Source organism: Columba livia, chromosome 2 (assembly GCF_036013475.1).
Source record: "Columba livia isolate bColLiv1 breed racing homer chromosome 2, bColLiv1.pat.W.v2, whole genome shotgun sequence".
Taxonomy (NCBI): domain Eukaryota; kingdom Metazoa; phylum Chordata; class Aves; order Columbiformes; family Columbidae; genus Columba; species Columba livia.
In genome coordinates, this window is record NC_088603.1 from 78088118 (window position 1) to 78158320 (window position 70203).

Below are 70203 nucleotides of genomic sequence, written 5' to 3' on the forward strand. Positions count from 1 at the left end.
CTCAGCACCGTAGTACACAGCATATGTCTGGAAAGCTGTTAGTTTTTGTATGACATGCAGTAAACCTAATCATCACTCTTGTTTGACTTGAGGTCAGGTGCAGCTTAAAATTCACTCATGCTGACCTCACTTGAAGTCATCTTATGCTACGGTTTCTAGGATTGCTGTTGCCAATTGGATTGCATTGGTTATTCCATTTTGTACTGGTACAAGTACGATTTATATGCTGATAATGTATGGAGAAGACAGGATTGTACATAAAAATCTCATCACAAGTCCCTATGAAATATAACTTTTCTTCAAATTGCAAGCCAGAAATCTGACCTAGAAGCTGAGTTAAAATATTCAAAGGCATAGGAACAGAAAAATGTCTGTGTTTTTCTTCAGGTTCTGCTTCAGTACTTGCAGCTCAGTACTGCTAACTACTCAGTCACAAGACATTGATAAAAACCCTGTACAAAGGTAGCATTATGTGTTCCTTAGTATGGCTCATAGGGGTTAAGTTTTATATTGCTGCATATTTTGAGAAACTTGTATGCTCAGTGTCATACAAAATTTTTCAGGGCTACAAGGGAGTTTTCTTTGTCAGTGACCTAAATATATGACATTGTGTAAGACTTTGGCAAGCTAATTGCTTATTACGGAGGAATTTAAAATGAGTGTTTAATAAATGAACACTGCCTGCTTAAATATCAGCTTATGGCATTGTAAATCAAGGTTACTGTGCTCAGGTTGTACAAGATTAGGAACCATAAAAGCAACCCTCTATCGCAGTGAAATAATAATTTTAACTTTAAATGGTTTTAATTGAATTGTGGGTTATGGACTGAAAGAATTAAGGGCTTTTCTTTCAAACCTGCATTTTTGACTGCTTGCCTTCAGGACTCGTCATTGTGGAGGAAGGGGGAAGTTATGAGTACATGAACACATGCTTTAAAGTTCTGAGCAACCTGATGACCCCACAGCTAACCTTGCTTTGAGCTGGGGGTTGGGCAAGAGACCTCCTAAGGTCCCTTTCAGACTCAATTACTCAGTCCTTCTGTAATTATATCATAAAAAATGAAACTCAGAAACAATGCTCAAATGAAAGCTGAAATATTTCAGTGATATTCTTTCAACATATACTTTTAATTTAACTGAAAATGTAAGTTTTATCTGTAACATTTTTTCTCAATCCTGATAGTAGACATACACATACATATATTATTTACATATTTAGACTTGATGATAAAGCATCTAGAGATAGGAAAACCTGCAACCATTCCCAAAAAAAAGATGTTTCCCAGGAAACCATTATATCACTAAGCTCATGTCTAATCCTCCAAATCCATCTTTAAAAGCTCAATTTAATTATCTAAGCTGCACAGAAACTTGTATCTTCTGCAAGGTTGCTTTCCCAAATGAAGTTAATTTATTTTTTTCTCATTGATATTGCACTAACATTAAAAATAAATAAACAAGCAAATAAAAAAAAAAGAGAATGTTTGGGGAACTAAAATGGCTTTGCTATTTCTTGCCATGCTGTTCTGATGATGACAAAGGAAAATAAGTAGATTCTATGCTGCTCACATCTAGGATTACTATACACTTTACAAAGGCCCAAAATTAATCCTGGAACTGAGTAAACATAGCAAGTAAAAGAAATAACAAATGAGAAATCCTATGCTGCAGTATTTCTTCCAGTTCTTAATCTTCACAAATAAACAGATTCTGCTTCTAATTTGTTTCGAGTGTTGCACCCATTTAGAAAAATAATAGTTAGCTTAAGCAGCAGACACAGAAAGATGCTCACCAGTATGTGTATATGGATGGGAGAGGGGATGTCCAGCTCTTCCTGCAAATTTTAGAAAAAGCAAATAATTCTGTTTATGCTTTTATAGATATATCCCTAGGTAGAAATTCCACAGTAGTAGCCTGCCAGATGGACAAGGTTCATCAATTATTAGAAATTACAATCAAAATACAGGTAGACAAACCTGAGCTAATATTGACCTAGATAAAAATACCAGCAGAGTGACTAGTTGTCAGTAATCCCATGCCTGGATAAAGATAGTCTGGTTTCCGTGTGAGGGTCTAGTCCTGCATCCCCAGTGCTGTTACCATGCAGTTATAGCACCTCCTACCAGCAGTTAGCTTGCTTCAGAGATTTCATTGTGGTGGCCAGAGTAGAAAGAAAAATGTAGTGGTTTATAGGCAAAATGAGGTTTTGCATCACTTGTTTCTTTGTATGACATAACTTTATGACAATAGCTAGCATATCAGTATCATCATATTACTGATCTTAATGTTTTTTAAAACTCTTCAATGAAATCAGGAAGAGTTTCAAAGCTATAGTTGCATCTTGCAACTATAAAAGTTTTCTGAGATATAAGGTATAATAATAAAATTCAGTTTAAATGTGTAAAAGGAAAAAAAGTCTGTGAATACTTTTTTCCTCTTCGACTTCTAATTTGAATGATATTTCAAACATGGGGAGAACTCTTTGGATAGCAATTTAATTTATATTATTTTAAAGATTTATCTGGTTCGTATGCTGTGATATATTTTAAATACCCTGCAGCTGACCTCTGCTAAATTTTCTTTTTCAAGGATGACTTATCAAAAATAAAGATTTAAAACAAAACAAAACAAAACAAACAAACCAACCCTAAAATATCCTCCTTCCACTCCAAAGTCAAGTAAAGTAAATTGATCTTGCAGAGCTGACTAAATTCTATCTAGACCTGAATTTCAAAGCACACCTCTGTTGCTATAATATACAAAACAGGTATCCCTAAGGGAAAGAGGAGTTTTGAAATTAATGTAACAGTGGATTTTTATTTCATTCACTATGTCTGTCTAGATTGTAAACCTGTGTGAAGATACAGGCATTAAAAATAATCTCCAGAATCTTGAACTAAAAGGAAAAGAGAACAAGCACAAAATGTAGACAGCATACAGATAAATAATATACATGAGGATTGTCTCTGCTGTACCATTTTTGCCACTCCTTGCACCCCTATTTCCCCAAAAATAAACTCAAGTATGATTTTTCAGGATTTTTAGGATACTTGAAATATAATCCCTATTCCAAAAATAAGCCCTAGTTACAGTTCACAAAAAAAAAAAGAAAAAAAAAAAAAAAAGGCCAATTTAAATAGCGTCCAGGCAGTTGTACATATAGAAAAGTAATAAGTTTTGGAGCAAAAATTAATATAAGAACCTGTCTTGTTTTGGGGGAAACAGGGTACCTCCTCATCCCAATGAATCAAAAAAGCATGTATGAAGTATTTTTGAGACTGCAAGCTGTTGTCAGTCATACAGTAAAGAAGGAAAATAGCAGGCAACACGAGAGAGCAGGATGATGTGACTCAAAAAAACACTGTTTATTAGACCATTTACCTTGACTTTAAATTGAAGAAAGTGAGAACTACATAATTTTCTGAGCTGAATGGAAAACATGTCACAGAGTTCAGAAGTAGCATAGAAGAACGGGCTTCTGGAAAAAAATCTGTGAGTAACGTGAATCTGAGAGAAAACACAACCAAGAGAAAATTAGACTTTACAGTGAAAGAAGTAACTGAAATTTAAAAGCATCAACCATATAGCACCCTAGCTAAATAACCATTACGTCCTCAGTAGGCAAAGACAGACCATGGTAAAATGAGGGAACATACTTTTTTCTGCTTTTCAAGCAAAGACTAGTCAGTGTTCCTGACAACATCTTACTTTCTATCTGCTTTTACTTGACTTTACATAAAAAGGCTTATTTCAGGCAGTGGCTTGTTACACGTCTCCCAAGTAACAGAGTTACTGATCAGTGTATCTGAACATTCAAAATCTAAAATCTAGTATTTGCATTTATTTGAGAGAGAGAGAGAGAGAGAAGGCAGAGGGCAGAGTGTTTCTTTTAATGGTGGGGGAGAAGAGAAACTTCTGTAGAACTTAAACAGAATTCTGTGCTACTCTAAAGCGTGACAGTATAAAGGATAATGAAAAATTGATATATTGACATAAGATGTAGGTTAAATACACCACCTTCTAACAGCTGATTTAAAAACACAGTGAACGTTGTTAAAGTTTACATTATGGCAACATTAGCAGCAATGAAATTCCTTTCTTAGACAGAATTTAATTGCTCTGAGCTACATTTTTTGTAATTCTGTCCCTTCCATTATTATTAATTGGTGTACCTTCCAGAGGGTGAAAAAGTATTGTTAGTTTTGCAAGCAATTTTTCATTAAGTTTTCACCTTCACTTCAGCTGCACAGCAGTCCTTTGCAATTTGTTTGTGCAGGCTTCTATAGAAGCTGTAAAGCCTGTGACGTATTTTTCCAACCATCTTTCAAGTGTTTCCTTGAGACAGAAGGAAGAAAATGAAGGTGGAAATCTTCTGCAACCTAGCATAGTAAATGAAGATTGGCATAAAAACATTAGAGAAATAGCAATTAACGATTGGTCTAGGGAATGGTAAAAAATATTTTTAAATGACAGGACACTGACTAGCTCTTATCTGAAGGGAAGTAGAATATGGGAAAATGATTCAGCAGTCTTTTGTTGCGTTCATAACTGTACTGCCAACTGGACAAGCCAATTTGAGAAAGTCATGCTGTCTCTGAGCTTTCTTCAAATGTGAGGAGTGAGTCACTCAGGTGCCTCAATTGTAGCACAAGCACAAAATTGGTACGCACTGCAGGCCAAATCTGTTTTTTTTTTTTTATGTAGTCTGGCTATGTTAGACCTTGTAAGCTATTTAAACAAAATATTTTGTGTCTGTGTCTTTCAGATTTTTCATTAGTTGTATACTGAGCAAGAAAATAAGTTATTTTTTCTCCCAGGGAGGGACAATGATTGTTAGTACCAGGAAATTTGAGATCTCGATCCTGTAACTGGTTTTGGTATGTTACAATGTGTACTTTTATTCTTCAAAATTTCTAATGAGGGGCTTGAAATGTTTATTACTGTTGAAAAAAGAGAGTGTTGTGGCAGAATGCAAACCCCCCTCTCTCCCTCTCCCTTCCTTCAATATTGAAACCATAGACACATCTCCCTCTCTCTCTGCTGCTTGAGGCTAACAGCTTCTTTTGTTTGACCCCAAAGCCCGCTGGCCAGAGACTGGAAGGGAACGCAGAGGCACCAGAGAGCCTCTGGGTGCCCACAGCCAGTGTGGGGGATGTTTGGAAGCTCCAGGGGCACCCCGCAATCAGTGTAGGGGTGCAGAGAAGCTTCCGGAATGCCTACAGTCAGATCTGATCAGGCTATAAAAACGGGATTCTCATCGAGGCCCGCCCCTTGCGTGATCCTCTTGGAGTTACGAGCTGAGCTGCTGCCACCAGGAGACGCTTGCCCCCGACCCGGGATAGAGACTTGGCTTGCCTTGCCGCCATGTGTGTGAGTAAAATTAACCCTCGCAGGATTGTGAATGTATCTACTTTCCGTGCACATTTGCACGTGTATTTATACTTTCCATGCACATTTGCAAATGTGCTTTCTGTGCTCAATATGAGCACGTGTATAAATTATTTCCTCACATAATCACGAGTGTATTTTCCTCCTGTGCTTCCACATAAGCACGTGTAATATTCCTTGCATATTTGCACGTGTATTTCTCCTCACAGGGTTGCGAGTGTATTATAAATTAATCCTTTCAGAATCGCGAGTGTACACTTTCCGTACTCAATACGAGTACATGTATCCCTTTAAAACAATCCCACACCATGTTCAGGCAAGTGTGTACTCTTCCTGGACTCAGGGACAGCTCTGGCATTGTTTTTGGTGAAGCCATGTGCATGCACACTGTGGACCTCCTGTTGTATTAGTTGCTACCCTTTAATAATTACCTCAACTGATATCTGAACTGATATCTGATATATTCAAGTCACTTTGGAGTGCTAAAACCCCATCTTCCACAGGTCAATCAATCTGCTGAACTTTTTTATACCGAAAAAAGGTTGTTTCGGACCCTGTTGTCCCTTAAACTAACCCCGGGGTGCCTCCGTGACAATTGTGAAAAGCAGGAGTTCACATATCCATCTTGCCCAAATGTCTGTAGGTCTTTTGATGATCCAATGCTCAATTCTAATCCTGTTTTCTTGTGTTCCTTTATTCAGTTAAGCAAGTTATTTTGACTGAAGTCTTCAGAAATACTCAGGTCGTCAGCTCAACTGTCCTCAGCTGTTGAGGATTCAGCTCCAATTTAACTTTTAAAATTAGCATGGAGGTGACAATTGCTTAACTTAATGTCTAAAACTCTAGTATAGTCATTGGAGATCTAGTCAATATAGTTAGTAGGCTATAGAAAGTTCTTCAGGTGAATCAGTGTGTGGCTACTTGAAGATTAATGAATACCTCAGGGCACTCTTGCCTGTATTGACTAAACTGAATACAGACAATGGCAATCATCTGTCTGAATACGGAGCTAATTTAGCTACTTATAAGGGTGGCTGACACTTTACTGCTTCTTTCTTTTTACTACATACCGACCATTAAAGAATCATGTGCTTGGATAAGGTGTCTATGTATTCTGGGTACCAATGGATAATTTTACTTAAGTATCTAGTGTTTTCTCATTAAAAAAAAGCACTCCCAGAGAGCACTGCCCCAAGCTGGACAACCAGATTCCTTTACAATGAGTTTACTAAACTGGTTTTGCACCACATTTACGTATGTAAAATGAAAATAGTAGCACAGCCTTTTTTCAACAGTTTGAATTATCAGTTTATATAATACAATATTTGTCCTAAAATTGACTTTTGAAGTGTGCAAATAAAGTATCCATCACCTGAGGTCTCTAATTCTTGATAGAGCATTGCAAATTTTATAAAATACGAAGAATAACTAACGGGAATTTACATATTATATACAAGGAAATCGTTCGGGCAAGGAAAAATTGACTATAGTCTGCAGCAGCTTCCAAATGTCAATTAAATGTAATCATGCATAGGAATTCCCAGAGAGACCTGAATATTCAGAATACAGAAAGTTCTAGAATCTTGATCACTTAGAGATTATGAGGGGTGATCATACAGGTATGAGATATTTTTGAGAGATTAATTTATTTTTTTGCTTTGCCACAAGGATTCCTGTGTGAACTAAGGAGGTCTGCTAATGCGAGGTCTATACAAAGGGTTCTGCCAGCAGCTGGATATCGAAGTGACCCTTTTTGTACTTATGTTCTTCAGATCCAGTATCAGCTGCTGCTTAGCCTCGGAGGAACAGAGCCACCCAACATGCTGAGCTTTTCTCAGTGACCTCTGCAGACAGAGGTCAATTTCCAGGATTTGGAGACATCTGGGCATTCAGATCAAGCAGTAATAAAAACATTGATTTACATTAGAGAACAAAAATTATCTGATAGTTCCAGTAAACTAAAGAAATTAAATGTCAATAGAGGCCAAGGGAAAAAAAAATAAAAAAAAAATTATAGAGGTGATATAAACTTGAAAGGGGAAACTTGATATATAACATGAAAGATGAAAGAAAATTACTAGAAAGGGAAGGAAATATCATAGGAGAAAATTTTCTATCACAACATGCAAATCTTCTCTGGCAAAATGTGAAGTGGAAGAGACATGTCAATAAAATCGCCTTGCAAGATATATAAATAGCAAATTGCATACAGGAACAATAGATATGTAATATCGGTTATTTAAACATGCTGCCAACAAACAACTCTTCCCTTGTCCACCTTTAACTTAGCATATATTTATGTGTAGTTTTTTTTTTTTTTAATTATTATTTTGTCTTCCTCATACAGTTCTACTGTACATTATTGAAAATGCATAGAATATATAAATAATAAAGCTAAATTTTACAGTACTAAAATATTTGACTTGAAGTCTAAAAAGTTTTAGTTGGAGAAAGAACAATCAAAGTTTTATTTTAGCAGAGTCCAGAGTATGATGCTTAGATAGTTATTCATTGCCATTGTGAAACTTCTGCTCATAAAGGAAATTATATTTTCCCTATGTGCTTCTGTTATCTGTCTAGGTAGTGAATTTCAGACAGGATGAGATGTTGGTTCTGATTTTCTTTGTAGCTTGGAAAAGAAATTCTAACAGTAAATGCTTACAAAAATTTTCATCAAAACTTTTTACAAAGGAGATCCAAGTTGTTTGTTTCTTTCTCTTTCAGTAAAAAATGAAACATGGAGTGCTGAAGAGACTTACTTTTCACAAACTCTTTGAAGCCTAGTGTTAGAGTTGAGAGCCAAGTTGCATATTCTTGTCAGCTGGCCAACATTGCCTCCCTGACGTGTTGAGTACCGAAGACATACTAGTGGTCTTCACCTTAATTACATGAGAGGCACTGAACTGAAGGCAGTGTATTTGAAAAGTCAGATGTTTATAGAAAATTTCTGCTAATTGAAGTATCGATGCAAAGTCTTCCTTTTCCACTTTCTACTGAACTGTGTTTTTGCTGCAAATACTCTAAATAAATGTCTTCTTTGTATTTGTATTTGGACCATTATAAATTGTTTTTTCTCTAATGGAGGATTGAGTCAGGGGGAGAAACAAATCACAACCTCTGAAGCCTTTCTATTATTTATTAAATTGTTACTATTAACGCAATCAAGCTGTTATTTTGAATAAAAGGGAAGTATTCACACAGTACACTCACTTATTCACTCTCACCTCCCCTTGTAATTATCCAGTTGTAACCACAGTTGGGGACCAAAGCCAGCTGTTTCCTCTGGAGCAGAGCGGCTTACTAGTGTCACTTGGCTTTTAGGCAGGAGTTTGGGTAGTCCTTCGGAGACATGTATGCTTCATCAGGTGTTTATGTAACACCATAGTATTCCTCCACACAAAGCAGCTGTCGCACACTTGGGTGTGGCCCATATTACACAGCCTCTTGTTGATGCTGAGTGTGTTCTAGTGGCATTGTACAGATTCAGAAAACTCATGCTATCCTGACTTTATCAATTCTTGCAGGTCCAACAGGAGTCCTGGTTTCTAGATCTCATTCATGAGCTTGTACATACTCCCTACTTGGCATGTACTTTTCCTCCTTTCAGTCTGTTATTTTCTGGTAACTTTCTCCATCCAAACCTGTTGAAACTTACTGAAGTTATTAATACAAACTGACATAAAGGAGGCCTTTCTGACAGGATCAATTCTAGATCGTGATGGTGGTTTTGCCTTTTTTTTTTTTTTTTTTTGTCTAAACTTCAAAAATAATTGACTTTTATTGAATTTCATAAGACTATTCTTCAGTTCAGAGTAATAACATTGGAGTACTTACTGGTAGGTTCTCTAAGTTCTCTTCTAAATCAGTTGCCTAGATTTCTTTGCTGCTTATCACTCCTGTATAGGACTCTAAATAATTCTTCCAAGATTTAGATGTAAATATCCTTCAAATATTATTCACTTGCCTCCTAGATGTCTGTTACCCTTAACAGAACCAATGAACACATACTCCATTCTTTCAGATTTCATAACATTTCCCATAATCTCACTTTTTAAATATATTTCTTTATGTTGTAAGTAACTGTAAAGCCATGAATTATCAGCAGTGAACAGGAAATGATAGGTGGCACCCCAAAAATCATTCAGTCACTGTCTCATACCTTTCTGTCTCTTGACATTACTTATCTGCCTCTGTCTATTCCCCTTTAGCACTCAGACTTGTAACTCTGTCTCCTGTTTTGATACTATGTATTTTTTTTCCTAGGTTTTCATAATTTCTCTCAACACATATTGTTTCAGTCCTTCATATATTCCTGTTAAGTTACTGTGGGATGTAGGTAGAAGCATGTTGGTCACTGCACGAGGCGATCCTGCATAATAAAACTGCAGCCAACGGTCATAACATGAAAATCTAGTGTGTTATTAAACCTGTGGTAGAACAATTAAAAGATCAAGATTCTCTATATCCTAAAAACACATCAAGTAAAACTTTTTATCTCTGGATTTCCCAGTAAGTAATTAGATTGATTTATATAAACTGATTGCAGTTTATCTTTAGTTTGTAGTGCACAGAGTGTCACTAATATTAGCATTTGTTAGAATCCAGGACATTCGAACAACTTTATGATAGTTAAAACAGAATCATTGTTGCTAAAGAGAAGTAAACTGAAATGCAGTAAAATGTATTCACTGCTCAAAAAATACCTATTCAAGAAAATTTGGAATAATGTTTTAATGTCTTTCGGATATGTCTGTCATCAAGGCTCTAGCAGTAATCATTGCAAAAATATGACACATATAAAATGTATTTATTGTTCTTACCCTTTAGATAATTAGAATATGTATTTTTCAGAAAAGAGCTCAATGTGAGGACAGTCATTGCAAGCTCTTAGGATATGTATCAAACAATATCGTACTCAAGCACCCCAATAGCTCTTGCTATTAGGAAGCTTTTAAAATAATGAGATGTTGCAGCGTTGCAGGCACTAGAACTTGGAAATCTATTATGGGAGAAAGCTGCAGAGTGGGAAGAGTGGAGGCATGACAAATGTAATAGCTTCGAAGCAGTAATAGATTTTTATTTCCTTAGTTATATTGACAGAAGAAGTCAATATAAAACTGTTCGAGTCCATATTTTTAGGAAACTTTTAATTTAGATTTTTTTTTTTTTTTCAAATTGCTTCATGAAAACTGAACACTCCTCTAAGTGGCAAAACCTTTAACCTTGGAAAGATGAAGTCTATTCACATAGAGAAATAGTTCAGACAGTAGCATTTGACATTTTAATTGACAAATAGTAGTGACCTTACAGATTCATCTTTAATGTCACTCTCTGCTCTTGTAAATTGTCTTTGTTCCCTTGAAATCAGTGTCAACTGAGTTTTAATATTCCTTCAGCCCTTGACAACTTTGTGAAAAGTGCAAATTTGGTATTTTAACTTGAAAAAAACTCCACAGACAAGATGCCTAAGTCAGAAACCCTCTAAAAAGCATGGTAACTTAGGAGATCTAACACTTATTACAAAATCAATCCATGGTAATGACTATGAGGGAGTTTTTCTCATTTTAAAAGTTGAAACAGAACCATTAAATAATTCTCTGTGGTAATTAAAAATTCAAATAAACAAAATTTCCCACAGAGTTTCTCTAGTAAGGAACATTTGAAAGTGTCTACTCATGTTGTAGTGGAAAAAGAAATTATTAGCAATTTACATTGGGCTTTTAAGATGGTTTAATTGCTAGCACAGAATTCAGAATATGTACATCATATAGTCTGGACTTCATTTTACAATGTGATCAGAAAAAATAACTTTTAGACTGATACCGTCATCTGACATCTTCTGTTTTGTTGTTTGTTTGTTTATTTTTTCCATACATAATACCTATGAATTTTTCAGTTTTGATAGATTGTCCTGTCCCTGGTGAATTCAGTAGTAGTCATTAAAAGCCAGCTTTCCACCTCCTTTATTCATCTGTTCCTAAAAATAATTTTGTGATAAAATTAAATTAGCTTCCCACAGTTAGAGCAAATATCTCTTATTGCATCTACACATTCCTCCACATTCAGCGTTGTGCCAGATAGGATCTCATTGTGTGTAATTTGATTTTAACAGGTCCAGATTAGCCCTGACAATTGGTATTCCACATTCAGGCATCCTGTAGATAGAATACAGGTTTGTGCTCAGGTTACAGACCATTAGCAAAGCAATTTTGCCTTAAAATTTTCCTGGGCAGTAGGTGGCCCAGTTTTGGATTCCTTTACTATTGATTTATGGAGACAAAATTTGTTACAAATAATTTCTTGTTTGGCAAAAAATTCCATCTAATCAGTTATTATATTGTCCTATTCAATCCTTGTACAAAATATAGCTATTTTGCATGATCCTTGAGTTTACCAGAGAGTTCTCTTTTGCTTAAAGCATTGAATACTTAATCGTGTGCATTAGAATAATCTAGAAAAAAAAAAAAAAAAAAAAGAAAGTAGTTTCAAAGCTTTCAAAAAATATACTACAAAACCATTTGATTGTCTGACAGCTCTGAACATTATATTTGTAAAGTTAACATTTTGTTCAATACCCTGAATATGTATAGGGTTTGCTTGTCATCTAAACCAGTAGTTTATAAACTACTCCTACATTTATACAGTCCTAAAATTATATTTGGACTTCTGAAAGCAACCGTAAGGCTGATGTGGCACCTGATTAAAATGAGTTTGACACCCCTGGTCTAAAATCTGTACATGCCTAAAACATATACATACCTAAACTCTACACAGAGACTGAACATAAAGCCTGCTCTGGCAAACTGTATACTTAAAAATAGCCTGATCAAAATAATAAGTTTGCTAAAATAGTGCTAGCAACATGGCTCTCTATTTTAGGATCAACCTTATTACATTTTTCTGAAGTGAAAATAAATATTATAAAATTTCTCTCTAGATGGTTACATGTTTTGAAAAATCTCTATTTAGAAATTTAAAGTAGTACTTTAAGTGAATTATATTACTTACAACTTTATGTGAAATCACACCAAGCCAGCTCATGCACACCTCTTCACTTTTATAGCAAAAAAGTTCAAGAATTAATATTTTATTTTTAGTGTATGCACTGGACTGGTTAGGACTGACTTCATTTTCTTCATAGTAGCTCATATGGTGCTGTGTTTTAGATTTTTGACCAAGCCAGTACTGATAACACACTAACGTTCTAGATTTTGCAGAACAGTCATTGCATAGCACCAAGTCCTCTTTTGTTTTTCTCTCTGGCCCTGGGGGTGCACAATAGGTTGGGAGAGGACACAATCAGGAAGATGACCCGAACTAACCAGAGAGATATCCCATACCATTATAATGTCATGCTCAGCGATTAAAGAGAAAAGAGGGGGGATTAGTAGAGAGATCAATGTCCAACTAGTTCAGATGTGAAGTCAACTGTGTATCTCACAGTGGATGTAAGTTATCATGTTCTTCTTCCTTTCATTCTTGAATTACAGTGATTTATCTTGTCCTTATAGTTGGGTAACAATAAACAGGCTTCATAAGTGCTTCACAGCAAGTTCATTAAGTCCTTGTATGATATTATCATACCTGAATTGTATAACGATTTCGCTCTTCAGTAACATATTTGGATTTTTTTTTTAAATCAGACTAAATAACGTATACTCTTTATGCAGGATCTTTGATACACATATATATTTATAAAGAAGAAAAAATACAGTAAAAATAATATCTTATTTTTCTTCCTGTTTAATATGTGTTTTCAAAGCTATTTTTGGCTAATAAAACTCTTTAATTTCAATTTTTTTATTTGCCCTCTTATTTATCATAAAAAAGCAACTGATCTAAGAAACAGAAATTTCATAACCAAATAGTTGTATATTGTGTAATTTTTCTCATAGACACCTCTCTTCCCAGCACAAATAATTAATGTTTCCAAATCTAATGCAAGGAAGTGGGGCTTGAAAAATGCTTATCTGTCTCTCTTCCTCTTCTTCTCGCCTTCCCCCTCGCCTCCTTAATTGTGATGTCAGTTCCTACTTAACACCCATACGCAGTGCACTTTCCATGAGTTTATCAAATTACAAATAAGAATCTTCCCATATTTTTCCTGTCATTTCTGTCCAGTTTGGTATACTTTTGTTCCTTCAGAGAAAAAGATTTTTCCACTCTCATCCCTAAGCAACAGAATGCCCAGAATACTTTTGTTCTTTTTTAATAGAAACAGTAGTATTAATATTTTTTTTGGAGGCTAGAAGTCTACTCTATTGATAATTATAGTCTCATCCTCTTTCAGTTACCAAATCTTGTTCTCTTGTATTATGGGACAGAAGAAGTACCAGAAGACATGCTTGAAATTTTAACTTCAAGAGTATTGCCAAAACTTTCAGACAAAATATGTACACATGGATTATCTTGTTACATTAAAAAAAACCAAAATCCTGATTTTTTAAGCTAAAAAGACACCTAAATTCTTTAAGCCTACTTTGATTTTAAGAATTTTTTTTTTTGTCCCACTTAACATGATAGATACAGAAATACATATGTATACATAGATAAATATAGAATTATATGCTAAACATTTTCAGGTATACATAGAGTTGGAACCACGATAAAAAGTACCTCAATTTAATGCATATAATTGCATCAAAATTGGGAGAACATTCTAAAAGTTGGAGGACAGTAACCACAAACTTCAACAATAACTGTAAAACACGAAGGATAGCATAAAAGTATAAAATTAAAACAAAATCAATGACTTTCAATTCCAAAAACAGATACAAGAAGTGAATCAAAATGTCCATATTGAATTACTCCTTTAGCAATTTTCAGTGTTTTAACCGCAAAATCTAAATAGAATCTTTTAAACAATTAATTTGGTTTTATTTGCTTTACATTAAATGGAAGACCTGAGATTTGGGAGTAGGCCAAAACTACTGAGAAGACAAGAGTCATGGGAAAAGTTAATGAAAGAGGTTAGTGATATTGTCAGAAAGAGGGATATATAACAAAATACATGTAGTAAATTTATATAATAGAAAATAATATGGTGGCCCTGGGGATGAGGAATCAATAAGGCAGATAAATAACAGAGACAAGAAGATTTAAAATACAAAAATATGGGAGAAAAGAGTACAGGAGTTCCGTTGGAGGGGCAGTAGGTAGCTCAGCTTTGCCTTTGGGTTGGTGATAACAATAACTCTGTCTCTGACTATATAAATTCATTGATGTTTCATAAAAGGAGTAAGATAGTGGCTAACCAAAATAACTGATGTAAGTTAAGCTGGAAGTAATAAATCAATACGGTCAGAGGGAAGAAGGTGAAAGATAAATAATTAAAAAGCATTCTGTATTCCACATATAAACACATATTGTGACACTGTAAGTATGATTCATTCATATCAACTAGGAGTAAAAAGTAATGCTCACATTTATTTGCATGGACAAATAAAGATGATTGTAATATACTGAAATATCATATAAATATATATTGCTGCACTTGGCTTAGAGCCAATTTCTAATAAACAGGGTCTTCCCATGTGAGCTGCAACCAATTTTTCTTCACTCAATGAATAATAAAGAAAAAATGGCAATAAAGGGAAAATCAACTCCATTTTATATGAATAAGACTGAAAATACAACTTTTACTTTGATTCTGCATAGGCTGCACTGATATCAGGTAAATATTTCATAACAAAAAGACTCATGCATCTTGCATGTTCTTGTCTGTGTTTTTAGCCCTCTGAGTATAAGTGGCCTTTATGTCGTAATACTTAAATATAGACCCTTTGAATAAACTCAGTATTTGTAATCCATTCTTCCTCAGGACTAACTGGATACTGTTTGAACTAGGTTCTACAAGAAAATCTATCTGTATATCTGGAAAAACTAACCCAGACCTAGTATTTTATATCAATTATAAAAACAGATGGACCTTAGGTTGTAATTAAACAAGAAAGTAAGCCACAAAAAAACCCTACCCAATATGAAACAGTATTATGCTTTCCCTTCCACTCTGTTCAGGAATTTAGCTAGAAAGAGGATACCATCCATAGTAATGGGTTCAGGCATCTGAACTGCAGTAACCACTAACTGTGTAAACACTAATAGAAACACACATACCTATGTCTATCCTATTTGTTTGAAGCTATGTTACGTTACGAGAATGTTATGTTAGTGTCCTTCACCAAAGGATCATAAAGACACTGGCTTATTCATGGGATAAATAGAAGAGATTGTTTCATATACTCCAAACTAGTTAAAAAGATAGGGAAATTGTTAACATTAAATTATCACTCCTCATGGGGGAGCATCCTAAAGTGTGCATGTTTTGTGCAGAGGAAGATTGCTTTATTTAGTGAATCTCAGGATTACCCAGAATTAAAGTTCTTTGGTTTGTGACATGATGTGGTATTGGAATGCATTGAGCTATTTATTTTGAATGCAACCAGATATCTATTTCAGGAGCATGTCTAACATACTCCAGCCACAAGGGGATTCAGATTAGACTAGAGCTAGTCGCAGATACAAAACCTCCTGAAATGTAAAACATTAGAATCACATCTTCAGTATGAATTGATTTGCTCTGCATACCCATTCTTACTAGTTTGTCCTACCTGATAGTGTAGACATAACAAGTAGGTCTGTACTAGGACCAGTATTGTGCAATATATTCATAAACAATCAGGAATTAGGAGTGAATATTAAGAAGACAAGTTTGCTAATGTTCCCAGTATCAACAAATGCCCCAATAATCAAAATATACTGATTTTGAAGAGTTGCAGAAAGATTTTCTGTTATTGTGTGCCTGAATAGTAAAATGACAAATGAAATTCAATGTTATTGCATGTAAATTAATGCACATGGGGAAAAACAACAGATTTAAAATACTGACAATATTGAATGAGGACAAAGCAAAAAACATTTTTGAGGTTACTAAGGCAACCTTTGGAGGTAGCTGTGAATGATACAGAAAGAGTCAAGGAAGAAAACTGAATCAACAATAAAACTGTTGAAAATTACTGATGATGTAAGAAAACAAAAACCAGAAGAAAAATCAAAGCTAAACAAATCCTGAAGTTGCATGGACAAGATCAAAAACAGCAGATCCACTGTGCATGTCATGGATCATGAGAGAAGAAAAGGAGTATAACAGCCAAATATGTTCCAAGTTTCAATTTCTATTCTGATAGATTTTAAACTGCAAATTGGTGTTACTAAATCAAAACTAGTGGGATGCTAGCCATAGAAAGGAAATAAAGGATAGCTAGAAAGAGTCTTATGAGGATCTCTATAGAGATAATGAACTGCTACATGTTATTGAGTGGTCAGGAGAACAGAGTCACCAGCATTAAAATGTAAAATGTAACTTTTATTTAAATCACTCAAAAAACCCCACACAAAAAGCTAAAGCATATGATAATAACTCAAGGTCACTTTTTAAATGGAACTTCCTGCCTTTGATGTGTTCATGTATCTAAGAAACCAGACCATGTATTAACATCACGAGTGTTGCCTGGCAGTATTTTACAAACTAATGAACAAATCATGTTGTATTACATCTAAGGAAAGTCAAGCTTAAGTCACTTTAAAATTTAAAGAAAAATGGGACAAGTCCTACCAACTAAATGACCAAATTCAGAAAGGGGAGGGATACAAAAAACGCCTATATAAGTCTCCACAATTTAACAAGAGAGGTATTAGAACATTGTTGATTGTCTGTTCTCTTTAAAGCATTTTATGCCATGGCATACGGCAAGTTATGTCTGAGTGGTATTCTAAATGAGTTTTCCATCACATCTGGTTACGGGTTATGCCACAAGTATAATTACCTATAAAAACACAGGTAACATAAGAAATATTTTTATTCAGCAAAGATGCAATATGAGTGTATACACTGTTACCTTCTGTCTTGAAATTCTCTGTTGGAGGTGGCAACGAGTATAAAATGGAAATATTTTAAAAATAACCATAAAATGAAACTCAGGTTAATTGATAACTCTAGATATTCCAGTTACTTTGTTTCTCAAGAAACACTAGTAGTTTTGGGTGATAGGTTGTATGGAATAGGGAAAGAGTATGGAGTCTTGATTAATGTATTAAAGATGAAAATGTTGATCTGTAGAAGTACAAGACCTGAAGACACTCTGAAAGGTAAAAACTTTGGTTTGTCATTATTATTATTATTATAACCCTCATTATCGTTATTAGTGCCATATAGTCAAAAATCAACATAGTTCATATGAATGCCCTAACTGAAGATTATATGTCATGTTTTGAGAAGATAAATTAATAATATGAAAGCTTTGGATGAATGTGACTTGAAAACTGAAAGAAAAACTGATTTCTGTGGGAAAATGTTTGGAAGATGTGCCTGCTTCCATGGGCATAAATGATGGGGAGGAGAAAAAGAACTTTGGAAAACTTAAGAAACTTTAGAAAAGTCTTTTTATTCAACAAATATTGTGTCATTTGAAAAGTAAAAATGTTAACAATAAAACTGTAATGAATAAGCATCAAAAAGATTGTGCTAATAGGGCCTTTATTCACAGCAGAAGGCCTTTTTTAATATGCAGTTATAAGGAAAGTGAGCACCTATGAAATACAGGGATCCACAGTACAAATCCATACATCTTAAACTCTGTACGTACTTCTCATAAAACATATGCTGGTGGTTCCATAGATTGTGGAAGGATTTTTTTTGTGGTGAAAGACAGCTTGTCTGTCAGTGACAGACAGCTTTTAAGACTTATCTTCCTATATTCAGCGCATTTCTTTAGTGGTAAATGTCTTGCTTTGTTTGTTTGCTTTTAATGTTGTTAATATATGCACTTTAATAAGTGGTCTTTATGTTCAATCTCCTTCGTTGTGACACTAATATTAAACAACTGAAGATTTGCTCAAAGCAAGTCCTTATAATGGTTCACTAGACTATTGCTCTGCCGTGCACTGTCTCTTAATTAGATATGGATCCACCATGCACCACAGAAAATGGGACATGCTGATATACAGAACGGTTATTCAGATACAGCAGAAAAGAATAAGGAAAGGAAACAAAAATATTTCAGCGTGAAATCAGGAGTTACTAGAGTAATAGATGAGGGTGAAATAGAATAAGACCTTCACAGAGATGAATGGTATTAAGACGATAGAGAATGATTAATCACAAGAAGTCCACTCAGTGAAATTAACAGTTAGCAAGATTAAAAAAGAAATAAGTATTTTTCCACATAACCTATAATTATAGGTTTAAGTTACTTCAAAATAGACAAGTTATCAATGCCGGTTAAATGCAGCATTCTAAACACAGTCTCTAGTTCTGAAGTCCTTGATGACCTGTAGCCATGAAAAATATACCAGTGCAAGGACAATTCTACACTTGCCATGTTCCCATATTCTTTCGCTACTGCCCTCCCCTGGATAAGGAAAAATGGAATAGATGGCCTGTTGTCCTGACACAGTGTGGTAATCTATAAAATCTTCTGTATATCTTATATAATTATGTCAGAATGTGAATGCGATGCCCAATGGTAGCTGATATGAATATTTCCACAGCAAATTTGCTGCCAGCCATTTTCAAGAACTTTTAACATAAAACATGCAGTGAGTTAATATACACATGTAATAAACCTGAAGCAGAATCACATAATTAATTACTTTATTCCTTTGATTTAACATGTTCAAAAGTCAAATGCATTCTGAAAGAAAAGTTCATAGAATTCACAAGCTAATATTTTAGATATTATCCACTGTAAACATCAAAAATTTTAATCCAGATGACATTTGGATGAGTAAAATGAAAACTTACTGGATTTAGTGAGGTTATTCTTGTGATAAAGCTTTGCTCCTATTAGCAGCTGAGGTGGTTTTCTTTTTATTCATTATCCTGTTCCTATGAGTGCCTGTTTGACTTTCACGCTGTTGATGTAAATGAACCCTTTCATTGATGATGATAAGATAGTAGAGTAGTAATATGTGTGTATAATTGTACTCTTTAAAAGTACCTTTTAAATTTAAATCCAAGCTGCAATTATTTTAGATATGCAAATGCTACAAGAGAAATTCATAACAGGTTCAAATCAGAATAGAAATGGCTATCTCTGCCTTAGGTTTATTAAAGATATCCTGATAGAATCCCAATTCATACCAAGCTGAGAAATAGAAATAGAAATAACATCTTGCAAGCTCTGTGTCCTCCTGTCAGAGTCCAGTGCTCTCTGTCCAGGTTCACTCAGAGAAATCCTCCTCCACATTAAGAGGATTTAACCTATAATACCAAATTTACTTACCATCACATGGGGTTTTGATTTAACAGGATGACACAAGCAATGTACTGAAATCACAATACAAACACAACATACAATTGCAACTACAGTTGAATCACAATACAAAAATTGTAGGAAACTATTACCTTGCCAATATAATAGGTCCAGGCAGGATCTCTCAGCAAAGCGTATTTTATTAATGATTTTGCAAGATCGTGTGTTCTACCTAAAGGTAAGCACACAGAATAGGGCAAAAAGCCCCTGCTTATATCCTCCCCAAATCCCAGCTACAAATTCCCTCCCCTGTTCCCCATTGGCTGGGTATTGCAGGGTTTACAGACTACCTGATGCCTGCCTCAGTTTATCTATCTCATTCATCTAATTCTAACAACCCACTTCCCTTATTGATTTAATTAAAATATGGATTCCTGGCTCTTTAGTTACCCTTCCCCCTAGCTTAACTTTTTAAATAGAATAATCTGCTTGCATTCTGGGATTAGTTCTAAGAGACTTTGTTTTACACTAACAATTCATAGTCTGATATCTCTCAGTCCTCAACCCTGGCCGGGGTCAGGTGCCAAATCAGTTGTAAAAACAACATTCCTCCTTCAATGGCTCCTTACAATATCATTCCCATAACCTGTCTCTCTGCAGACTCACCATCATGGTGCTAGACATCTCCAATCACTAGGAAGGAATAATAGATTGAAGTCAGCTCAAGTTCTCTGCTCTCTTTAAAGTTCATGTTGCTTGTTGTTCAATTTTTATATCCTATTTTGGGCTAAGCCATGTTTACACTTTCTCCATGCCAGTCTGTACAATTTAGGAAGACAGTACTCTCTATTACTTGGCTCTGGCAAGGCCAGTTACACAACCAGTTGACACACTCAGCTGATACAGACAGCTGATCCACTGATAGAGTCATTTATCTAAAACAAAGGCTACCCATTGAGGCACTGAGACAACTTCAGTCTACATTCTTCCCTGATCTTCCAAGCACATTGCTCTTGCCCATGTCCTCTGAGCCATCTTCTATTGCAGGGGCTTGTTGATTGACCTCATCTCCTTATGCTTTTTGGAAAAGAGCCAATTCTTATATACAAAATTATTGAATTTGTCTTTTTTTTCCTTTTTTTTTTTTTCTTCTAGAGTATTTTTTTTTCTGTTACAAACAAAAATTCAGAGCAATTCTTAGGTATATTCTAGTTCACATCAGAACTGATTTTCTGAAACAAATCACCTAGTCACTCCCATGTGCTGTGTTTCAGTTGGTTTCACAAAACAGTCTTACAACTTGTGAATTTGTTTTCTTCAAGATTAAGCTAACACTAGAAGACCAAGGGTGCATTTAATGCTTAAGAGTTGCTCATGAGCTTCCAGTCCATAAAAGCAGACAAGTACTAAAATTCTGTAAAATACATATAATGTAGACATCAGTATCAGGTGTTCCACTTAGCAAGTTCCACTCTAAATTGGTTTCCAGAGTCTTCCTGGGAGTACAGAAATTCTTTTCTGTGTCAGAGGGACATTATGTTTTGGCAAGTCTAGCTCACAAAAAGTATTTTGTAAAAATAGTTGTTTCATTGATCTTTGTTTAAAGATTTATGTTCACTAATGGCTACATGAAATGATCTACAGGTTATCATTTCCTAACTTTTCACATTGAAGACATATCTATAATATTTTGATAGGTCAGGTTTGATTACAACATACATAGGCATGCCTGAACTAGTTAGCTCAAAAACTGTCAGAAGCCCATTTGGGAATCATAAATTTCCCCTGGAAAGTCCGTACTCAATTTTGAATCCTGTGTCGTTTTGACTTTCTGGCTGTCACCACCCATGATAAACATAATGATACTTTACATAACCTGCAGTATTGATTTCCAGTTACAGTGTTGCTTTCCAGTTGCAATGTTCTTTTATTCCTATTATTTTCCCCATATTGAGATGACTTAGTTTCATGGACACTAATACAAGTGGTACAGTTGATGAGAAAATTGTATGTGAATAGCATACGGAGATGATGTAACAAATGACAATCAAGACTCAATAAAACAACTTATAAAAATGAGGCATCTTATAAAAATGAGACATTGTCCCTAATGTCTTTCAGGTAAAGACAAGTGAGTATTTTTTTTTGTTGTTGAGAAAGAACAGAAACAATGTTTCATAAATACTGTGTACTGGGGAGGGTGTTGTTGTTTGTTTATTTCTTTAGTGCTCAATAAATTATTGAAATTACAATATTCAGAGACTGATTTTTTTATATAATTATTACAGTAAAAATACTTGAAATGACAGCATTCTCACTCTATTCTACAGACTTTTTTCCTACTCATTTCTTCTGTTGATTCTTTCTCTGTGTTAGGAGATCGGTATTAAACCAGGGAACTGCAGAGGATGATGAAACTCTTGCATATCAAATGAAATTAGAAAATCAGTTTAATTAAGAAGGGAAGAATTACAATCCACTCATGTACAATCAAGCAAGGTCTTAGTTCATATTTAAAGGTGTGAGTGCTAATAAGGAGCTGCCTCCATAACGATCTTGATTTGTTCACTATTGGTATAAAATATGTTAATAGTTTGTGCAAATCTATACATCTATTGCTGAGTGTTTTATATGCTGACTTTTAGCTTGCAGTATTTATTTTCAGTTAAGTTTTGATAAAAAAATAATAATTTCTGATTATTTGTTATGAAGCCTGATTTAGGCAAGCAAATGCATCCTAGAGAAAATAATATTTTCAGTCAGTGATATAGGTATATAGGGCATCACTTTTAAAAACTATCCCAAGCAGAATCTCATAATGGGATGTTGTAACCTGGCACTGTTGTTATGTCTCTTCATCTTCCTGCAAAAATAATGTACCTCTTCCTTCTCAAGTAAACCTAGGTCTCATGAGCTTTTGTATTTTTGTCTTGTCCTTTGAAATTATTTAACTTTTCTTCCTATGGTTGAGAAGATATGAGGAAAGTGAACAAACTAATGTATCAGCAAGGTAGAGTTTGGATTGAAGAATCTGCAAGAATAATAAAAAAAAAAACCTCACTCCCAAGTAGATTTTTCTAATTCCAGCCCATGATGGGAAGATTTAAATGAAACCACTTAGAAATAGCATTATATTAGTATTTTAAATGTAAAACTGTCAATAAACAAGAAGATATCAGAGGTGCTAAAAGAAAAATCTATCAGGTTCTTACTAATTTACTATCATTGAACTTCACCAATGGATGGAGATGCTGATTTCTTCTGCATCTATGCATTTTCAGAAGTGCTATGCATTATCATAATGCCTCTTTTTAAGAAAAAACATTTCTTTTGTTGCTTTCAGTTATTCATATTTCTCAGTATCCACCATACTTCTCTCCACATTTCTTGTTTTTTTTGGGAATATAGTTTCTAAGGTTATGCATGTCTGGATCATGTAGCCATACCTGTACAGTTTCATTGTGGGTTAATGTGGCTCTGATACAACTAATAAGATTACCTGTGTTATAACCATATCTGTAAAAATACCCCAAACGTGTGTACCCAACTTTCAGCAATACCTTGTAAAATAAGTGATCTAATTAGCAATATCCATATTTTTTACCCTTGCAATATGTTTTTCTAAGGAAAGATGAATAAGTATATGAGTTCAGCTTGTCATAGTAATTATAACAATTATCAAGTATTGTATGTTTTGAAGTCCTGTCCAGGAGTCTTGCAAATTCTAAGAAACTCTTCCTCTGAGAATTATAGAAGATAATTCATCTTCTTTTATCCTCAATTCAGCTTCATGTAGTCATATTTATTTATTTATTTATTTATTTATTTATTTATTTATATTAAAATTAAGAAGATTTGAATTACTAGTAATGTTAATGAAAAGCATTTTTGTAGGCAAAATAAGGACTATGTTTTTTCCTATGAAACCGAGAGTTGTCATGAATATCATGCAATTGCATTAAATAAAGAGTAAACAAATAGTATGAAGGTTGAGGATCCTACTGATCGTAATATACATCGTTAAATTTAGCACAGAGTTTGATCAATTCAAATGAATAAATAATCCTTCTAAGGAGAGTTTGGGTAAGATGGAAGCATTTTTTTTAGTAGATAGAATAAATTATACCTCTCACAAAAACAGTTCCAAAATTCTTCCTTTAAACAGCATCTGAAAGTTCCTTTCACTAAGCAAATCCATTTTATAAACAAACACCATTATATGTTCATGGAGAAGGAACAGGGGGAAACAAACAAACAAACAAACAAAAACACAGTTGCTTGTCAACATTCAGTTATAACCTAGCTCAGAATTTCAGAAGGTCCTTATGTCACTATCACTTTGGCATGGAAAGAAAGTCTAGACAAATTATTGTGAGAGACAAAGAGTAAGAAGGTGCATATTTACATGACATTCACCAGTCATCTGCATAGAGCTAATGTGAATAGGAAAGAACAAGATTCCCTTTGCTGTGTCTAATCAGAACAACTTAGTTTCTACATTTCCAATATTTCAGTTTGTTTGCTTAAAAAAAAAAAATAAATAAAACTAAAATACCTCTTTCTTCCTGTAGTTTCAATTTGAAATTCAGCGGTTTTTGGCTAGATCCATGGATTTATAAACTGCTTAGAATTTTAGTTCATGTACTATTTTTTTGTCACCTATAAGCTATGAATCTTGCATAATGCTAAATTTGTGCTTGATTTGTTTGGCTTTAGGGTTTTGAGGGGACTTTTTTGTGTTAGGCTGTTCCATATATAACACTATTCAAATCAATGTGAATATGCATTCCCTTCTATTTATTTAAGTTATTATTTAAAAAGCCATACTGTTTTGTGTGAGTAGAGTGAACCCTGCTTATTTTATAATTTCATTTTCTTTCTCACACAGTTTCTGTCTGCTTGCAAGGCAGCTTACAGAAGTTCTTCATGGCAAGCCTCTTGCTCTGCTCTTGCATTTCATGGACTAATGGTATCCTTATGCAGTTACAGTACCATATGTATTTATGTTCCTTGTAATCTGTATACAGAAAGGTGTGCAATGGAAGTGCCTGTCAGGTGAAGCTGTGTCGTCGGTTAAGATTGTGGGGTGACAATAAAACCCTGGCAGATGTATTGTTAACCCCTCTCCCCCCACACTTCCCCCACCCTCTCCCCCCTTTTCACTAAGGAGAGGCGATTGGAAGGAAAAGAAGCACAGAGTGAAGAGAGTTGGAAAAAAATTAAAGATGTTTTACTAATGCTACTAATAAGAATAGAGAAAATAATACAAAATATACAAAACCAATCTTGAAAGTCTCAGCAACTGCAGAGCCGGCACCTGAAGTCCTGGATTAGACTCTGCAGCCAATCGGAGCTGGATTCAGTCTCTCGCTAGGCCTCAGTTCGCAGGGACGACTAGCAAGGTCCTCTCCTAATGTCGGCCATAAGCAAAAGGGAAAAGGGAAAAGCACACGAGATCCTCGTGATCTCCCACTTTTATATGAAGTATTCACGTGAATGGAATGTTATACCCAGTTGGTCAGTTTCTTGGTCTCTTTCTTCTCATTGCCCCTCTCGCGAGATGTCCATCTGTGCTTATCATTAAGTTTGCATTCCATTGCTAGGTTTACCAAAACATGTGTCTGGTGCTCCAGGAAAATGCAGTTAATATGAAGGCTTTAGCTGACAGGCAAATTCACTAAAAGAGATACTTGTTTTTAACAAAACCAGGACAAGCTGTCAGGAATTCTTTGCTGAGAAGATGGAGGTGCCTGAAGGACTTTTAGATACATAAGGGTCTGAAGGACTCTCAGATGTTTCTCACTAGTCAAAACGTTGCAATAGTTCTACTCTTTGCCTTTGTCTTCATTGCCTCTGTCTAAAGGATTACTGATTTTTTGGTTCACTTAAATCATCATTTGCAAAATTCTGTCCAAGCACCAAGGAACCTGTATCTAAGGAACCTGTATATCTTTTAGCTGTCCTACCTTCAGTCATAGCTTAAAACATCAGGAAAATTCTGGTTGTAACTGTGTTTTCAGAAAAATATATTCACAAAACCAGACTTACTGACTTCTGGTGATTGCATTGAGCTAGTAGCTCGTACTGTACAGACGGTGTTACAAAATCCTCACTAGTAATTAATGAACCAAAGCCGTTTCTGCCCTTGTGCCATAAATGGAGCTATATGCACTGTGAGTAGAATATTGCTGTTACAGAGAATAAAGTTACTATTTAATCACTTTCACTACTCAGATTTCACTTATCTTTAAATAGAAGATTCAGACCTGAGATATAAAATTATTATCCGTCATAAAATACTGCTAACACTGAAGAGCATCCTCAATGATTTCACTGAAGAAAAGGTACTGTTCAAGAGTTGTGTAATTGATACTAAATGGTTCTTCAAGATACATAAAATATCACCTGAACTGAAACCATTTATTAAAGAAAATGAGTTAAACTACTGATGGGGGCTGCTCTTTTTCCCCTGGATATCACTATAAGCCTTCTTAAAATATTACACAAGTACTAATTTATTTGCCCTTCATGTCTGTGATAATTTGTCAGGAAAGTGAGTTTCCAGAGAAAATGAAAAATAGGAATAAGTGAAAAGAGAAGAATGCTGAGATGTGCCTTAAAAAAAAAAAAAAAAAAAAAAAGGGGAATTTGAAGAAGATTCTCAGAACACATGGTCTGGAGGCACGGTCAGAATTGCAATAAAGAGGAAAGTGTAAGAGAATCTGGAAAGGACAGACATTTATGAGCAAATCCCATCAGTCTTTCACATCCAATAATCTGAAAGCCACTCCAATAAAATATGATACCTGTATAAGCCATGAGGCAGCCAGGAAAAAAAATAAATTGAACTGAGACACAACATGCAGTACAAATCCAAATAAGCAAATAGCACAGGCAAAGAAAGATGCCTGTACTAAACACTCAGATTTATATAATGGAATGTTTGCATTTCAAACTACTGTTAAAATGCATAAAAAGCAAGATATATATGAAAATTTGCAAACTCTACTGATGGCAATGGTAAAAATGCCTCATCAAATTTCGTAGAAAAACATACAAAAATATTCCATCCATGAGCTAAGGAACTGAAGGTAGTTCAGAAAAGCCTTGATATCAATCATTTAAAAATACAAAATTACAACTCATCGTACATAGGTAGAATGTTAAATAAATGTATGTACAAATATAGTAAGTATAGAAATTCAAACGTATATGTATAAGTTAAAAGGCAAATATTTGCACATGTTTCACACAGAAAAGTTCAGCAGACCAAACAATAGGCGTGTATTGTGAAAATATATATTGGATATGACAATGGTAGTGCATTTGTTTTTCCAGTTGTAGCAGGACATAGGGTAGTATAGTGTAACATAATGTAATATAATATGATTTAATTTCAGAATTTTACATCATACCTTAAGTTCAAGCATCTATTTTTCAGTGTATTAAAATAGAAGAAAAGTACAGATAGCACTTGTAAAGATTTTTTTTTTTTTTTTTTTTTTTTTTAGTAAAGTATGCTATGTCAAAACTGAAGTAAAACTAAAAATTAAAATCATTGAGGTCAATGGAATAAAAATTGTATATATTTGTGAGTAGGGTTTGGTGATTTTTTGCAAAAAATCCATACATTCACAAAAGAGGACCTTGGAACTGATCTTACAGCACATAATTGTGAGCTACTTATGTCTCTTTCAGCATTTAAAATTAACCAAAGGGTGAAAATTTCAATATGGATTCTACCTTTTAAGGAAATTCAAGATAATATATCATATCAAAATGTGAAAATTTTGGAACATTATGCAAGCGAAGATCACTTAAGGCAGAAAGAATTTAGGACTTCTATTCCATTGCTGTAATCCCATGGCATATATCCATCAATTTGCTGTGATTTCTTGACACTTGCATTAACCTGGCCTATAATAAATATGTGAAGCAACTGGTAAAAATTAAAGGGTAGTTGGTTAAAACTTTCCTAATATTAAAGGACAAACAAAAAAAAAAAAAAAAAAAAAGAATAAAAATAAAGAAAATTAAGAAAATGGGAGAGAGAGATTTAACCAATAACCTGGAATGAGCAAGATATTTAATGTTTTATTATGTCTTAAAAATTGAAAGCTTTCACTTTTGATAACATCATATTTCTGCATAGGGAAAACCTTCTGTAATCCATTTTACAAAATTATGTTGATTTTCTTCATAAAACCTTCCTTCTTTTAATAAAAATTAAAAAAGAAAAAGATTACTTATTTTCCTTCATGTTACAAAGGGTTTGTACTGTGTGATTCTTCCTTACCCTAGTAGTATATACCTGTGTTCTGAATCTCTGACTGCAGATCTGCAGACTTACAACTCCATTATTTTGAATCAAGTAGTTTGGAGACCAATTTAAATCATTACTTGATTGTATGTATTTCTTTTCTTTTGAACATTGAAGTATAGGAAGAGTAATGTAACTCTGGGCAATCAATTGAAATTTGAATTCTGGAAATCTCAGCTGAGACAAAGAATGTGAGTCTACTCAGTTCAAGAGCAGCAAAGCTCCATGGCTGCTCCAAGGCTTGTCACAGGCTGCTTTAGACAGAAAGTGTGCAGTAGGAACCAAGAGGGCTTAATCTAGGGTTGAATTTGTCCCACCAGGCTCTATTATTCAAGTGTTAAAGGCTCATTAGTCTTTATGCTTCTGCTTTTATAAAAGCAGAAACAGTGAGCAATCCACAGTAAAGTCACTGAGGGTAATATTAGTAATGGTACTGGTGCTTTACAAAGGACTATTTGTATGTATTTGGATCAAAAATTGACTGTTTTCAAAGACAAGTGTACTCAAATAACCTTTGAAAACAGGTTCGCTGTCAAAATATCTGAATGGAATGTACAGATGAGTGTAGGATTTCCTCTTATTCTTTTGTTACAAAGGAGAAAGTGAGAGGCGAAGGAAGATGATAACCAATTTTGAACACAAATTACAGGAATCAAAGTAATTTTTTTTTCATCATAAAGCTATTCTCTTTACCTCCTCCTTCTGTGCAATCACGTAAGTTTGTGAACAAAAATACTATTATTATTAGCACGTTATTTTTTAATGGTTGCATTTTAAATTTTCAAATAAATCATTTCAGGTTACAGCTGTTCATAGCTGTGATGTACATAAGTCTCAGAGACAAGGGACATCTCCAAGGGCCTTCTTCCTGGCCCTTAGAAAATAAAAGAAATCCAAATCAGTCACAAGAAAACAAAGAAAAAAGCTGGCAGCAAAGCCATAGGACTATTCTTCACAAAACTTTAGGTAAATGGAGAACACAAGTATCTGCATTGAATTTAATGGAATCTGATGCTTTCAGCCTTAATATTATCAAAGTCTAATTGAAGATGCCAACTGAAAGTATTTTCATTAAATATTCTCAAGAAATAAAGAATCTTTGAGTTATATTGTTGCTGTCAAACAACATGCATTTTAAATAGCCTTTATTCTTCAAATTATTCTGTTAAAGACTTAAGGTGTTAGCAGCTTTTGGCTTTTTCTTCCCCCCGCCCATCTTAAATGCTTCAAAATGATTTTTTTTTTTTTTTTTTCCTGTGAAGAGCCACATCAAACTATTTTTGGAACTGTTATGTGCTTTTGCTAATCTGTGGATGGTATCCTTGGCTCCATGAGTGTTATAGACGATCACGATAAATAGCACGCACTCGTCGGAATAAATTGCTTAGAATTTGTTGCAGCAAGCGGCAAGTGGGCAAAATAGCGTTGGGCGGCCGGGGAGTCTGCGCTCCACCACGGCGTGCCTTTCCAGTAGCAGCAAGCTTGGTTAAATGTGGTAAAGGATTACATATTCACGGTTATTCCAGGAATGCCTATACATATTCATAACTTTTTCCTCAAAAAGGCCGTTCTTATTAAAATGAGTTCCAAGGAATTTTATCTATAGTCTTCACCTTTGGCTCTTTCCTGTTGCACCTGTGCAGTATCTCCGGGTGGTCACAGGTGGGGGTCTTTTGGATGAAGGCTGCAGTCTATCTTGTCGTGCACTTCTCCTCTTTGGCCTAGAACGCTGGGTTGGGCCAAGGCTCCAACGGCTGGAGCTGGTTTTCCTCCCGCTTTGTGCTGAAGACCCCCATTATCTCGTTCACACAAGGATGCAACCGGGCCCTTATCTCTGTCAGTCTCTTACTGAATGTTCTGCAGGGTACACTAAATTAGGCTTTTACTCATATCTGTGGAACAAGTTTTTTACAAAGACTACGTACAGGTTGCATTGTTTAATGGCAGCATGTACTAATATCATGTTACATGCTCAGGTTTCAAAGCCACTGATAACATATCCATTTAGACAGGTTTGATTAACAAATATATCGTTGGGTCTATTACAATGAGTCATCATGCAGACACGAGGCAGTGGTCTAAACCTGAAGCAGGAATCCTTGTTAGTCTCAGTTGTGGGTCTTCCAAAACTGTCAAGGAGGCACCCCAAGGTTAGTTTAAGGGACAACAGGGTCCAAAACAACTTTTATTAAACCAGTGAGAAATAGGGTTTTAGCACTCCAAAGTGACTTGAATACAGGTTCAGATATCAGTTGAGGTAATTATTAAGGGGCAGCAACTAATACAACAGGAGGTCCACAGTGTGCATGCACGTGGCTTCACCAAAAACAATGCCAGCGCCGTCCCTGAGCCCAGGAAGAGTACACGCCTGAACACAGTGTTGGATTATTTTAAAGGGATACACATACTCGTATTGAGTACAGAAAGTGTACACTCACAATTCTGTGAGGATTAATTCATAATACACTCGCAACCCTGTGAGGAGAAATACATGTGCAAATACGCACAGAGTATTACACATGCTTATGTGGAGGCACGGGAGGAAAATACACTCGTGATTATGCGAGGAAATAATTTATACACGTGCTCGTATTGAGCACAGAAAGTATGCATGCAAATGTGCATGGAAAGTGTAAATACACATGCAAATGTGCATGGAAATTAGATACACTCACAATCCTGCGAGGGTTAATTTTACTCACACACATGGCGGCAAGGCAAGTGGAGCCTCTGTCCTGGGGCAGGGGTGGGGAAGTGTCTCCTGGTGGCAGCAGCTCAGCTCGTAACTCCAAGAGGTCGCACGCAAGGAACAGGCCTCGGTGAGAATCCCATTTTTATTGCCTGATCAGATCTGACTGTAGGCATTCCAGAAGCTTCTCTGCACCAGCACTGGCTGTGGGGTGCCCCTGAAGCTTCCAACCATCCCCCACACTGGCCGGCGCCCAGCAGCTCCCTGGCACCTGCACTCCCTTCTGGTCTCTCTTAACGACCCTGACCATGGGGCTCTGGGGTCAAACAAAAGAAGCTGTTAGCCTCAAGCAGCAGAGAGAGAGGGAGATGTGTCTATGCCTTCCATATCAAAGGAAGAGAGGGGGAGAGAGGGGGGTTTGCATTCTGACACAAAAACCCTTGAAGAAAAAGCAAAATATTAGTACTTCATCTTCCTTTGAACTCAGCAAACCAACCCATGATGGCTTAGGAAGAGGCAATGGAAAGATGAGGAGAAATTACAAGAGTAACTGTCAAGCCATATCTACAGACCCTGCTGCCAATACGGAGCTCTGGACAAGCTTCATGTAGGAGCCCAGAGCTCCTTAGGTTTTCAATGCTCACTCTAAAGTCTCAGTGTCATAGATTAGCTAAGCAGGGACAGCATATATTTTCTTGTTTAAAAAAATAGTTGATATCTGTTAAAGAACTGCTTTATCTGTCTGTCTATCTATCTATCTATCTATCTATCTGTCTATCTATCTATCTATGTATCTATCTATCTCAATGTGAATTATCCTCATATTGCAGATTTTGCCATTTTGTGCTTGTGTCTTGCTGGATGACCCTGAAACTTAACTCTGTAAAAAATATACTTGATATTGGAGCAAGAAAAATACCGAGGTAGGAATCTTTGCACTTTCTGGATTGGCTCTTTCCATTTTTTTTTTTCTCCTAATTTATCTTAAAATTTGATGTCAAGCCTTCTAATAGATTGTTTCATTTTCTTTTGCTGTAACTAACATGAAAATCCCTGCTAGAGTGAATCACATGGTATAATTCCTGTGCTTTCCTCACCATCTAATCCTGAATTTTAAATAAATCATGTGCCACCAGCACCAGACTGCATATTATAATTGCAGTCTTGGCTTTGATGGGGATTCCAATAAGAGAAGAAATAGAATTTATTCCCTCTTACATCTTTATTTCCATATTCTATGTATTTTTCTCCTAATTAACTGTAAACTCATATATATCTCTTTGTTCACCTGGATCTGGATCTGTACCAAGATTCCTTTTTCTAGGCTTTGAATTATTGTTTTCTTGTTACTATAAATTACCTTTAAAAAGGATTCTAATTTTGTCTTCTAATGACTTGTTATTTAAAAAATAGTTCCTACATATCTCTTCACCACTCAGCATTGTATCTCTTCACAAGATAGTAAATGCAACTCTGACATTTACTAGTGGTAGTCCAGATTCACTTCATAGCAGGAAGAATTATTCTAAATTACTTTAATAGACTATACAGGCTCTTTTGGACACAGAGGAATAAGCTTTAAATTAAAGCTCCTTTGTCTTGTCAGTTCTGGTATATCTGTAAGATAGGCTAAATTTTGTCACAACAAAACCTGTTTGGTTGTTGGGGAAAGGGAGGGTTCCTGTCCCCAAAGACTACATGAGATATTCTCTATTTATTTTCTTATATATATATATATATATACATATATATATATATATATATTTTTTTTAAAATTTTTTTTTTTTTTTTTTTTTTTTTTTGGCTGTGGAAGGCCCTTCCCTGATCAGTTGCTGATAAAAAATGATGCTGTCTTATTTTTACCCAGTTTGTTTCCCATTCATAGGGTCTTATCTGTTTACATTTTGCTTTACTTTTTTCTTGTTAGTGCAAAAGAGACAGAACAGTGAGAATGATGGAACAGAATGGAAGACAGATACCCTCAACAACATTAGTATCAACATCTCAATGGCAAGTGCGAATTCTGCTCTCCTTTAACAATGATGGAGTCTATGAATCCAATGCAGCAGCATATACCTTATTCCTGTTTCAGTTTATTTCTTCTTCTACTACTTTTTGTTTGTTTGTTTTTTTGTTTGCTTTCCTTTTCTAATATTTCTTTAGTTTGGTTTGGTTTTTTTGTTATTGTTTCTGTTTAGGAGAGAACATGCTAAGACAAGAATCATTGAAGTCCAATATGACATTTTTTTAAGGATATTTTTTACAGTTTAAGCTCAAGCCAGATAATCTCTGTACTGTGTAAAATTATGAAATGGGTGAATTTTTCCCGTCTGAATTAAAAGACTGATTCCATTGAACTGGATATGTTTGCCAAGTTTAAAAATAAAATCTGTGAATTTTAGGGGGAATAAAGATACAGAGACTGGCTTGTTAAGTTTTTTGGCATCAGATAATCTATATTTTGAAGAAACCTTGAGTATTTAATACTTTTTCCAAGGAAATTAGGTAGAGAGAAATGAACATCCATTTTAATATATTCCCCAGCTTTCCCATGCCATTTTGATCTAAGATTTTCAGAAGCAATAAAAAATTGTTTGCTTTTATGCATAAGGGGTATTTGCAGGTTTCTTCCTGATCCTACTGAATTAGTCAAGTGTGATACCCACCAAAAACATTTATTATCAGTGGCAGATCAAGCCATGGCTGTTCAAATTCAAGAGAAGACTTGTCTCTTTCTCAACAGGTGGAAGATAGGGAATAGTGGCAAAAGCAAAATCCATACTATACCAGCATATTCAACATGCATTAGTGACTATAAATGCACTCCCATGTGTAACTTGTAATTGATGTCACTAAAAACAAGGCCATATTGTTCTTCTGTTTGTAAATACATATAAATGAACCATGTTACATGTTTCTTCTGTGCATTTATTGTTAGGAAAACAAGTATTTGCTGTCATCAAGGTACAGTTAAGCCTTTTCAATGAAACTAAGGATAAATAACTAGTGACTGCTGTCCTGCTTATTCCACAGGTAACAAAAGTATAAATCATTTTGGACATCATCTCCAAGCATGTGGAGGAAAAGAAGGTTATCAGGAGTAGTCAACATGGATTCACTAAGGGGAAATCATGTTTGGCCAACATCATAGCCTTATATGATGATACGACTGGCTAGGTAGGTGGGGAGAGAGCAGTGGATGTTGTCTACTTTGACTTCAGCAAGGCTTTTCACATTGTCTCACAGCATTCTCGGAGGCAAGCTCAAGAAGTGTGGGTTGGATGAATGCAGTGAGATGGATCAGGAACTGGCTGGATGGCAGAGCTCAGAGGTTTGTGACCAGTGGTGCAGAGTGTGTTTGGAAGCCTGTAGTTAGTGGGGTTCTCCAGGGAGTTACTGGAGGGAGGGCAGTGGAGGGCTACGAAGATGATTAGGGCTCTGAAGATGGAGATGAAGAGGAAGATGGAGAGAGCTGGGTCTGTTCAGCCTGGAGAAGGCTGAGAGGGGATCTTATTTATGCTTATAAATATCTGAAGGGTGGGCATCAGGAGGATGGGACCAGAATCTTTTCAGCGGTGCCCAACAATAGGATGAGGGGCAACAGACACAGACTGAAACATAGAAGGTTCCGTCTAAACATGAGGAGAAACTTCTTTACTTTGAGGGTGAGAGAGCACTGGAACAGGCTGCCCAGAGAGGCTGCGGATTATCCTCTGGAGACATTCAAAACCCACTTGGACGCATTCCTGTGTGATCTGCTCTGCGTGAACCCGATTTATCAGGTAGATTGGACTAGATATCTCCAGAGGTCCCTTCCAATGCCAACCATTCTGTGATTCTGTGATATAGTGAGATTGTTGCAGGATGGTATACTCTCAGTGGGACTATATGTTGCATATACTGCTTTCATCCCTTTCTTTAGCTTCTGTGACTTCAATACCACATGAGAACGAATATGGTGTTGATGAGATGTCAAAAAAATGCCCATTTTGTATGACACTTTTATTTAACTGACTTCTAATTTCTGAAATGTAATGGCTGATAGTCATTAATTAAGAGGAGAAAGCTATATTTCCTTTTTAGTTAGGATGTGTTCTTTGATGTCCAATTCACCTCACATGTTATCAATGCCAAGACGTATCTTTTCTTGTCAAGATGTAGCTTTTTACTAAAGAAGAAACTTCAAAATAGAATCAATAGCACTTTATTTTAAATTTTTTTAATAAATGTTTACAAATATCTATCATGCACTGGTGGAAAATACATTTCCAGTTTTTATTTCATTCCCAACACATTGCTCATACAAATATCACTGTATAGAGTACTGTGGATTTACTCCTGTCCTACCTGAGTGTGTGTAATATGAAAATCAGCTCAGACAATTCTTGTATACAGGTATACTTTTTTTCCTTCAAATTTTCTTTCCAAATAAAGGGCAAGTGAGATTTCATTTCACATTTGAGAACATTTGAAATAGCTGGACAGCAATGAATAGGCAACAGTGAAGGAATTACCTTTTAATGGCTGGAAAATTGACCCTGTAAAATGTCACCTACATGTTCCACATTATTTATTTCTCATCAGAGATTTTGTAGCAGAAGGTTTCAGCTCAACAGACATGCAAGATTTGTGTTAGAGCAAGATCAATCTGTGCTACCTTGAACTCTTATGGAATACAGTATTGCAGAAAGAACTACAGTGATTGTTTTCTTGCTGCCTTTGTATTTGTTTTTAATTTTTATAAAAATCTGAGTAAATGTAACAGTGATTATTGTCTGTTGTAAGCAGTTTTATTTTATATTTTAACATTTGGTATCTGAGGTGCAAGGAGAATACATAAAAAAGGCTTGTGTGCTAAAGTGAAACAAGATACGTTTTACTGGATCTAGCTTAAACACTACTTTTAGTGTCCAAAAGCAGAAGGTTCTGATTGTTATGAAATATGCATTAGCTAGAATTCTGAAAAGCCTGTGTTACAAATTTGACCAGGCACAGAAGACTGCTGGTTTGGGATTACTTTTTGGGTTGTTATGGGTGAAAGTATTTTTTCTGTTGGGGAGTGATGCAGCTTAGACAAGGCTGACACATCCTGGTCTGATGGAAGAACAATATGTTTTTCTAGCACTGACTGTTTTGGTTGAAACCGTGTATGAGTGAGCAAGTGCACAGTTAATCTTGCAGGTCTGAGGAGACAGGACCATCTATTGTGGTATTTAGCTTATACTGAGGGATGGACCATGATGAGAGCCTTGTGACAGTACTCTTTTTCACTTGGCTTAATTGCAGCATGGACAATATGTCAGACCACAGAATAAATAATAGATATACTGAAGCTGCTGAAAGTTTCTTCCTTTGTTAGGAAAATAAAAGTCCATTACAAGAATGTCATAATTTTGCTTAAAATGCTACATAGTGTGGATACTCTCTGTAGCTTATCTACCTGATTGCTGACCTCTTCTTTGTCCACCTTGCACACAGACGCATAAATGAAATGAAGGGGAAAAATTCACATTCCAGAAATTACTAGATTTTTTTTTTTTTTTTTTATGCATTGATATAATCTGTGAAATGAAATAGATGTGTTAACTTAAAGGTGTAAGGCTTTTTTGTTGTTGTTGGTCTTTTGTTTGTGTGTTTGGTTTTTTTTTTAAATTGAAAGACAAGGCTTTGAAACAATGGACATGTCTGTTTGTTCCTCCCTTGCTAGTTCTAAAAATCTTTTCTTCATAAGAGAGCACAAGTAAGAGCTGCACAGGGGTTGTTCTGTTTTTTAGTTTTAGCCTGAATTTCACCACAGGAGATCTTTATCAGTGCAACAAAACTAAGAAAGAAAAAGATATTAAAAAATGGATGTTATGGAGGAGAGGGGAAGAACATTACCTAGCCACTGTTAGTCTACATTCATGCTGTCATATGTCAGATAGAAAAGGTGATTATAATCACACCTTTTAGCATTTTGAACTAACTATCCAGACCAAACTGAGAACATAAGGTTATGGTTAGCGGTCTCTTATGTCAGCCCTCCAGGAAAGAAACCATCCCACACTACTTTTTTTTGCTTTTAAGTTAAAATAATAAGAAAAAAAAATCTTTTAAAGAATTCACAATCAATAGCATGACTAAGTTTCAGGAACATCTACAGCATATAATGTAAAGGTTCATTCTGCCAATATGCAGCAGGGGCCCACCTATACACTCTATACAGCATGTACATTTAGGATAATCGCTAATAATCTTGACATTCATATGTCAGTTTGTTTCTTCCAAATAGTATAGAATACCTATGATTCCATGTAGATGGGAATGCACACAATTTCTTTTGAAAACTCCACAGGACAATAAAGCCTGCTAAGCTGTTCTTCATACAGAGTCAATGCAGGGGTCAGATTGATACAGTTTCTCTGTGTGAAGGATTTTCCATCCTTTTTCAAGACTTTAACTGAGACGTCAAGAAGCAACAACAGAAATACCCATGTGGAATCTGTTGTCATCTGAGTTATAGTAGGACTTAAAGTGGTTATCAGTCTTAGGGTGGGAATAGAGGAATAAGAAAAGAGCAAAAGGCCACCTGTCCTAAAATAGAATTTGCCTTTCACTTTCACAGTTGTGTTGCTGTCTAGCAGGGTGGAAAAAAAGGCCACTGTGAGTGGAAAAGAAAGAAGTGCATTTCCCTCAGATCTAGGGATAATAATGGCTAAAGAAAACCTTTTTTTCCATTCTGGTGGTCCAAGGAATCCCTTACTATCTCAGGAGAACATTTTTCTGCTTTTCTGAGTCTGATCCAGCACTTTGCAGTTGACAATATGTTATGAAGTTTCAATAAAAGAATGAAAGAAAGGAACAGAGACTGGTGTGAGATGAGGGTGGAGGTGTGGTTGCATTTAGATATGTTTTTCATCCCAAGCTCCATAAAGCCCTCTGTAGCAGTAGAAAAACATGAATATGAATTATGGTTTACTGTTTTATCTAAAAGACATCGGGCAAAGAAAAAAGTGGAATAATTTCTTGGTGTACATGTTGACTATGTATATTTTATTGATTTTTTGCATTATAATAACATCTTTAGGATTTACCTGAAATGTGAGAGATAAGCATCTCATTGTTTTGAATACTCTAAAAATATACTGCAAGAGACAGTGCTTTCTTCACAGAGCTATGAATTTAAATAGAGGGAATGTATGAAAAAAATGCAATTTCAATTTTAAAGGCAGGACTTGAAACATAGTCAATTAATTAATTTCCTCATGGTCACTCAAAAAGTCAGTGCAGGGCTTAGAGAGGAAATTAGCTCTCCTTTCAGGTTCTAGTTTTCTCTCTCAATAAGGTTATTTATTTATTTTTTTATTTAAAACTGTATTAAAAGATAACTATCTCTAGAAAGGTATAATATAAGGAAAGGTTTGGGAAGTCACCTAGGTAGATTAATATTAATGGCTTTGCTGAAGAACTGAAGTGCCGAAAGTGTCAGAATGCTTATTATTATAGAAATGCTATTAAGTCTTTCTTTTTAAACCTTAGCTATTATTAAAAATTAAATACAGGGAACTTTGCTAAATGTAGAAGGACAGATGTTTGCCAGGCCAAAATCTGCTTTCATTAACTACCAGCCACATGCCAGTGTCTCCTTGTTCATCAGAATGACATCACAGAGATGGGAAGTGAAGAAGTTCAATCACTTGCACATCATTAGTTCAGTAATAGTTTCCTTTAAAGGTGCCTTTAAGAAGCACTTAATTTAATGTCATATCAAGCACTATCCATCAGTGTGTCCTTGATCACATGAAAAATTGGGTTTCTTGCATACAGTGCACCAAACAAAAGGCAGTCCAGATTTCACGTTTAAAAATGAGTAGTTTGACAGCAGTAATCATTATCTCGTCCACATTGATCTGTGTGCTGGCAGACTTCCTATTAAGTCCTGAAGAGAGGCTGGCAGCCTTTATGGCTATGAAGCTCCCTGAGACCGGGGCAATGAAGTAAGCTAGAAACTTATTTAAAAAAAAAAAAAAATAAATGGTCTCTCGAAACCCTGTAGGGTTTTGTTGCTTACTCAGGAAAAAAAAAAAAAGTGTATTATGCCAGAGATCTGTGCACATTCTCATACTGCACAGAGAGACAATGACAGCATAGAAATAGAGGCCATAAAGAATTCAAACCACTACTGATCCAATTATTAATATTTTTATCTTCAGACCAGATTTGAACTATATATATGCACAGTACATCACTAATGAAATGCAGCCTCCTCTGGGATGGAAGCTCTTAGTTAGCTGATGGGCACAGCATGCTGCCAGAAAGAAAGAGGAGAGAAAATGTAGTTTCAGTACATCATGGGAAGCTCCTGCTGCTGAAGAAAGTGCACTGGCATCTTTAGGAGGCAAGCCACTCTCAAAGTAGGGTAAATTAGGAGTAACTATCAGAAACTCAATTGAATAATGATAGTGGTGAGAGAAAATAACCAGGCAACTATGTCCATCAAGAGCAGACAAGGCTTCCTCTTCTGCTCTCTGCCTTTTCCTGCTCTTAGTTCTCAGTTGCTAGAAAAAAACAAAAACCAAAACCAAACAAACAAAAAAATACAAAACACACACAACCAAACAAAAAACCAAAAGCAACAACCAACCAAAAAAAAACAAACACACACACACAAAAAAAAACAAAACCACAACCAAGAGTCCTTTAGACTGCAAGGTTATTGTATGTCTAAATCAGGCAATGAAGCACAATGCAAAAATACTTAATCCAAGACTGAAATTGTTAAATTCCTCTACAGTACAGCACAAACTTGCTAGTTTGGAGATGGAAGAAATGTAATCATGCTGAATCAGTGTTGTGAACAAGTTAATAAGCACTGAGGCTGGGAGAGGCTTATTAGTTTGATTGCAGCACATGCTTGCATACTGTATTGCACCTGGACTCAAGCTGGCTCAGATTTACTTGTTTTATGTGTCTTAGTGTCATCTTCCTTTTCCTTTTGGTTTCAGCGTTCCAATAGGGAGACTAAGTTTACACTTGGCAGTGTTAGTCTGTCTGTAACTGAAGGAGTTTTTAAACAGTAATCCTTGTATTCACTGTCAAAGTTAGTGCCAACATCTGCTGTGAAATGAAGTGAGAACAGCAGGAATTTCTAATTTAATTAAGAATCTAGTGGACTCTGGACCTGGTGGGAAAAACTATTCATGTTCAGTTTGGGAAAAAGACACTAAAACATTGAAATCTTATTTCTTGGTAGGTCTATATTTATTTTTAAAACAAATAAATATAATGGCACAAAAAATCTGATAGTTTCCACACAGAATTTTTGTTGTTGATAATGAAGGAAAATGGCAAATTCAGCTGTTCTAAAGTACAACTTTTTTTTAACTTTTCCACTGTTGAATATGTATAGCCATAAGAGAAGAAGTTCAGCAAACAGTAAATTTATGCAGGTTTCCCACAGGTGAGGCTAACTACAGATCTCTAAAAGTCTTCAGTGACAACATTTTGTTCAACTTCTAGTGAAATTATATTTTCGTTTTGAATGCAAGGACAAGCTGTGGATGTTTTTGAGGTTAGAGAATGTAGAAATTTTCCTTTTGGGAAACATTTCTGAAAACCTATACAGTTCATAAAAAAAAAAAAAAAAAGTGAACCTTTTTCTGGATACTCTGGTATGATTGTATAACTTCAAAATATAAAAATCTTGATTATATTGCCTAGTATGGATGAGATATTTTCACTAGTAAGTGGGTCTTAGTTGTTAGATGCTGCAATGACTTCAGTACCCTACTGGCAATTGAAATGAAAATTTCTTTTATGTTGATATTATTAGGGCGTGCTGAATCCAGTATCCCATTCCAGGTGAGGCTGCAGCAGCTCCCTGTACGCTGATCCAACAGCAAGGCTGAGGATATATAACCAGTGGGAACTTATGTGAACTTGTGTGAACTCACATATATAAACACATAAGTACATATATATGTGGCTGTCACTTTGGTCTTCATAGACCAACACACTCAGCACTCACACAAACACAAATAGTACTAGTGACTTCATCCTGCTCCCTTCTCTGATCAGGATGAAGGTCTATCAGTGGGAAATACACACATACACCTACATGTATACATACATATATATATTCTGGATTCCTCTAGAAAATGGACTTAGTCATGGGCCTTCCCATGAGCTACCCCTGGATCTGAATCTCCCCAGTTGCTGACACCTGAATATATGAGGCTCTGGGGCTGCAGTACCACTCACAGGCACACACAGACATGCACATGCACTTGAGATATCACCAGTAGCTGGTCCTGAATCCTCATGCTTTTCAGTTGCCTCAACCCTAGAGAGACAGGGCTCCTCAAATCCCCCAATATCCAGCTGTTCCTGTGGTCTTGCCCTTAGATACAGACTTGGACCCCATACAGAATCTCAGAATCATAGAATGGTTGAGGCTGGCAGAGACCTCTGGAGGCCATCTGGTCCAATTCTCCTGCTCAAGCAGGGCCAACTAGAGCTGGTCACCCAGGACCATGTCCTGACAGCTTTTGAATATGACTCCACAGCCTCTGTGGGTAACCTCTGCTAGTGTTCAGTCAACCTCACAGTGAAAATGTGCTTCTTTTCTGCAAAGGTACACTGGTGGCACATGATAAATTTGGTGTTCACCAGTGGCCTCTCAGGCCTCCTCTTCACCTACCCAGGAGCTGGTCCAGCTGGATCTTTGTCAGCAGTCACATGCACATGCCACACCAGCACTCACCTCCAGTGCTGGCATCACAGGGCCTCTTGGCCCCTAGTCCTATGCTAGTTGCCAGCACGTACACCCCCATGCACCACCATAAACACAGACAGAGCATCCTTCATTCAGGAAAAGAGCTAGAAGAGCAGTTTTATAAGCAAAAGTTGCATTGATCCAGTGCAGGGCATGGCCAGTCAACTTTACTGACCTGTCAGATGTTTATGTGTGACTGACCCCTTTCATGCCTTTATTTTCCCATACTCATTCATCCCCAAATCATACTGATCCCTCTTTTTCCCCACCTTTAGCTCCTCCTATAAACATCCCACAATAAATTGTGTAATTCCTAAATGCTTTTCCTCTGCACCCCACAATGTGTTCTGAACCCCCAGACCGTACCCCCCCTCTGTTGGCAGTATGCTCCATGATTGACTCATGGCAGTGGGTTTCCATACACCAGGACTGAGGCTCTTCTGTAAGTGCCCTGAGAGAGACCTGAAAATGGTGTCCCTTACTCTGAGTTGTTAATTTGGGTTCCTGCCTGTATTTGTGCCTCTGGTCTTGTCAACACACATTTTAGATGGGCTGCTGGCTCCTGGCATGGGCCTGGGACCAGCCAGAGCAAGGTATTATTCAGGCTTCACCTGCTGCTGTTGTCTCTCTGTACTCTTCTGTGGGTATGCGGATGAGCTGTTTATGACATAATCTGACAGATTTGAACCATGACTTTCCATCTTCAGATAGTGTGCCTTAAACAAAGTATATTAGTAGCTCTGGAATGGATTTCTTTTACCTCCTTCTGAAAATGTCTTTCTGTTATATACAGATTTCCAACTATTAATTTAATGCATCAAGAATGCATAGTAAGTGACTGCTCACCTCAGAGCCCTGAGCTCTAGCTCCTCCTCCAGTTAATGTTTCGGATGCTCTGTGAGGGAGGACAGGCTGGCATTCAAGCCTGTCACTCAAAGTACAGGCATGGGACTGATGCCTGCCACTCTGCTTTTTGCTCCTCTCTCTTGTACAAGGTGTATGGCGTGGTTTCCAGTCTTCTTCATCTTCTGGTTCAGTCTCTGGCCATGACAGAAGCGTGGGGAAAAAGACTGGTTTAAGAAATCTGCTGGGGTTTAACAATTCAGAGCCCCTATTGCAATATGTGTGACTGCATGCATGCTTAGCCATGGAAATCCAGATGCTGCTTCACCACTGAAGATTTGTAGCATCAGGGAATGCTGAAGAATTTTAATGTGCAGGTGTTTTAATGTACAGGTGGACTTTTTTTTTTTTTTTTTAAAGAAGGGTGCTCTTTTTAAAAAAAAAAAATAATTCTAGCTATTCTTTGAAGATTTTTTTCAGTTATTTGGATTTATTTTTTTTTTATTACTGGACTTAACAGGCAAAATTTATCTGTGGGGTTTTTTTTTGGCAGGATTAAAAGAAACAGCTAGAACATCAGCAGAACTCTTAAGAATAAAAGCAAATGAAAAGCAAAGCATGATTGTTTTTCCTTAAAAAAGAAAATTTAAATAAGATAAAATTGATGGAAAGATGACATTTTACAATACAATACACAAACTCTGACTACTTGTCCATCATTCTGTTACAGAAGGAAGCAATGGGAGATATAAACACCTCAAAGTCTCAGTCTCAGTGAAGAGTTTTGCTTTACTGAATTCAATGCAGTTTTGCAGCGTTACAGTCACTGAGTTTCTAATCAGGAGTAGCTATTAATATTTATGCAAGGTTTTTCACTGGGAAAAAATAGGTTTATAAAATTGAAAACTGAAAAGGATTAATTGAGAAAATTCATGTTTTACTTTGTCTTGGAAAAATCATTGAACTATTATATTTTTACATTTCAAACTAAGAAATTATTTTACCTGAGTATGATATCTTCAGAATTTTTAGCTAATTATTGTAGAATGAAAACAATACTGAAATGAAATGTTTGGAAGATCTAAAAGTTGTTTAAATTATCTGAGGTATTATTTTTTCTAGATTGTCTAGGTTTTTACTTTTTACCCTTCTGGAAGAATTTGAAGCTCAAAAGAATTCACAAACATGGAAAACACACTTTATGCTCAACTATTGGCTAATGGTAATCCTGGAGGAAAACAGAATGTCAAAAGCCAAGCAATTGTAATGGGAGGGTTAAAATATATTTTTTTTTCTGTTCTTATAAATTCATAAATAGAGACATATATCAGATTCAAATCAGCCAAAGTCAACAGAAATACTCTAATTATCATTAATACACTTTTGATGAGATCCTAGTTTTTTAGAGCATTGGTAAATGCTATTTTGGTAAAATAGGCCTAAGATGGCAATATGTTATCCTGTGAAGCCTCACATTATTTATGAGGACAAGAAACATGTTTTTATGATTTTGATTAACTTTCTTCTTTACTTTCTGAGCTTCCAAAACCAAAGAAGACAAATGAAACTATGATACATTTTTTAAAATGCCTGTGAATCAAATCTTCACGAAGATTAATAAAAAGATTCTCTTCTTGGAGACAAAATCTTGGATATTTTAAGCTTATGAGGTGTAGAATTAGTTTTGGATGTGCATAGATTTCTCAACTATGTTGTTTATTGTACTTGTAGCACCACAAATGAGTCCTGTTTATCTAGATATGAGGAAAATGAAATGGACAGTTCTCTCTTCAGATATAATACCTTTCCAAACTTACTTGTCATTTACATATGTATTTCTCTTTGAAGTAGATATGATTTAAAGTATTGTAACTTGTTTTGAACTGTCCTGGGATGACAACAATTTGTTTCAAAAATGAACTCAATCTGTCTCTCTCTCACTTCTCCACAAATTCCTATTATTCTTGTTATATTGTGCCAGTACATCAAAGAGTGTGAAATTTCACAATGTTGAGTGCAAAATCAGAATTGTTTTAGCATAACCTTAGTCTGAGGTTTCTGTAATGGCCTTGGATAGAGTAATTTGTAGAGCAATCTGTGAATCATAGAATCCATAAATGTTAGTCCTTTGCAGAATGATATATGACCAGTCAGAGCATGCATCTCTAGACCTGTTTTTAAATGCAAATTTCATTATATGAACATAAAATGCACTCCTCCTATGAAGAAAGGCTGAGATGGTTGGCATTGTTCAACCTGGAGAAGAGAAGCCTGACAATTTCATGTTGAAGAACATTTTGTTACTTCTATTTGTTTTAACTTCTCAAATAATTTCAAAATAGTAAGGGAAAAGATAGATTTCAATGAGTAAAGATGTCAGTACAGAGCTGTTATTAAACAAGTCTTGTCTCTGCAGACAAAGAGGATTTAATTCTCTGTTAACATATGAGAAAATTAAAAAAAAAAAAAAATTACAATGATAAAATAATAGAATAGTTTGGATTCTTAAAGACCTTTAAAAGTCATCTAGATCAACCCCCCGGCAATAAGTAGGGACATCATTGACTAGATCAGGTTACTCAGAGCCCCATCCAACCTGATCTTGAACACTTCCAATGATTGGACATCTATAACCTCTCTGGGCATTCTGCTCTGTTTTTTTACCAATCTCATAATAAAAAAAATTCTTCCTATGGGGGACCAACAAGAAAGTTGGAGAGGGACATTTTATAAGGGCATGTAGTGACAGAAAAAGGGGTTATGACTTTAAACTGAAAGAGGGTAAATTTAGATTAGACATGTGAAAGAAATTCTTCACTATGAGGCTGGTGAGGCACTGGAGCAGGCTGCTGACAGAAGTTGTGGATGCCCCATCCCTGGAAGTGTTCAAAGCCACGTCGGATGGGGCTCAGAGCAACCTGATGTAATGGAAGGTGTCCTTGCCCATGGCAGGGAGGTTGGAACTACATGATCTTTAAGGCTCTCTCCAACCTAAACCATTTTATGATTCCTACAAGCTCCCTTTAATCACTGTAAGGCTGCAAAAAGTTCTCCCTGTAGCCTTCTTTTTCCAGGCTGAACAACTGTCTCAATGTTTCCTGATAGGAGAGGTGTTCTATCCCTCTGATTGATTTTGTGGCCTCCTCTGGCCCCTATCCAACAGGTCCATGTCTTTCCTGTACTGAGGGCTCCAGAGCTGGATTCAGTACTCCAAGTGGGCGTTTCTTTAAAAAGTGGTAAAAATAAGACTATTTATGAAGGTCTTAATTGAACAGTATGATTAAAATTAATGTCTGTATAGTATGTAGCACATGAGGTTTGATATTGCAGTGTTACAACCTTATTCTTTGTTCTGTACAACTCTAAAATCACAAGGTAGCTAAATAAGAATTCCAGCTCAGAATGTACGGCATCATATACTACATAGATCTGTTGTTCTCAATAGAATTAGAGTTTAAACAAGGAACTCTATAAATTCCTCTTTTACAGTACAAATAATTTCTAAATGCAAGATCAGTTTATAATAGCACTATTCAGAAGTACAAGAGTGTACTGTTTGCTATCTTATCCGATATTCTGTTTGAAATTATCTGCAAAGTAGACAGTCTGGTAAAGGCAGTCTAGACTTCTCCCCAAAAAAGAAACTGTATAGTCATCATAGTATAGTTGCCATAAACTTCCTAAACTTCCTAATTAATCCCATATACTCTATCTTTTTTTTTTTTTTTTTTTTTTTTCAAACAGACATCAAAGTCTTTCTGCTGAAATCAAGGTAGCCAGTGCTCTACTTTCAGAGTGCTCTAGATATTCCACATGGAGGAAGGGACTCTTGAGTTGCCCTATGCAAAACACTGTGTATCAGTACCTCCTTTCTGAAAATACAAGTCTCTCCCCATCTGTTACGACTGGCTAACCCCGTTAGTTAGCCTTGTAGCTCCAGTTACAAGCTTCTGTGCTGAACTCCTCCCCTATTAGAGCACAGTAACTTGTATCAGGTACCAGTGCAACTGTGTTTCCCAAGTTAAAAAAAAAAAAAAAAAAAAAACAACCAAACCAAGCATTCTGTGGGTTGACCATACAAAGAAAGTTACTTTGAAAGCATATATATATTTGAAGGGATACAAAACAGCAAACTTGCGGTACCTTATTACAGTGTTTTCTCCCATTCTTCAGTTTTTAAGATTATCAACTTGAAATTCTCTACCATCTTTTCCCTAAATAATATTATTTCATTCAGGTCACAGTAAGAACAGAATTAAGGTTTCTGGCACAACTGTATAGCTAACGTTTTTGAAAACTCCGTTTTACATGGAAAAAGAAGTCTCTACATTTTGAATCTGTTGGAAAGGAACTTAACTTTTTTAAAAAAAAAAAAGCACAAAGAAACAAACAAAATCATTGCTAACTTGAATTTTGTATATCTAGCCCATTGAATCTAGTCCTTTAGTAATGATTATCTTTGAGTATGTGTTTAGGAAGCACCTTGCTGAATATGTTACAGTGGCACACTCATTCTGACTCAGTTTTGAACATTATCCTCCTTTGTTGTGAGTAGAGCTTATCCAAGAGATCTTTCAATTCTACTGGCAGAAAAAAAAGTTCCTTCAAAGTTCAAATAAATTTTGACTGATCTTGTGCACTAGCATGGTCCTGAGCATATGGCACTCTGGAATAAAAATCTGTGAGTATAAATGTATTACACATCTGTTAGAATTGCCCACCTGTTTGAACGAAAATTTTGGGCATAACAACTTCTGTGCCAGTAGCTTCCAGCTCCTTTGTTCATGTTTTCCTCTGAGATGGTCCTTAATTCCAAAAGAAGGTTTATTGTTGTTTATTCCGATGCAAGAATCTTCTGTTCATCTGCAGACAGGGATATGAAGGGTTTAAATACTCTGCAGACTCCCTGCCAGCAGAAACCTGTGGGTGGAAAAGGTAGATCAAATCAAAAAGTAAACAATGTTTCAGCCCACTGAGAGAGATGCTCAGAGCTTGATAATAAAGACAGCAGGATTGTATCTGTCTTTTCTTCAGAGACGGAGTATTGCATAGTTTCCTGTTGATTAATTCTCTAAATCTTTTGCTTTCATGTTCTGTCTTCCCACAGCCTTTGCTAGCTTCTCCACTGTTTCTTTCAGTGGGAAGTATGATTCCCAGCAGCAACAGAACTGGGTTTTGTACTGATGAAGAAAAGTATTTAATTCCCAGTTTACAAAAATGCAGAATGTGTGGTCTTTGGTTTGTAAGCAAGTTTAGAGTCACCTGCTACAGCATGTATTTGTATTCTCTGGTATGACCCCTGTAGAAGAATAAAAAGAAGAACTGCCCAGAGAAACGATATTGAGTCAAAGAGTATTTACATTCTCAATGTTCAATAAAAAATGTCTATGAGGCAGCAATGGTATTTGATTTTTACGGAGAAATTTTCTCCTTATCCAAAGAGAAATCATTTCAAAACTATGTAGTTCATAGAGGATTTCAATAGAATTAATTTTGGCTCACTAAATTAAACATTTACAGTACTTTCCACCTCTCAGTGTGATTTTTAAGAAAATGTTAGAATGTAAATAATGGTATCCTGAAGTTATTGCATTTGTTCTGAAAAGGTCACCTGAATAAATTTAAGTATCCAGTCAATAACTTTGTTAATATGCCAATAGATATGAAAGTGAATGTTAGCTATAATAGTAATTTGCTTATTCATCCAAAATTATTTTATTTTCATTTCCAGACCATTTCATATGCTTTCTCACAGTTTCATGTTGTGTTCTCATTCTGCTCTGGATGAAAGAAGGTCCTCATTACTATGATTGAACTCATTTATATGGAAAGCAATTAAAGAGATTTTTCTTTATCCTATCTATTTTCAGGATCAGGATCTGGTGAAACATGTAGTGTGATTTACAGCAACGGTTTGCTATACTGCAGAAAATGGAATATGCATTTCCAAATAGCCTGAAGGGCTACCTCCCAGAGAACCATTGTGCTGGGACTGCACACAGATTCAAGAACACAACACCGAACTGCAGTATTTGTGCAATAAAATTTCATTTTCTACTGATGAAGAGTATAAACAATATAAAAATCAAACATTCAAGAAATTATTAGTGTGCTAAATTTCATCAGAATATTGAAGAGTCTTGTTCTCCTGTTTGAAATGTTTCAGCTTCTAGATTTATCAACACATTAAATATTTGCATAATGTTACCAACATTTCATTTTATGTTGTATTGATAATGTCATACAAATTGAAGAGTATTTAACTTCTGTTTTAGAATCAGGGAAAAAAAATTGCAAAAATTAGACAAAATATTTTTTCAATTAAAAATTTCTTAATATTTTTAATCTCATCAATAGATCTAATTTCAATGGTGATAATAAAATCAAGAGTCAAATAAGCATATACATGCACAAATGCTATTTTACTGTCTTCTATTCAAAGAAAACTGCTAATCAGTGATGAATAACTATTTCAAAAATACAACATGGAAAATAAATTATGTTATCCAATAACTCTACCATTATTATTATTATTATTATTATTATTATTATTATTATTATTATTATTATTATTATTATTATTATTTCAGTTAAGATGTATTACCAGTGTGAATTTGTGTAGGCTGAGTTTTACTTCAATGGAAAATAGCTTGCTGCCAATCTTGCAATTTTTCACTTTTTGATTATTCAGAGTGTGAAAATTCTTATTTTATAGAAGTCCTTCAGTCAGGAAACTGCTTAGAGGAAAAATAGTAAAGGTTATTGTGTAATGTCTTAGGAAAACAAACAAACAAACAAACAAACAAAACAAACAAGCAAAAAACCCAAATATATTTGTTTCTTTTTAGAAAATGTATATAAGTAGGGATACTTTTAAACTACACAATATCTGTAAGGTAATAGATGATCTTTGGACAAATGGTGCTGAAGGAAACAATATACTACTCGTATATACATATATAAAAGCATTAAAATACAAGCAGAAGTTAGGAGAGTTGAACTTACAGTATTTAAATTATCTTCAAAACTCAGGAAATCATGTATTAAAATGTCTCTGACTTCTCAAATAAGTGGTACCTAGTTCTCAGTACAGGCAAACATTCATCATATTATGAGAGTATTATAATTTCTGCAGAATTCTGTTAGCACCTTTTTCCTCTGCCTGATCAGCTGTGGAGCAACATCGTTACTTGGCAATCACAATGCATGCAGATAGAACTACTAAAAAAATATCAATTTATGAAATGATGTTCCGCACCTTCCATTTGTCATTCAGGTTTTTTTTTCTTACTTTATATTCTGCACAGCCTACTCTTACAGAATAAGATGGGAAATCAGATACAACTTTATTCTCATTTCATGTTTGCCAGCTAAATCAGAATGCCTTTCACTGATGTGAAGAATGACCTGTACGTAAGCAAAAGCAATTCAGGCATGTTATATATATCTATCTGTCTATCCATCCATCTATCTATCTATCTATCTATCTATCTATCTATCTATCTATCTATCTAATCAAAGACATTTTCTGCAAAGTCAAATGTAAACTTTAAGCATCTCCAGTTCTTAAAAGTGGCAGACACAGAACATAAATGCTCTGAAAGTGTTGTCCTTCCACATAAGCTTCCTATTTTAAGGGGAAGGTACTTAGAAATTACATGCACTTGTGGCGGGTAATGAAAGTACATGCAAAAAGTCATTCTGAAGACAAGGGGGAAAAATTACAAGAAAAAGTCAACATGTGCCTAGATTCAGGAACAAGCCTTTTTGTTTGCTGGTAGAATTCTACTTGGTCTTTGCATAAAATTGTTTTTAAGTTTTACAGTGCCTTAGAAGATTTTATCTGTGATATAGGTACTTTGATATGGCTAGTGCAAGGTCTAACTATTCTTGTAGGTTATACTGCCCCCTTTTCCACCACCCCAAACTCAGTCTATATCACATGGGATAAAGAAATACTAACATTGTTTTTTGTTATTTCTTTGCTAGAAGAGGTCATTATTTTGAAGATTATTTCTAAATCTGTGCCAGTCTGCATTGAATTTTAATGATATAGTAGGTAGTTTGAATTCAGCTTTTGTGGATGCATAGAGAGGGAATTACAGACTCATAAACTGCTAGTGGAGTGATTTTGTATATATGCCAGTTTCTGGAGTAGCACATACAGCAGAATACCAACGGGCTGCTTTGCCTGTGCTATGCAAGTGCTATGGGAAGCTGTGAGCAGGTAAGAGAGGGATCCAGCCACTTCCACTGGACAGAGCTTGGAGCATACCAATAACTTAAGCCATGAAGGCTAAGGTCACTTGCTTTCCACACTCATTTTCCCAAGATTAGTACAAAATAGAAGTCAAAGGTGATGCTGGTTGAAAAACTGAGTTCTAACAGTTCATGGTATTGAATGTAGATGGCTTTATACTGTAACAGTTTAATTTCCATTGTCTATGTCTGGACTGGGTTGCCCAGAGAGGTTGTAGATGCCCCAGCCCTGGAAACATTCAAGATCAGGTTGGATGGTACTCCAAGCAACCTGATCTAGTTGAAGATGTCCCTGCTCATTGCAGTGGGATTGGACTAGATAACCTTTAAATGTGTCTTCCAACCCAAACTATTCTCTGATTCTGTGTGATTGTATGCCCTGACTCTTATTAGTAGTATTTTTAAGTGGAATGCTGGGTCATACTCTCCCATTATTGGTGAAGGGTTTGGAGAGGAAGCCATATAAGGAGTGGCTAAAGTCACTTGGTTTGTTCAGCTTGGAGAAGAGGAGACTAAGTGGAAACCTCATCATGATCTACAGCTTCTTCACCAGGGGAGGAGTAAGGGTAGACACTGAACTCTTCTCTTCAGTGACCAATGACTGAACCTGAGGGAGTGGCAGGAAGACGTGCCAGGGGAGGTTTAGATTGGACATTATGAAAATGTTCTTCACCCAGAGGGTGGTAGAGCACTGGAACAGGCTTTCCAGAGAGGCAGTCATGGCTCCAAGCCTGGTAGTATTCAAGAAGAGACTGAACAATGCCCTCAGACACATGGTGCGAACTATGGGTTTGTCATAAGCAGGGGCAGGAGCTGGACTCAATGATCCTTGTGGGTCCCTTCCAACTCAGGACGTTCTATGATTCTATTTGCACACAAGCACAAAATCAGCGGTTCTTGCATAAAGGTAAGTAAAGGTTTATCACTGAAGATCTCCTTAGAACAAACTACTGCAGTGAACTGCATCTTTTCCCTATTTAGGTGGTTTTGCACTTCCTCAGCAACACAGAACATGCTGGACCCAGCTAGCCAGAGCAGGAATCTGAAGTGAAACTAGTGAAATAGTTCTCCTGCATCCTACCCTGCTATTTTCTCACAATCATGCCACTGTCCAAGTAAAAGTTCTGCAGAGAAAAGATAGAATGATATTGAGTTACGACAGTCCTTGGATGGCATAATGCTCACAGAAAAACACCAGGCAAAGATTTACTTTAAAATTAATTAGTTATTAATGTTAGAAGCTTTCTTTATCTTTTAGAAGCAGAAAAAATGCCCTTTATAAAGTGTGGGGGCTGACTCTGGAAATCATGTGACTGTCAGACTGAGGTTAAGAAGTGTCTCCTATTTTGTTACTTCTTAAGACTTTTAGCCTGGGGGACAGGTCATGGTTAATGCCACTTAATTCTTTTTCATGCAAGTTTTTGTTTATGGAATATAATTCATGGTGTCTTCAGAACTGTGTAATTAGTCAGAGACTCTATAAAGAGCCTTTTGAAATAGTGGTCCTTAGCCTTTCACTTTCATGAGCACAAAAATTCAATCAAAACCTGCTTTTAAAATAAGTAAAACTACAGTGGCAAATCTATTACAATGTGTTTAATCATTAACTTCTTTGATTTAACATCTGCCTAAAACATAACATCAAAAACTGAATAATTTATCATGCAATTGCATAAAAGCTCAAGTAATGTAAGACATTAATTAAAAATTTATACAAAATTCAGAAGAAGAAAGTTGAAGAGAAACTACTTGATTATCCACTCGGTAGAATGGCTATAGTTACTTTGAAACAGTAATCTGGTGTATTACAAATCACAAATTCTTTATGGTGAAAAATAGTGTAAACCCCTTAGGTGTATTTGGTGAATTTCAGAAAACACCTTAGTTATAGACTATTTCAGATTCCATAGTTAGATGTATAGATATGCCAGTTTCCCAATGAATTATTCTTCTTTCACTTTTATAACCTATTAGCCTCAATGTATGTACAAACTGCTCTGTAAACATAAGAGAATAAAGCATTCAGAACTTTCTGAACATTGTTTCATAAATGTACAAACTCAAAGAGCACATTGCAGGTTTTTCCCTCAGGCTAACATTCAATCAGGCATAGAAGAATATCATAGCCATAAAATCAACTCTAATGTTAAATACATGGGGAGGAAAAATAAACAGTGATTTTATCAGCCATGTTATCTCTCAAAATAACATGCAAAACAGAGAAATTTTAAGTTCAGGTTTCCTCATTCAGAGTCAACTAATACTGTTTGAAAGTAGTTACTTATTTAAAAATTATATTTGTGCCAAACTACCTTTAAAATTAGAAAAATTGGCTCAGAAAGCAGAGTATCCAGATGGATAAAAAAATAAGCACAGATTTTAATCTAAACAGGTTTGTCTGTCACAGAAAAAAAAAAAAAAAGGGCCTGCTTTGCAAAGTTCTATCTTTAACACTCCCACTAAACCCTGTTCTCATGAATCATTCACTAAGATCTACCTATGTAAATGAGTACTTATGAAACCAGTCCCTAAATTTTGCCTGTATTTAAAGAAATGTGAAGTACAAATCACAATAGTTTGGGGTACTTTTCTGAAAGACCCCTTAGGAAATTATTATCTCCTTCTTATACAGAGACTAGTTATTATTTAGTCTATTGTTGATAAATTTCCTGAAATTCAGAATTACCTGAGAAAATAATAGATTTAAGATTTTTTCTATTTTCCTCTTTTTTTATCTCTCTCTCCTTTTTTTTTTTGTTTTTAATGGATTCTTTCTTCTGTTTCTACTACCTGCTGCTTGAGTCTTTTCTTGCCTGCTGAGAGAATGAATTATATTTCACCTACTTTAAGTGTGTCATTGCTAATCCATCTCATTGTGAGAATGAGATTAATGTTTACAGTGTTCTCAATTTGACAGTGCTGGAAGAATTATCACAAACAAAAGGTAAAATAGAATATACATTAAAGAAAAATAATGCAGAATTGTCATGTTAGTAACAATCAGGAACTTTAATGACACTTTTAGGTTTGCATAGCTCACAAAAGACTTGAAAAGATCAATTGCAAAGTGTTTTGAAAATATGCTTAGAAAAACACATATTTGTAACATCAAAATATTTTAAAAAGACAGTGGATACTCAGACTTCAGATAAGTAAACACAATTTAGAATATACCCAGGTAAAACTTGAAAAAAGCTGAAAGAGTTGTGTCTTAGTAGTAGGTTTGATAGAACCCTTTTTTTTTTTTTTCGTCCAAGTGGAATTTTTGAAAGATCCAAACTCTGACATTGCATTACAGATAGTAAGAACCTAAGATGCCCAAAAACCTACCCAGCCAGCTTTACCCTTATATTCTGCCCTTTTGGTTTCTTGTTTGTTGTTTTGTTGGGTTTTTTTTTTAACCTTTAAAAATGTACTACATTTTTGTAAAATACAACTGTTGTGCTTCTGTGAGCTGTAGGAATCACATTTATGAAGGCTTACAGTGCTTTTATTATCCTAATTATTAATATTGCCCTACAAAGGTGGTGCAGTGACTCACTGAAAGGAACATGCAGTTATTTAACCTTTTGTTCATTTAAGCTCTCAAAGAGAAGAAAATGAAATGGAAAATAAAACAGACCTATTTTGACAAGGATGTAAACAAGAAATGCAATTAATAAAACAGTTCTAATATATATATATTTATGTGTAGCTGTGCACTCAAGTGCACAACCAGAGTCTTGCACATGTATGTTGATATATTCATAACAAGGATATAAATATATGTATTCAAGTAACATTTCCATTTTGTAAAGAAATTGCTATATGACTTGAAATGAAATGGCTTTATGTTACAAATTTTAATGACTAAAGAAGAAAAAACAACAATGATTTCCCACTAAAACAGATCTGGTAGGTTTTTGTTTGGAGAGAAAGAAGGTGGAAGATGGGAAATAAATGTTTTGGTTGTCTTTATTAGCAGTTGTGTCCATACAGTACAGGGAGGAGCATAAGCAACCAGAAGGATAGGGTTTTGTGTTTTTTTTTTTTTGTGACAATGCCAACTAAACATACATGAAACTACAGCCTGAGTTAAAACTAAATTTTCTTACTCTGAAGACTCTGTTTGAACTGGAACACTTATGGGCTACTCTGAAACCAGAATTTTCAGTATCTCTTGTTGGCCCTGTTCTGCTTCCTAGATTGAAAGCTACTATTGCTCCACTTCTAGAGATGAACATGTGAAACACCAATATTCCAGACAAAGGCTAAACATTCTCACTGCCATTTTGAGACTCAAGGGAGTTTGTCTCATGGACTTGTAAATATTGCAATTCATGTTCTGGTAACAGATTATTCCACCTCAAATTAAAAACAAATAAAAAAAAAAAATATGAGAGACTTTCCGCTCCAGAGGGTCAAATAGCTCAAAGATGCCGTTTTCAGTCAGGCACATGGCTAACTCCTGGCTACAAATGTTTCTTCTCTTGAGCTGATCACATAATCTTTGACTCAGCTGTAATGCTTTCAGTAAGATTATGGTCCTCCACTGGCAGCAGAGTGTCATAGAGCACTGTACATTGTCCCAGCATGTGATGTCTATCCATGGTCCTGAGATTTCCCCTTGTGCACTAGAAATTTCAGCATATTATTAATTAATTTATTCTGACAAAAAAGAGACAAGTAGGACAGGCAGTGACAGTGGCAGTCATAAACTTGGTAAAAATAACCGTTCAAATAATAATAAAAACCTATTAAAGCATAAGGTTTGGAATTTTGAGAAGAGAGAAGTTAGATATCACCTAAATCAAATGCACAATTTTCTGTTTCCACTTATTACCACCAAGTAGTTTGCTGGATCATAAAATCCAGCACTAGCCCTTGTTAAACTTCATACAGTTGCTGATTGTCCAGTTATCTACAAGATACAACAGCATAAACAAGAACATGTGACAGAAAGGCTTTTCCCTTTCCTTAACAAAAAGAAGTAAACATTTTAATGAAAGCATTTATTTTGTTTCAACAACAAATTTGAAAGACTTTTTTTCTCATAAACATTTGTCCTGAAAACAGCTTATACCCCTGTAACCTGCTTTGCAAAATATTTTTTTTATCAGAACCTTGCTTTAATTTAATCCTCTTCCTTTTATGTACAATTCCTTTCTCTACAAACATGCTAGAAACTATTTTAAAGATAACAAGCCCCTTAAAACCTTTCAACTAAAGTGTAACACAGCCTTGGACATTCTGTTTCAGATCACTTGTTATTGCTTAGCAGCTTGACAGAAAGATATTCAGGTCTTCCTCTTTCCTGAACAGTCTCTTCCTCCAGTGTTGGTTAGTTTACCTCTTCCAGCATTAAAGACCAGAGTTTATAGGACCATTAAATACCACCTCATAACTCTACAGTCACACTGTGTTTTCCTTCTGAGTTTCTGAGATCTTTCCTGAAGTTTTCATCTATGTCTTTATGAAATTTTGGACAATTTTAAAGAAAAAATATCAAATATTGCATTTAGCATTACATCACTGCGGGGGTGTATGGTAGCTTGAACTTGGCCTGCTGCCAGACATCCACCTACCTGCTTTCTATTCCTACCTCCTCAACAGGACAGGAGGAGAAAATAAGAGTAGAGGGCTCATGGGTCAAGGTAAAGACAGAGATAACTTACCAATAACAGTCACAGGCAAAACAGACTTGATTTTGGGAAAATTAAAATAGTTTCGGATAATGAAAAACAAATACAAATTAAAACAACAACTCCCATCCCACCCTCTTCTTTCCAAGCTCAATTTCACTCCTTCATTCCCAAATCCTCTATCTCCTCTCCTGCAAGTGGCATAAACAAAACAAAACTTAACATGCAAATACTTGTGTTTTGGGTTTTTAAAAATATTTTCCAATGTGAAATACTGTCTGAATGAGAAGAAAGTAAGTCTTGTGTATTTAAAGTCAAGTGGTGCTAGAGTCTGTTTTATGGCTCTGATAACTCCTGACCTGACCAGAGCTCTGAGGTAAACCTGCTTTTTCCTTTATCCATTTAAGAATCTAAAACCACAATGAGACTTATGACTTCTTGGGACTGTTTTTTTTGTTTGTTTGTTTGTTTGTTTTTAATTAGAACAGAAACTACAATCAGAAACTTCTCAAAACTAGAAAAAGAATCCTTGGAATGAGACAAGATGTAAGTAGAAACACAATAAGCAACATTTTTCTCACACAACTTTTTTTCCAAATGGGTCCTTGTTTTTGAAGTTTCACTCAGTCAGCATCTGAGTGAACTCTACTGATTCCAGAAATCTCTTAATCCTAAGATAGTCTCAGACAAATCAGAAAATACTTATTTGTGCTTCTCTGAAGCCTGAAACTTTGCCTGTTTTTTGGTTTCTGATTTTTTCTTTTTCTGCTTCTCTCACTCCAAATTAGAGAATTATTTTCCTCCAAACATGTCTAGTTTAACTAAATGTCTAAATGTCATTTGAGGAATCATTAATAAAAACAGTGGAAATATATTCTTCTGGCGTGCTGGGCTTTTCAAGGCACATTTCAAAAACAGGGGTACATTTATTAATTTCAGCTCCTTCAATCTTCATTTTCAGGCAACTGGAGATGATCAATACATCACACCATAAAGCTAACCCAGAAACTGCTGTTTTAAATACAACAAGCTTAATGAAACTAGAACATTTTAGTCTTGGACATAAAACTGTGCAACTGTGTGTCTCAGGTATATTGAATATAGTTGAAGTGACACCTATTTCTCAGATACCTATAATGGCAAGAGGTGGGTTACATGAAATAAGCCCAAATGAACTTAGCAGGCAAACCAATCTGCAGAGAAAGAAAACAAAATCAGGAGGTTGGGAGAGATAGAATTTTCTTTCTGATTCTCATCTGCTAATCAATTTGACTTTAAGCAAGATTCACCAACCAAGCATTGAAGTAAGGAACATTATGTGATATAATTTTGTCCCTTTCCTGTAGTCAACTGATAAATTTTAGGGAAGTTTAAATTAAATATAGCAAAATCCATCTGGTCCATTGCAAATCAAGAAGACACGTTTGTCCTAACATCTGTAGCTGATCACAGAAACCTCTCAGCCATGAACCACTGTCAAAATAAAAGTGCTATATAATCTTCTTGCCTGTATTTTTGATAGCAGTTGTCTAACTTCAACCTTTGTATATTGTCATGTCTTTGCTTGAAAACAGTGAATATTCCCAAGTATTTAGATAAGAGAATATAAGCACAGAGACAAAACATCCTTTAATCTTTTTTATAATAATTTTCAGGTAGTTATCCCTGCAGGATATGCTCCCAAATCGTTTTAATTGTTTGTGTTCAACATTTCTCCAAGATTTTCTTAAACAGCCACAGAACTGGGCACACTATTTGCTACTCATGTTATGTAGAAATGTAAGATTACTTTTTTCTCTTTTGTTAAGTTTCTTTTGGATGTGTCATCCTTCTTTGGTGAAAAGACTGTGGTGAAGGAAAGAACTAAAGTGAAGTCTAACAGTATACTTTTTATGCCTGATGCTCATATTTGCTACACATTCTCATTTCTTGTTAATCTCTGTGGCAACCTTTTACAGATTCAGTAGTCACAGAGAAAGGACTGGTAGAATTCTTAAAAATGAACCCAAACCCATACCCAAAGCCATAAAGCCAAAGTGTATTTCACCTGAACACATTTCCTGTGTTGAGAATAAGCACAGGATTTTGATGAATGAATTAGACTTGGAGAGCTCAGTTTTGTCCTCAGGTTTTCCATACATGCTCTGCATTCCTCTCACCTCATTGTAGAAACCCTATTTTTTCACACTGAATTAAAACCATATCTTCTGGAGATAGATTAATCTTTAAAATAATCTGTGGATAATTTTAAGAATTCATTTGGGACTATTCATAAACTGAAATTAGGCAGCTACTTGTATTGCTTGTTGAATCAGAGCTCAGATCTCTAGGTAGAATTTTTGCATGCCTGTACACTGAAGCAGCAATATAAAAGTTCCAGTGTTCATGGTAGAGACATTATCCTTTTATTCACATGGCAAGTAAAAGCTTTATCTAGTATGTTTATCAGTCCAATGCCAACTGTCAGAGAAGCTCAGCCAGCATTCAGAGAAACCAGAGAAAACTTTAAATCATAAAGCAATTAGACATCTGCACCATGAAAGGATTATGATCAAAAAAACATTAAGAGAAAACAAGCAAGATTTACAAGCACTCACTTGCAAATTCCTTCTCAGAACTTCATTCAAAAAATACTACAGAATTCTTTAACAGGAAGCTAATATGCACAAAAAGGAAAGATGATACAACTACATGACTGAAAAGAACATAATTTTAGTCTAAAACAGAATTAAACATAATTAAAATAAAATTAGTAGCTTTCCTGTCTTTTAGAATGAAAACAGTAAAGAAAGTAAAAAATACTCAGAAACAATACTACATTTTTCTGTTTTAATGATATTCAATCTTTATATTATGTCAAAACCATATTCAAATCTAAATAAAGTGAAAAATTTTATATTTTAGCAATATGTCACAGTTTTGTACTTCATGTATTTACAAGCAGCAACGAATTTACATTGTGAAAATTTTCTTCCTTATAACTGATATGCAGAATTGACATTTTATTTTGAGCTAAACACAGGGTGCTTCAAAAAAGATGGACTCAATTTGAAATTACACCCTGTGACTTTTTCTTGTGGGGATATATCAAAAGCTGTGTTTTTGTGCCACCATTAGTGACTAATCTGGATGACCTCAAATACAGAATCACAGCAGTGGTGACCACAGTGGAAGAAGACACTTTGAGAGGTGTCATCTTTTTGATGGGTCTATCCTTTAGGAACACCCTGTATAATTAAGTCAAGTGTCTCAAAATTTCCCATTAAAAGTTAATTTTTAGTGGAAAGAGGTATAAGAGTACTTTATTTTTGTGTTCTTAGGATTCTTGTGGACCTCAGAACCTAAAATTGTTATAGGCTGCCTTATGGAGGCTATGGGCCTTCCCTGCTACCTGGGTTGGATCCAGAAATCAATCTCTAATTAGGACAGTTGATAATTTGCTATCTTAACAGTCTGAGAAGTCTTACAAGATAGCCGTACAAGGTAAGCTGTTCAAACCTAGGTTACTAGGTCTCTTAGCTAAGACAGAACTGGCATCACAAGAATGTGTGAGTGATCTGAGTGTGATGTGTTTAGATCCTGGCTCTGTTTAGTTAAAAAACTGTGACTGGTTTTAGCTATCAAGAGAGAACTAAATGTAACTTATCTTCACTTATTTCCTTAGGAGGAAAATAAGTGGGCTCTTGTAGCACACTTTGGTTGCAACTGAACATCCTTTTCAAACAGCAAACTTCTCTGTGGAAATTTTTTAGTTGGGCCCAGTAGCAGTACCACCAAAAGACCATGTCTGTGAGCTCAGACTGCAGAGATTCACCAAACAAACTCCTACGCAAGTTTTATACATGCGTACTCCAAATGAGTTTTGTAGGGTTCTTTCTAAATTACATCAGTGTAGCAGGATCAGACACCCATTTCTGGAACTTTGGAAGATGCGAATAAATGAGTCTGACAGTCACACAAACCAATACATGAGAGGTATAAACAGTTTAATTCTACCTCAAGCTGCTTGAAGTGTCATCCACAAAGGTCTGTAGTTCTGGAAACTGGCCTGTTATGGAAGGCGAACCCATAAGCAAGAATACAATCTGTCTCATACAAAAGGTTAAGAAAAGTAGTCTCTCTCAACTGAGACAATGAAATTAAGGACAGTGCAGAAAACTATTGCCATGAAAGAATCAATCAATGTCATTTTTGCTGGATCTATTCTCCTTGCATAGGTAACCTAAACGTGGAGCAAATAGACTAATTTCAAGTAAAAGAATGCTTTTTTACCTAAACATTTTGTGATGCATTCAAAAATTATATATATTCAAAAGGTGCTTTGTGGGAAGTTCCAAGTGTGTTTACTTTCTGTACAGATCTGAAAAAGTCAACTTTCTAAATATCTTAAAAATAGAATCATCATCTGCTGGTTGCTTTTCTCTTAACTGCTGAACTCTCTGCTGTTCCCTTATTACAGAAGCACTATAGTTTCTTTGACACCTGACCTCCCAACTGGCATTTCCCTTCTATTCTCCTTTCCCTTTCTCTTCTTTGCACTTTATCTCGGTCTCTTAAGACGTCTCCCTTAATTTCCCTATTCTCTCTGTCGTTAAAAATAACCACCAAAGCTCATTGCCCCAGTCACTTTCCTAATTTCTTTTCCACATAGCTACTTTATTTTTTTTTTTTCATTCATTGCCACTTAGGTATGAGTTCATTTCATTGCACTTCATTAGGCTTCCAAAAGGTAAACATAAAATATTGGAATGGGTATACGTATCTACTTTTGGTAATTCTAATGAGTCTGTCATGATGGTATTTAGATACAGATTGGTGTACAGTATTACCTTAAGCAACGGATATTCTTCCCCTTAAATGATTCTCAAAAGATTAAATGATCTCCACTTGGGAAAAGCCTCAGTTACTCCTTACACTTTATTGACAGGAAAGACAGCTAACCTAGCTTTAAATTCTCTATAAATCATACTCTATATTCCAAACAAAGTAAACTGTCAAAGAGGTTATAAAGAAACAGTGTAAGAGATTGGGGGTTTCACACTAATGAAGATTCACTCTTTTTTTGAGGGGGTGAGGTAGGGAAGAAGTTAAATTAGAAATCACTATAGCTTTCTATCAGGGAATAAAAAGACAGGGAAATTGCTGCAATTAAAATCTCATGCTTTTCTTAACAAACCCACCTCTTTTTTTTCTATTGAAATGTGATAGCAAATCCTAAAAACTATGAAGCAATTAACAAGGTAATATGACTGACATCAGCATAAGCTGATTAATACACTGAGAAATAAGGCATTTGCATCAGGAGGTGAAAGACCTAAGGTTTTTGAAGCAGAGCTGAAACAAATTATTTAAAAAATGTTTTTAAATTATTCCAGTTCAATGATATGAGATGTTTTAAATATATGAACAGGCAGAATAACCCAACTCAGTTGCAGAACAAATAACCACCACAAAACAGCCCCTAATGTGTATGTGAAAGTGTGTGGTAGGAGCAAATCCACTCCTAATAATAATTAACAACAATTAATTAAAGATATACATGACTGAATTTAGGACTCTAATTATCCAGTTACCTGATTTGATGAAACATTTAGGTAATTAGGTAGGTAACTGTCCCATTTTCTATTATGATTAATTATGGGTATAAAAATGTTATTAAATGCTAATTTAGTTTATGTCATCAGAATGTAGGTTATGTCCCTCATATAACTGTACTTATGTTGTTATAGTTCATTCACTTGGTTTGTAATGTGGATAAATTATTCAATTCAACAGTATTTGAAAAATGAATCAAATGGTGATTGAGGTGTTTGAAATGCTAATTAAAGTGGTGAGTCTGCCCTCTATCTTCCACAAGCTTATACACAACTTAATGATTCATTCAGTTCTTTTTATTTCAATAGGGTCATTCATGGTAGAAAAGGCAGAGTTGTAAATATTTACAAAAGTGAGGTCTAGATATAGAAGCCAAGCAAAATTTGCATTCTGACAGGAAAGAGAGAAATGCAGAAATCTGTTAGCAAGGAATTGCAAGACCAGGAAGTTGCATCTACATTTGCTGTTTCACAATGTGTTCGTATTCAGCCTCCAAAATAAACTGCTTTTGCTATGTTGAGGCTTAGGTGGTTAAAAGCAGTGCTCACTTGTGAAAATCTCTGAAAAATATGTTTTAAAAATACTTAGGGAAAAAATATGGAAAATTATTTAATTCCCCAGTTGTCATACAGATAGAAAGTTTTTAATGCTGGTATATTTCTTTGATTTGTCTTGCACAAGGGAGTAAAATTACACCTCCAGAAAATAACTTAAATTAGAGGAATAAAAAATTAATACAAATTAATAAATAATAATACATAAAATAAAATAAAATAAAATAAAATAAAATAAAATAAAATAAAATAAAAGTAATAAAGTTGAGGAGTTCTTCACAAAAAAAAGCAAAACCAAACCCAAAACCAACCAACCATCCAAACCAACCCCAAAAAACAACTACCTACCTGGTAAAATAGCGTCTTCTTTAAATACGTCATGAAAGCTAGAAATTCCTTTCTAATCCATAAAATTGACTATGATTTTTTTTTTTTTTTAATATTAATGTGTCTCAGCCTACGGGTGATTTGCAATACTTATGCTAAAAGGCATTCAAATACCTTTGTACCCTGAAGATTACACATGTTTAAAGAATTTTTGTTGCATATATGTATTCTTTGAAAGAAGACTTTCAGAATATATTCCTCATTGATCCTTCAAAGTTGCTTGTGTCCCACAGTCTTCATTTTTGTTCAGTTTTAATAATTTATCTTCATATTTGCATATTATTTTCATATTTTAAGTCCAATTTCTTTTTGGCTGCCTTCACCATGTAGTTATGACAGTAACAACCTCTTCACTCATCAACTTTCCTGGTTAATTTTGTTTGTGAAGACTTTTTTTTTTTTTTGTGACTCTGGAAAGTCAATAGCCCAAGAGCACCTACAACATTAGGCTCTAAAAATGCTCAATTCTAATCAAAGCTTAGATACTGTCCAGATAAAATTGCTTGAAGTGGCAAAGATAGGAAAATAAAAGAATTTTTTTATTTTTATGATGGTGAATGACAATTTATGATAATTAAGATTAGAAGTTTGTGTTCACATGTTTCCTAGATTGTTTGATTCTTCTTGTTTTCAAAGCTAAAATTTCAAATCCCCATCTAGCTTAAAAGATGTTTTAATACCAGAAAGCTCATGAAGTAGTACAGAAGAAGTTAAAAAAAAAGTTCTTTGAAGTCTGTTGATCCTAGGGATTTTTTTTGCTACTTTTTTTTTTTTTTTCCTCCTTATACTTGACAGCTGACAGAAGTGAGTTGCTTATTAGTTAGGCTTAAAACTTCTTGGCTGTAAATATTTACATAAGCTCCATAATTAATGCTTTGATGAAACTGTCTCTTAAAAAATCATCATCTCCCTCCTTAAGTAAGGTGTGCATATTTTCTGAGATACCTAGTAAAGTACACAAGGTTAATTCCAGCCTTCTGAATTTAATCTCACTGGGTTCTATGTCATCACTAGAGAAAGGCTTCTTCAGAATATGACTATGAGTATAAGGTAAGTTTCAACTGCAAATCACTGTCTTTGTAAACTGGATTGGAGGATATGGAGCAAGTTAGGTCGTATGAATAATCGTTACATTACATGCACTCAAAAAAGTATTGCTCGTCTTCTTCAATATCGAAATTATTTGCAAGATGACATAGTTCTCTAGGATACTTTTGTGTGTTTTAAATAGATAAAACAATTTATTAATACAAAGGCGTTATTCCTTCATGAAACTGTGCCCTCAGCATTCAAAAAATATTATCTGATCAGGGCTTTATCTTTTTTTCTCAAGTGATATTTTAATGCACCAGTATTCTGCAGTATTATGGGTGTATAAAAGTTAATGGGAGGTTTGACACTGAATTCCCAGTGAATAAGGTGTTTGATCTAAAGGACCTATGTTAGTTAATAGATACTTATTGTGAACTGCATGTGCTGGTTTCTGGTGGACTGAACTTGGCTGGCTCCTAAACACCCAGACAGTAGCTTTCTCATTCCCACTCCTCAACAGGATAGGAGGAGAAGAGAGCAAGAAAGAGCTCATAGGTCAAGATAGAGACAAGTAATCATCACAGGCAAAACAAACTTGAGGCCTCCCCTGCAACCCCCTAGTGCTTCTGCCTGCACCTGGGCATCCATCCCCAGTTAAAGTTTAGGAACTGTTATATACTGTGTTTTTCTCCCCTGTAAGCCTTGGTTAAACTTTACAAGCTATTTCACAGGAGTGGTAGACACCTTCAAAATACAGTGAAAGCCTAGCCCACTAGAAACATTTTCTCTGTGGTAATTTGTGCCTTAAATTTCCAGGGCTGTATATTTTAAACCTGGACCTTATTTGACTTCATTATGACTGTAGGCTCACAAAAAGGAAGAAGAAAATATTTATAAACCAGTCAGATTAACTACAGCATTCCAGAAGATACTCTATATAATATTCTTAAACAATCGATGTATAAATACCTGGAGAATTAAAAAAGTGGAGAGAAAAAAAAAAAATCTTAATTCCTTTATCAGGACAGCTTGCCTCCTGGATGGTAGGGAAGTGATAAACAGGACTCTGTATACCTGAGTTGAAAAGTCTTTTGCTGTTTGTTAAAGTGATATATAAAAACAAATACACACAGAAAATATATTTTTATTAAACTGCAATTCTCAGTCTCCAGGAGAAGCACAAATATTGTAAAAAATATTGTAAAAGTTAATTGAATTATTAAAAAAATAGAATTATTATCAATAAAGTAAAAGGTAAACAAAAAAAAAACACATAAACAAAATATGAATTACACTGACTGCTTGTTGGCAGCAGTTTAGTTTTTTCACTGTGCCAACAGCCAGTTCTTGCTGTCTTTTTTTGCTCCTCAACTCTGCGAGTCCTGAGCTCCTGCCAAAGTTCAGGGTGAGTTAGCTTTTCCTTATTCCCAGATGCTACGGGAAAGATCATCAGGCAATAAATAGCCATAAAAGGGATTTTCATCTGGGCAACACTGATGTACAAGAAATCACAGCTGACTGAAAAACTCAGAGTACAATATCACCTGGTTCCTTAGGAGAATTTAAAGGCCTGGGAATAGATAGTGGTTTCAGGTATCTCTCCTTAGCCTGGTTGTAACAAGTTCATTCAGGTAATGAAAACACATTGACTGTGCTGGATACAGCAGTGCAGGAAGCACTGTGTGTATGGTGGAGGACTGTATGAGAATTTGTAACAGATTTCTTATTTACTTGCATGATGAAAGGTGCAAAGATGCAAAGACTAAGAAAAATTAATCCACTGCCTAAATGCAATATGACAATCTAAGAAGCACAGCAGAAGATTTGGGGTTGAATGAATCACAAACTAAATATAAGGCAAGGGTAATGCTGTATAAAAAAGGACAAATTTCATCCCGTATGTATTAATGTATGAAATATGTGAGAAACCAGGTTATTTATTCGACCTTACTGATCAAGGAGTTATAAGATCTCATTTCAGGCTCTGTGTGTAATTGAGGAGACAGGCTTTCAGAAAGCTAAAATCAGTGAGAATTCTAGGCATCTTAGAAAATATTATATATTAATAAAGTTTAGTCCCTGAATTTTGTCAGTTTAGGATCAGAGGTTAGTAGTCTTTCAAAAAAAAATCCAAACCAAACCAAAACAAAAACCCAACCAACCAACCAACCAACTAAATAAAAAAAAAAACAAACCAAACCAAAAACAAACAAACAAACAAACAAAAATGAACACAAGAAGTCAGATGGGCAGATATGATGAGAGTCTTGTGACTTTTCTTCTTTCAATTAGGAATGCAGTGAGGGGAAATACATTTTCTTGGAAAAATCTTGATTTAGTATTGGAAAAATGATTCTATTCTAAGTATGACAGAATACTGGGAAAAGCTACCCAGCATCTGATTTTGGCATATCTTTCAGAGTAGTATTTCAATGAGACATTAAAAACACTCCCTCTTATAAATACCTGCTTATACTCTGCTCATCTTCCTCAGGTGTTCTGGATTCAATGTTTTCTTGAACTCCTTCGGCAGTGCTATGCAGGAGGATATGGATCTTAATGGTCAAAGATGAGTGTGACTTGAAGACAATTTTTTAAAATTGTCTGGGCAGGGAGAGAAGTTAATTAAAATTCTGCCACCCCTCTGACCATCCCCCTGCCCCCCTCGTCCAGAAAAAAAAAAAAAAAGGAAAATAAAAGGAAAATCCACTAAGAATGTGTAGGTTATGTTTCTGTTAAATTCAACCTATAGAAAAACAAATTCACTCACAGCCTCACCTCTGTCCCTGGGAAAGTAATGGAACAGCTTATTCTTGGTGCCATCTCAAGGCATATCAAGGACAAGAGGGTTAATAGGGGCAGTCAGCATGGCTTTACCAAGGGTAAGTCATGCTTGACCAACCTCATAGCCTTTCATGAGAATGTAACAAGGTGGATGGATGATGGCAGAGCGGTTGGTGTGGTCTACCTTGACTTCAGTAAAGCCTTTGACACAGTCTCCCACAGCATCCTCACAGCTAAGTTGAGGAGGTGTGGTCTAGACAATAGAGTAGTGAGGTGGGTTGCAAACTGGCTTAAGGAGAGAAGCCAGAGAGTGGTAGTCAATGGTGCGGAGTCTAGTTGGAGGCCAGTATCTAGTGGAGTGACTCAGGGGTCAGTATTGGGGCCAATATTATTCAATATATTCATTAACGATTTAGAGGAGGGAATAGAGTGTACTATCAGCAAGTTTGCTGATGACACTAAACTGGGAGGTGTGGCTGACACACCAGAAGGCTGTGCTGCCATCCAGCGGGACCTGGACAGGCTGGAGAGTTGGGCGGGGAATAACCTGATGAAATTTAACAAGGGAAAGTGTAGAGTCCTGCATCTGGGCAGGAACAACCCCAGGTTCCAGTATAGGTTGGGAAATTACATATTAGAGAGCAGTGTAGAGGAAAGGGACCTGGGGGTCCTGGTGGACAACAGGATGACCATGACCCAGAACTGTGCCCTTGTGGCCAGGAAGGCCAATGGCATCCTGGGGTGTATTACAAGGGGGGTGGTTAGTAGATCGAGAGAGGTTCTCCTTCCCCTCTACTCCGCCCTGGTGAGACCACATCTGGAATATTGTGTCCAGTTCTGGGCCCCTCAGTTCAAGAAGGACAGGGAACTGCTGGAGAGGGTCCAGCGTAGGGCAACCAAGATGATTAAGGGAGTGGAGCACCTCCCTTATGAAGAAAGGCTGAGGGAGCTGGGTCTCTTTAGTTTGGAGAAGAGGAGACTGAGGGGGGACCTTATTAATGTTTATAAATATATAAAGGGTGAGTGCCATGAGGATGGAGCCAGGCTCTTCTCGGTGGCAAACAATGATAGTACAAGGTGTAATGGGATCAAGCTGGAACACAAGAGGTTCTGCTTAAATTTGAGAAAAAACTTCTTCTCAGTAAGGGTGACAGAGTACTGGAACAGGCTGCCCAGGGAGGTTGTGGAGTCTCCTTCTCTGGAGACATTCAAAACCCGCCTGGACATGTTCCTGTGTGACCTCACCTAGGCGTTCCTGCTCCAGCAGGGGGATTGGACTAGATGATCTTTTGAGGTCCCTTCCAATCCCAAACATACTGTGATACTGTGATACTGTGATCTTAAATCCATCCTAAAATTTTTGACCGTTGTTTCAGAAGTTAAGTACTGAAGAGTCACTGCTCATCCAGGATTTAACAAAGCAAAACTGTAACTTTAGTGTAGATTAATTTTTCTTTTTTCCCCTCTTAGAATTGCCAATTTCATTTGGAAGAAATATCAGACAGCCTGAAGGTAGGTAGACCTTTTACTAGATAGTTCTTCAATCTACTCACTATCCATGAGGCCACTTGTTTCAATGGTCTTATTACACAATTTATCTCACTGTTATTATTGTATCTTGTTATCTCTAAAGCCTTCATGAGGCTTAAGTTACTGCTGAACAAATACTTAAATCCTGCTATGCCACAGACCAATTAAATATGAGTATATTAAACGCTCATTCTGTATGAATTTATTAGTGTGTTAAGTACGCTTCTTGCATTATGTGACTTAAGTTCCAGTTCAAAAGACAAAGAGATATTTGAAATAAAGATTTGCAATGATCCCTCAGCAATGTCTAAACCAGTGCTGTCTTTGTTTCATGTGGAATAGTTATTTTGTTTGAGTGGAGCACTGGTCACCTTATCAGTTAAGGTATGCCCACATATCATCATTGGTTATCTATGGAGCCGAGTGATAGAAGAGAAATTATGAGACTATATTGCCCAGAGATGGGTGACAAGAGACATTAACAGTGTGACAATGTGGAGCTAGGAATATGCAGAATGCAGAGCTGAATTCACTAAAAAGTTGTCTCTATATGAAAAAATCGAGACAGATAGAGAAAAAGTTCCTCTATTGTCTCTAGCTGAGCTTAGATAATGTCACTGTCAAGACAAAGAGAACAGCGAGAAGTATATTTCTTTGTTTGTTTTTTATTTTCTGATTAACGACCTCGGCTTCATACAAAATGTTGCATGGCACTACCAGTAATAACAGACAACCTTATGCTATAGTTTCTGTCCTTCGAGTACCATTCACTTAGGCCAAAAATGTTACTTAATTTGAAAACACTAAGATTATTATTAATTCAGTAGCAATCTGTGAAAGATATCACTGTAATGATATTCAACTTGAAAATTCTGTTTTAACTTTGTTAATATTCTTATTGCTGTCTCCACTACACCTCTTCTAGGAATTATATTCTCCCTTCAAAATACACACAGCAGGTTACAAGGAATAAGATTTTAAAATTTGTATTTGGGTTTATTGAAAAAACAAAACACCTCCACACACACACATACACACAAAAACCCAAACAAACTCAAAAAATAACCAAACACAAACTTAATTTTTGTTTTGTTTTCTTTTTTTTCCTGCTCTTGGCGATTGAGAGGTAAGAGGCTAACCCTCTGAATTCCCTGTTCTAGGCCTTCCAGAAGGTGAGATAAATGGGGCTTTTGCTTTCAGTTCAGGCATTGCATTCTCTACTTTCTTTGGCTTTCCTTGATGTGTACACTTACCTGCTGCAACTGCAGAGTGGCTGCAGGAGGTTGTGGTATTGTTCCAATATGCTTGTGTTCTTCCCCAACAACTATCTGCTATGTTTTCAAAGTATATTGACTACTCAATATCCATGGATATAATTGCACCTCCTGTGGTCATGCCTACACTAAACTGGGTACTGACAGCACTGGGTGAAGAGAATTCTGGCAGCCAGATAACTTTCAAGCATCTCTAACATTCTTACATTAACACTAGCTAGCTCAGGTTACTGCAGTTTAATTGGTTTTAGCACTTCAAATAGCTAAATGAAGTCTAGATTGAGGCTCTCTGTACATGCATCCATCTCTACTCTGATGTCACATGCTGCCCTGTCTTAATATTCCCAATAGCAGTATACATCAGACATTTTTAACTTGATGAGAATCTTGACTTTAGAAATATGAGAGTATTGCTTGCTAGAGAAAAGCTGCATTTTCTCTTATTACACCCTCATAAGGTGGAGAAGTACATACTTTCAAGGACTTTAAATGTAAAGATTACAGAGGAAGAGGTAAGGTGCAGAAGTGTGATTGGTTTACCAAGGATCAGCTGGGAAGTTTTTAGCAGAACAGCATATCCAGAATCAAAGAAGAAAACCCTAATCATTAAGTTATCCACATTCTTTTTGTTTCTTTGTTTGTTTCAATAAATAATTTCTTATAACTATAATATCAGAAACCTGTAGAACTGTGTTGTTTTTTTTTCTCTTGCTACTTTCAGTTGTGACATAACATCTATTGATTCTGCTCTGGATAAAGCAAAATGTTTGTGAGAAATAACTTTGGGATTCATTCTTATATTTTTAGAGCTAAGCAGCAAAAATATTTAATAAAGATTTGTCAAATAAACTTGATTCTTCTTTGATAGAATTATGAAATTAGAGGATGAAAGAACAGCATAGTATGATATCCACTTCCAACT

General features: G+C 35.5%; 1 long non-coding RNA gene across 1 annotated transcript; it reads right to left on the reverse strand.

Moving 5' to 3' along the window:
- Positions 1–30216: 30216 nt before the first annotated feature.
- On the reverse strand, positions 30217–48997 carry LOC135578556 (uncharacterized). Its single transcript, XR_010470327.1, has 3 exons — positions 48850–48997; positions 46967–47165; positions 30217–42442 (listed from the first exon to the last, which is right to left on the reverse strand). It is a non-coding gene; the product is annotated as an uncharacterized LOC135578556 (long non-coding RNA).
- Between the last annotated feature and the right edge of the window lie 21206 nt (positions 48998–70203).